This window comes from Azolla caroliniana, unplaced genomic scaffold, assembly GCF_043228905.1.
Source record: "Azolla caroliniana isolate FFs.n. ecotype wild unplaced genomic scaffold, voAzoCaro1.0.p SCAF_18, whole genome shotgun sequence".
Taxonomy (NCBI): Eukaryota; Viridiplantae; Streptophyta; class Polypodiopsida; order Salviniales; family Salviniaceae; genus Azolla; species Azolla caroliniana.
In genome coordinates, this window is record NW_028230453.1 from 812,885 (window position 1) to 884,973 (window position 72,089).

Here is a 72,089-nt window from a genome sequence, read left to right on the forward strand (position 1 = left end):
ATTAGCGCGCTTCCTATTGCTATCTCTGAGGCGTCGACGAACACGTGGAATGGCTTCGCCCAAACTGGAGGTTGTACGACGGGGGCCTATGTGAGCATTATCTTAAGTGCCTCATAGGCCTTATCCTCTGCTGTAGTCCATTGGAAGGGAGTCCAATGTACGACAGCGTGTAGTGGCGTGGCAAAGTCCGCCAAATACCGTATCATCCGATTATGCCACCGTATTTGTCCCAAAAATCAGCTAAGTGATTTGGCATTTGTCGGAGTTTTAGCTTTCGTAATCGCGGAGATCTTGTTTGGGTCGACCGTTATTCCTTCTTTGCTAACTATGTGGCCTAGGAGAGTCCCGCTGGTCACACCAAAGGCACATTTCGCGGGATTCAGGCTTAAGCGTGCAGTGCGGCAACATTCCAGGCACAGACGCAAGTGCGAAAAATGGTCTTTTGTTTGCCCATATACCGCAAAATCGTCTAGAAAGACTTGCATGAACGCCAGAATGTATTCCCCAAATATCTCCGTAATCGTTCATTGAAATGTTGCCGGCGCTATCTTTAGCCCGAATATCATGACGACCGCCACATATACTCCCCAGTCCGTGACAAACGTCGTCTTCTCCTGGTCCTCGGGGTGCATGCGTACTTGGTTATAGCCACTAAAGCCATCTAAGAAACTGTACATCTCATGGCTTGCGACGGTGTCCAGCACGCTATCGGTGAAGGGTAAGGGAAATGTGTTTGTAATGGTTACGGCGTTTAATTTTCGGTAATCTACGCATACCCGTATTTTGCCGTTTTTCTTTGGGACAACCACTATCGGGCTTAGCCATGTCGCTTGTTTAACTGGCCATATGAACCTCGTTGTAGTATATTCTACCGCAGTTGCGATGACATCTATTTCGAACAGTGGAATAATCCGAGGATGTTCGTCAAGGTACGCTTCCAATTTGGCATCCTCCACCCCAGCCAGCATATTTATGTCTTCCTCGTATAACGGTGTTATACCCTTAGGTTGTGGCGTGCTGCCTTTCGTAGGTACGCGAACCTTGGTGCGTCCATGCCGGAAACTGATACACTCGTGTTGCCAGCTCTGCTTGATATTTGTTGTCCGAAGCCATGGTCTGCCCAGAAGCACTGGGTACGCTCCTGGGGCGTCCAAAGCAAGGACGACCGCCGATATGTCGAAGCGGTGTCCGCCCATGATGATGCCTATTTTGCGAATTAACCCCAACGGTCGCATTGAGCGGGTATCTACCATGCGGAGCTAGAATGGACACGCCTCCCATTCGGAAATGCCTAACTGTTCGCAAGTTTTCGCGCTAATCACATTGACGCCTGAGCCGTCGTCGATTACGCATCCAAGAACTTCCTGTCCGTGCAATATTACTGCAATAGCCGGGTTGTGCTGATCCACCACCGGTGGTCCATCGCTGACGTCTGTCAGGTTTGTGGCAACACTCGCCCCGGCCATGCCCGCCACTTGTGCTTCCATGGTCTGGCGAAAACGTGGAACTAGCTGTAGCAGTTTTTCCATAGTTAACGTGATTTCACAGCCTGCTAACACCTGCCAAATGGGGTCCGGCCCCGGTCTTTTGTTCTCTGTTCGCTCCATTGTGTTCGTGGACTCCTGCCGCATACGTTCTGTATTGGTTCCGTTTGCTTTTTCCACCCAGTCTTGGGCTTGTCATCGTACCTCGTCCTACGCAGCCCAATCCGCCGTTTTTGTTTGCTGGCGTGTTGTGACTTGTTGCACCTCCGCCGTAATCGTATTGACGGCGGGCCCCTTTCCCTTGCGTGTTGGGCATTGTGTGGCATAGTGTCTGGGTTGCTGACAAATAAAACAATGGATGCTTGATTCTCCCTTCTCAACCCCAGGTGGTGTGTGCCACTCTCCGGGTGCTACTTGCTCTTCGCGGTCCGGCCTCGTTTGTCGGAACGTACGTAGTGGTTGTTGTTGGTCCCGTCGTTGTTCCTGGTGCCGCTCATCCCCCGAGCTTTCGTCGTAACGCCGGTGATCCCTATATTGCCGAGGCTTACCCCGATAGCCATTGAAGCCGCCCGGTTTGTTTGTCGGGCGTTGATGTTCGTAGCGTCGACCCCCTTTGGCGTAACTCGGATGTCCACGATAATCCTCGTCCTCTAGGTCATCCTCCTCGGACTCATTGTGATTCCGGCGATTCCGGTTGTACCGGTCCTCCCGCGGGTTGCGATCCTTATACCGGGGTCGGTCTTCTTGCCTCCTTTGTTCCGCCCGGTGCGGTTGACGTTGTGTGTCCATGTTGCGGACCGCTGGAGTGGCTCTGTTTAACATATTGTACTCGCATTGGTCGACTGTGTGAACCTTCGAGTGGCAGATTGGGCAATGGATTCGCATATTGCACTCCACCGCGGAATGCCCCGAGTTCAAGCAAATCGTGCACTAGATTGCTTGACGAAATTGGCGTTCCTCATCCTGAGGTAACGCTTGTCGTAAGGATGACATCGAAAACCTCTCCTCCTCGTCATCCAACTCGAGCTGTAACGCTCGTTCAATCACCATATCCGCTCTTTCCCCTTTCACGCTATTGTTGTTGAGCGTTGCCCGAATGGGCCGGCATAACGCTGCCAGAAATGTCTCCCGAGCCTCCTCCTCCGCGGGGCTTCATTCCAGTTTCCGTCGTAAATTTTGGAAACATAAGTTGAAGTTTGCTATCGTCTCGGTCGGTAGTTGCTTAATTGTATAAAATTGCCCGAGAATCTCGCGTTGTGGAACCCTCCGATGGAAGAATCGCAAGAAAGCGGACTGCAGCTGATCGAAGGTTGTTATGGCTAGTAAGTCCATCTATGAATGCCAGAACACCGCACGCCCATCTAATGTTAATCCGAACTCCGTCATTTTCAACTGGTGTGCCACCATCTCGGAGAGATTCTGCGCCATGTGGTTCGCATTCCAAACATTCAGGAACATGCGAATATGAGTTGCGGCGTCGGTTTTGCCGTTAAAGCGGGGGTAGGCAAAGGCCATAGTGGGAGCTACGGCGGATCGGAAAAGGTCACAGGGTGGCTGCGGTGAGCGTGGTCCCCGCGTCTCGTCGAGGTATTTGGGGAGCAAAGAATCCCCTTTGCACTCCCGGCAAGTAGTACTGAGGTCAGTGATGCGCGGCTTTTGCCGGGAGCGTTCTTCTGCCTGGCGTGTGACGGACCTTGTTATTGGCCGGTCTTGTCTGGTTGGTTCTCTGGGTCGTCTGCGGCTAAACATCCATTTGTTGTTGCTCATCTGTGAGGAAACACAGATCACCAAGCGTGCCAAAAGTGTTGCCATTTAGGAACACGGTCCGTGGTCAGTCCTTCGACCTAGACCTCAAGGTGAGTGTGGAACAACGAACAGGGTTTTGAGCGTAATGCGTAAGGGGAGAACCCATGTAATCCCTCTACGTATAAGGGAAGACGGCTACAACCGAATCCCTATCAAAGGTTACACTTACGTACTACTACGCTTAAGTATCCGAGACACTGACACTGAATTAGCCGCAGCTATACACAGAAAATCAGAGAAGATAGAATTCTATTATCAAGCGTTCTTTACATTTCCCAATATTACACACACCTCCATAAGAGGTTTTCTGCCCTTTATATATGCAGGGTCTAATTAGCCGTTCACGCTTCCTACGTGAACTGTTACATGCGTTATGCTCTTATATAGTTTCTTATTCCTACGCTTTTGTCCGTCGGTTACTATTCCGGCGGACAACAATTCTGCCACGATCTTTGTAGTCGGAGTTGTGCCCGTACATTCCGCTATACTCTTCGTAGTCGGAATTGTGTGCGTAATTCGTGAGTTGTTGGCTTGTGGAAGCCGATTAGCGCATCTTCTTTCGGCACTCTTCTTCGTGGTGGCCGAACTTTCCGCAATATCCGCATTCGGTTGCGTTTTGACGGCTCGGGCCGGAGTGGAAGCTCCCCCTTCTTGCGAAGGTTCCTCCTTGGCTTCCATTTTGCGGCCAAAATTGGGAGTTGTTGTCGTAGGTCGGGCCTCGTCCGCCTTGTCCTTGGCTGAATCGGCCTCTCACTCGTCCACGTCCTCTTCCGCCATTCGAGTGTGTGTAGAGCATGTGGCCTTCCGACTCATTGCTCCTTGTACACACGTGGTTTTCTTCAACCAATAGCATTGATTAGAGCTCAATGAAAGAGGGAGATTTCCCCCGTGCTAGAACGGTGGTTCACATCGCGCCGAACCGTGGTACGAGGTCACCGAGGCATATTTGCACCATCTCATCATCATCAATATTTACGCTTATCGAGCCGAGCGAATCCCAAAGCTCCTTAATCTTCGAGGTGTATGTCGTGATGGACATGTCCCTTTGTTTAATGTTGTTCAACTCTTGGCGGAGTTGAAGCCTTCTTGCAGTTTTGTTCGCCGCGAAAATCTTTCGTAGATTTTCCCATGCCTCCTTTGGTGTCTTGGCTTCGCGAATGTAGCCGAGCATGTGATCGTGAACACATGTCGCCAAGCAATACATCACACGGCTTGCGGCTTGCGGCTTGCTCCCATGTAGCGTATCCGGGAGCCACTTCGGTAGGTCAGTCTTCATGCTCTCCTTTGATATAGCTCCAATAGCCTTGTCCGACAAGGTATTGGTGTATCTTGTACTCCCAAGATGCAAAGTTGTTTCTTGTACTCCCAAGATGCAAAGTTGTTTCTTGTACTCCCAAGGTATTGGTGCATCTTGTACTCCCAAGATCCAACTTCTTGGTAGGGAGAGCACTCCCCATTTGAGTATTCATTATGTCGATTCTTCTTCTTCTTCTTCTCTCTTCGAAGGCGAGCTATGTAGCGAGGCTACGATAGTGATGAGCCGGTTCTTTTTTAACGTCGGCGTAGAGCTCAACACACGCGGATGGGCTAGATGGAGCTACCAAATCGCTCTGATACCATGTAAAGAATCAAGAGATGGATTCTGTGCAGCGGAATAGATATGAATTGTGTGTGTATGAGAGAGAGAGTGTGTGTGTGTGAGAGAGAGAGAGAGAGATAAGGAGTAAGACACAGAGAATACGCAAGGTAAAATATATTAACAAAGGAGAAAGACTCAACATTATACAAGGTGGGAGGAGGGTGCTTTATATAGTCACCCTCTCTCTTCATTAACTACAAGACTCATGGAGCATGGGGAATGTGAAAGCTCATAAGTTATGTGTCATAGAATATGATTCTATGACTCATACTAAATGCTAGAATACAAAGAGGTGACATAATGGTGACTCTTGACCGTTGGAGTGTCTATTCACTCTCAAGGTGAGTTCACATGCTAGACCAAGTTGAGCTTGGTTCTCAACAATTAGCTCTAAAGTGTCGTGGACTAGCAATGGGTAATTGCTTCTTTTGCAGTGTTCATATGGAAGATAGTACTCATTGATTTATACAATGTCCGATTGCTTGTCAGATTTGGAGTTATATTTCTCAAATTTGGCAGGTTTTATCACAGTGTTATTTGATGCCTAGACAGTGGGTGTTGGCACAATTTACACATGTTAACCCAAAATTAGAAATGGAGATCGTTTTCCTATTTCTGAGGTATTGGGGATTGCATCATAATTGGGATATGCGCAACGCTTTTGTATTTGATGGTAGGCATGGAGTAAAAGCATATCTACAAAAGTTGGAGTACTCATGTGGCAATTTTCTTTATTGGAGAAAGTGGAGATTCTTTCTTCAATGGAGTGTTCATCTTGCCTATTGGCAATTCAACATGTTCCACTACCCATGCAATGTAGTTAGTCGGTGACCATACTCCATTGTGACACCTATTGTAAGTAGTGTTTTTCACACACTTTTATTAATATAATTGTGTGTTTTCACCAGAGACAAACTGACAGAGAGAGAGAGAGAGACAAAGGCAGAGACAAATTCTTATGGACTTGAGAGGTCAAATATTACCTATGAGACCAAAAATATAACATTTCACATAATACATGTGCAAGGAGTAGCGACTCTTGATGTTAAAGAACTCTACTAATCAATGTTGCAATCAAGAATGCACAATATGACTGTGTGGAAAGGGTAATCGAATGTGATCAAAGGTAGAGAGCATTGTATCAAAGTATGATACTCAAATTCCCGTACTTGTTTAGGGCAAAGTGCACATAGTTGACTACTCTCATCACTTGTGCCTCGTGCACCATCTCACTAAGTCACACGGAAGCAACGGTTGGGATGATAGACAACAAGATGGGCTCTAACATGTATTGGTGTGTGCAGTTTCCCTGTTCAATGAAGAATATAGTTGTGTAGTTAAGTGCAACATATTTAGTATAATGTGTGAAGCTTGATTATAATGTGTGGAGCAAGAGTTCTAGCTTGTAATTCAAAGTGAAGCTTAAGGCTAAAGGTCAAGAAGAAGAGCTCAAGTGTAATAAAATTCCTTTTATATCTCACTTACAAAAAAGGTTGTCTCCTATCACATAGGGGTGACCCTTTTGGCTTAAAGCTCTAGGGGCAATTTTGTTCGATTACCTTTTCTCCTAATATTACACTTAGTTTAGTACCAACACCAATGCCACTATTTTCATGGTTGTCTCAGGAGTGCTCTAAGTGTATTGCACCTTCGGACAAATTTGGTGCAAACCCTCAAATGAAACTTAAACTCTCAAACAAGTTGGGCATCTGAAACAAAAAAATGCCCACTCCTGAAAGCAAACATGGAGGCACAACACCAAGAGTGAAATTTTCCTACTTTATCAATTTAGAGGACATCATCAAAGTTGGAGAAGAAAAGGAGCAACATGACCTTCAACTTGTGTGAATCATCCTGGAGGAACCCTATGGAGGTGAAGTGTTACATCTAGTGTGTGTATTCCTCCTCATTCCCCTATCAAGCGGGGATGGGCATTCACCTTGTGTGCTTCCCTAGGCTTGGGTACAACATTTCAAATGTCTACTTAATCAGTATGAAAAGGGGATGAGTTAGATGGTATGATGGTCAAGTTTAAAGCTCTCCATGGTATGATGGTATGATGGTATGACGGTATGACGGATCATGGATAAGAAAACATTAACTTTAAGAAGCTCACTATCCAAATTATGAAGCTCATCTTCCACTTTGTTGCCAAAGAAGATTCCACTAAATGCACTAAACTATATGTCAATCAACGAGTCACTCACTTACACATTTTTGCTTTGTGTCATGTTAGCATAAGGAATTAATTACCAATTTGAGGTACGTTCTAAAAAGGAGCTGATGTGCCAAGGGAAAGCATACACTCAAACATTCTCTATATGTAGGATTTTATGTGGAACTTCAACTTTCTTTAGGTGCTTTTAAACATCTTATTGTCTACTTACCTTTATGGACACACGCGTGCACACAATAACATTGAACTTATCTGGTTTCACCCAATAAGAGTTTTTCCACAGCCATATAAAAAATAGAGAACAATTAATAATTCATTTGTGTAAATAGTAGGAAAACTAGGAAAAGTTTTAATTGTTATTGCACTTACCAATTGCATTATGTGCCATTTCAATGGAGCATAAATAATGGAGTAAATAAATTTGTTAGATAAATCGCATCTTATTTCATTTGGAAAAGTAAAGTAAAAATCTATATCCTATTCCTTACATGCTTAAAATTCATTGCTTTTTGTAATTTGACTCAAGTTTAGGGTTTCTTAGCAAGATATTAGAAAAAGAATCTAGCAAACAATTATTTCACACAATTCAATTCTGAAACACTACATTTCAAATCCTAACATTGTTAGTGATGCTTGTTACGACATGGGGAGCATCAAGAAACCGTGCTACCTTCATGCCATCAATGATATTGACAAAATAGGTCATAAATTTGTATGTTTGACTTACAATATTTAACTATCATAATGCTGTAACATCATGCGAAGAGATCCATTCTCATTTCATATGAGACATTTGCCTTAATTTTCCTCGATTTCTACATTGTTAATCAATACATCTATTATGAATTTCCTACAAGAATCAATAGATAGCCATTCCCATTAGGGATGAGGGAGGGGGTAATTATAAACAACTTTCATTTGGAGACCATGATGCTACTCTCTCACATCAATCTCACAATCAATTTTACACAATATTTTCACTTATAGGAAAGAGCACACTTAGGAGTCTCGATACAATTTTCTATCACAATCCCCAATATATTCGGGAATTATCTAAATGGGAAAATCTTTATAAGACTTCTCTTGAAATATGGAACCTTAATAATTTACAATACACAATTGGTGAACAACATATAAAAAAACTCTCTAGAAATCAAATGATGTAATTAACCATGCTCATTTAACAACTCTAACCAAACTTGAGTGAAGACCCTAACAATGAGATCATGGCAATCCTTTGAGTTGAGGATAAGATAACATTGCAAAAGCTCTAGCATATCATGTGGTCTATGCATGAGGTGCTTCTCGTGAAGGATCATTTCCACCATAGATTCTTCGAAGTCTTTCTTAGGATCATAACTACATCTAACCACGGGATTAAAGCTATCGAAGATCTCGTGACAAGTCGCCTTGGTCGCCACCTTTGTTGAAGCACTGGGGAGCTTATTGGATCCCCCTTGTTGATCACCACTAATAATATTGGTACTATCACAACTACCTCCACGAACTTGTGCATTAAAGGACCTATTGCTATTATAAGGTGAGTTGGACATAATGATACTACTAGCACCACTGCTACAAGTACTAGTAATGGTACTTGTACAAGTACTACTACTAGTATTAAGAAGTCCATTAAATGGTTCTTTGTTGTTGTAAGGCCATTTGATCATACAATCCTTCTCCTTCTCCTTCTCCTTCATCATCTTGAACTTGGCATAATTGGACATTGTATCTATTCCACTTGAGCATTGCTTCATTAGACTTGATTTTGGCATAGATGTTCTTCTCGAGAACTTATCATCCTCGATGCTTGGATAGTACCCCTTGGTCATTACACAACTATCAATGCCGGTACCGCCAGACATGTTTGCATCGTCGAGGCCAATATCCTTAGAGTCACGACGCCGCCCATATAAGAAGCCATTTCTCATCTTTCCGATTCCATTATCTCGAATTCGGGGGGTTTCATCATCTATACTTATGAAATCATCACTTATATGAATAGTATCCTCTTCATGGACTACTTGCAAAGGCAAGTTTCTCTGGTGATGGCTAATCATAACATTGGAGTTCTTATAAGAGATCTTTTTACCAACAACATCATGAGGAGGGCTGTAATGAGTCATATGATAATCTTCTTCTAATAATGGAGGGCTCTCTATATGCCAATATTTCCTTCTATCTTCAAAATGAAACCCTTGGAGGGCCTTTAGCTTACACTCTAACTCTCTCACATCAAACGTAGCCATTTGGAAATCTAACTAGTAACCCTATATGGGTGTCTTAAAGACTGCTAAAACTTCCGCTTAGTGACCTTAATAAGGGTTTTTTAATGGCTGCTAAATATTGTGGGAGGGCCTAGAGTATGTAACGTTTCTGTGATCGTTTATATATAGTGGGTTTATCATCAGCATTGAAGCTATAGCTATGTAAGTGAATAAGTAATGAATGACATGAAGTCATGGAAGTATGAGGAATTAAAGTTTTGTCACTGATATTGAGGATGAGAAGAATCCATGATGAAAGAGAAAGGCCCTCATAGACTTTAGTAAGAAGAAAAGAAAGAAGGAAGAAGGAGAGAAACAGAACAGAGGAATGGTGCAATTCAATGCACTCTTTTCCCAATACCTCCTTATAAAGATGTTTTTGTTCTTCCTTTTATTTTATTTTTTGTACATAAAGTTGTGCCTATACAATACCTTTAAACTTGTTGATTCTTTCTTTTTGTGAAAAGCTCTAGAAAAGTATGGGAAGTTTTCATTTATAGGACTAGTATTATGATTTTATCCACCATTCAACATTTGCCTCTCAAGCTTCCAAATGACCCTGACCCTTCTTGTGTGTATCTCCTGCTTCATTCTCTAGCTTTTCGACCCAAACACGGTGTTTGAGTGTGCACGTGCCGATCCTTGCCTACTTCTTCTAATCCACGAGTGAGGCTAGAAGATGTTTGGAAACCTCATTTGGAGAGGGCCAAAGTGGACGTCTCCCTTTATGGTGTTAATCATGTTTGTTCGTTAAAAGGATTGTTAGTGAGGAGTGAAGCTAGAAGATATCAATAACTCCTTATAGAGGGAGTATGTGCATCCCCTCGTCTCAATGCTAGTCATGTTTTGTTGATTGAAATGTCTGTTATTGCTAGACTATTCCTCATTGTAATCATCCTCTCGACTCTCAACACTAGATGAAGGATTCATTTGCAATGTGGTGCAACATCACATTCCACGTATTAGCTTCCCGATGCACGATTGTAGTCATATTGACTTTTTGTGTGCATATTGTTTCACAATAATATAATAACATTTAGGAGAAAAATAAAATGGTGGACTACTCCCAACCGGGGTAGAAGGTGTTAAAATATCTCCCTCTTCGGTATGATCGAGTGTGTGTGCACATGTGTGTGGTGACTCATGGGCACTCTTTTGTTACAAGCAAGTGGAGGTAGAAAAGGCTAAAATATCAAATGTGTGTGTGTGTGTGTGCGCGCGCGTGTAAGTTACACACAAGTGAGGTTAGAATATGTTATAATATCCCTCTCTTGAATGTGTGACAAAATGTATGTTACGAATCTTACTTCACTTCTTTATCAGGGGAGAAACTTCTCGAGAGGTCATTCATACTAATTTAGACCTCACATTTGCGTTGTTAATTCCAAATCCCTCCTTAGCCCATAGACATTGAAAGCACATGGAATTAGGAACCTCCTGAGGCCGATAAAAATCTAAAACAAAGCACCACATTACCGTATTCCTTCCCCTTATATGTGAGGTAGAATATTATCCCAAGAGACAAGTGACAAAGGTGTAAGCATCCAAATTAGTTTTACAAGCCTTTTCGAACATGTTAAGATTGTTCTTTTAACAAGGCCACTATATTCATGAGAATAGGTGTCAATTGTGGAGAAGTTTGATGTTGGTTGTTGGACTTCAACTTTTCCGAAAAGGATAGTTATCGATGAGTACTCAAGAGGAGAGGACTTCCAATTTTCCTTGTACTTAAAAATACACATTTGGAATCGATCATATCACATGAGTCTCACTATAATCGTGAACTTTAATGGAGATGATTACCTTCAATTTCAAGAATCACTTTTAGTGCTTAAATTTAAGACAATTGCACTAATTCAACATGTTCCCCACTTCAAATACAGAGGGAGGTTTTGCACATCCTCCATTTGTGGGTTGTATATAGTGATAGTGTAGGACCATTTATTTTGTCCTTTAATGCAGAATTAAAATAGATCAATATGGTACAATGCCCCACATTAAAATGATTGCAAGTCATGTACACCTTCGACACTTTGTATTACATACAATGTTCAGTCAACGCATTGGATCTAAAACATTTATGCCTCCAAAATTTTGAGGTAAGAAAGAGCTTTCTAAAGACTTGTATATTTCTGCTCTCATGTCTGTCATTTAAGTTTCGACCATAATTGTCTTGAAATATGTTCCTTGACTTTTCCTTCACTTTGAATGGTTATTGCTTCATCATTCAAAAAAATTTAGCTCGTATACTGCAAATCATGATTAAATAATATATACCATGATCTATGTTTATGCAAGCTTTGGAGTTTTGATGGAAGGGCTTATTAGCATGGGGAGGGGAGGGTCATGGAAAATGTTTGCCATATTTACAAACTAGCTAATCTAATCTGAAATGGATATTGATAGCATTTTGTATGAAGACTTATTTATAATCTTGAAGTTAATATATTTAACCTATTATACCATGACAATTTTTTAAATATAAGGGTTAATGCCTTGCTCTCAATTCATTTATGTGGTGATTATAGAGTGAAGGCATGACCGAGGATTATAGAAATCGTGTGTGGAAGATATTAGTTGTATGAGGAAGCTATTCTCTAAGCCCAAATGATTGTCAATGTATATGTTGTAATGGTTATGATTGATGTATTGGACATGCAAACAATGTGGAGAGGGACATGTGTGTGCACAGACGTACATACACATAAGTTATAACACATGCTCCAACCCTAACCCCCAATGTGGCGTTTAGGGTTTTCTTTGTCCTAAGGTAATACCAATCATTTTGTATGTCTGCCTTGCGTTCCTATTCTCTTTGAATACTTTTTTAGTAGTACATGAATCAAGGATGGAAGCTAATCGAGTCATTTCTTTTTCCGCGCTTGTGCGGTTGATTCTTCAAATTCTTAATCATATACATATCCATTAAATTCACAAAAGCCAAATTGCAAATGCTAGATGGTTTGATGCTTGCATCAAATGCCCCACATAAGAGCTCAATGTCAGTCTGGTCCAAGCCTATATCGAGTTGTCAAACTATTTTAAAACGGTTTGGCGGTTTGGCTTAGGCTTGAGCTTCCCAAACCCGTTTGAGCTTGGTTTGGCAAGGCTCAACCTAAACCGAACTGTTTTGGGCCAAACCGGTTAGGCTCATTCGATTTAGCCATACCAATTTCTCAACCAATTTAGGACCCAGTTCGGTTCAAGTTTGAAAACTTCCAAACTGGTTACACCAAAACCGAACCGTTGCCAAATCCTAGGTTTGGGTGCGTCGGAATCGCCCCTGACTTGTCATGAGTAGGGAGAGGGAGGAATCACAGGAGACAAGCCTAGCCATAACATCATATGTATGAAAAATGGAGAAGGGGCTACTTTTATAATTATTCAAATCAATTTGAAAGAAAGTGTGCAACCCCTTGAATCTCCTCCCAGGTCTCTCTTTGCAAGGTGATGCCCTTCAAATCCTAACCCTAATTTCTCTTTTTCTTTCTTCTCTCTCTGGCGTACGATCAATCGGAAGAAAACTTGAAAATGCTCAAGGAGTCCTAATTTACCTCCCCTTTTTCGTCTTCTATCACGGACCAAGATAGACTAATAGAGAACGTGTGTTCTACATCTGCATCGTCTTCGTCGTCTTCTTCATATAGATATGTTCATCGCCCCGTGACTCGCGCCTTCAGGAAGAAATTAGGGTTTAGCCTTCCTTCTTCTTACTATTAGGCATGGAAAGCCATAACACTAGCAATACAAAATCTAACCCTAATACCAACAACTATGACATGAGACACCTCGAACCTAACCCAAACATCACAAGAAGCTTCTCCTGGCATTGTGTTGAGATGGCCAAAAATCGATGCCCATTTTGGAAGCTTGAATTCTCGGCTAACAACCAAAATTTTCCTGGTAGTTGAAGAAGACCTTAGGTTTGAGACCCAATTTTCTCACCTCTCTATTACTCCATATATATATCTAACAATCGACAACTATTAGGTTCGGTTCAGTTTGGTTTGAGAGGGTCAAAACTAAACTGTTTAAAAATTTTGAAACCTAAACCAAACCGTTAAAATCGTGGTTTTGTGGTTTGATTTTGGTTTTAAAATTTTAAAGATGTTCCTAAAATGTGAGAATAAGGTCTAAAAATGAAAAGATTGTTTAAAAACAATTTTTTAAATTTTATTTTATTTTTTTAGAAGGTCCTGGCTTCAACCCCTACATTTCCACTAACAATCGGCAATGGTTAGGTTTGAACCGAACCGAACCGCGGTTTAACGGCTTAACAGTTCGGTTCAATTTCAACAGTCAAAAACCGCGGTTTAAATGGTTAAACGGTTTTATTTTTACAAAATTTTAAAAAAATTTTAAAAAATCGAAAATTTGTTTTTAAATAATCTTTTCATTTTTAGACCTTATTCTCACATTTTAGGAACATCTTTAAAATTTAAAAAAAATTTAAAAAAAAGAAATATTATAAATTTTAAAAAATTAAAAATTAAAAATTTGACCTATGTTGAAAACCGAAACCGAACCACGAAACCGCGGTTTTGCGGTTTAATGGTTTAACAGTTTGAAAATTTATTACCAGTTCGTTTTAACGGTTTAACGGTTTGAAAATTTATTACCGGTTTGGTTTAACAGTTTCGTGGTTTGGTTCGATTTGGTTCAGGTTTCAAAAAATGTAAACAGTGCGGTTTGGACCCTCTCAAACCGAACTTAACCGAACCGAACCGTTGTCGATTGTTAATTTCCACAGTCACATTTAGTAAGTTAAGAGGATATATATAACATTCGGCAACGGTTTGGATCAAACCGAACCGAACCGTGAAACCACTACTCAACGGTTTAATCGGTTCAGTTTCAACAGTTAGAAATAGCGGTTTAAACGGTTTAACGACTTTTTTTAAATCTTTAAAAATTAAAAATTAAAAAATTGTTATACCGTTTAAACCGCGGGTTCTAACTGTTGAAACCGAACCGAACCGATTAAACCGTTGAGCCACGGTTTCACAGTTCAGTTTGGTTCAAACTGAACCGTTACCGATTGTTATATATATCCTCTTAACTTACTAGATGCAGTTGTGGAAATGTAAAGGTTGAACCCATGACCTTCTAGGACAACCTTACCAACTCTCTCTCTCTCTCTCTACGATCAACCAACTTTCTCCACATTGTTGTATTAGCAAGCAAGGTTTTGGGCCCCCTAAGTGGGGCATATTTAGTTTGTAGAAATTTGAATTCTATTTATTACTCGGGGAACTTGAAATCTAGGTGCACCTCATATATCTTTAGTTTTACATCCTAGATTTTAGATGCCTTTTGTATTTTTTTGTATCTATGTACTTTAGATATTGTGCATTACAACTTCATAATAAACATAAGGCAAATGAATATGTATAACCTTAAGATCGCATCAATGACAAAATTGTTTTTTATAAGAATGAACTCTTTATTTTCAAAAGGTTGATTCACATCACAATGAAGAAGAAATGAAAGTATTTGATCTCTTCTCTATCTTTAGTCTCATAATTTTGCTTGCAAAATATGGGGCATTGTAAGCAGAGAAATTTTTCAAGTAGAAGGGAAATCACCCTTTTGTTTTGATTTGTCATTTATATAATTGGAGGAGAGAGAAAGGAGTATGGCATAGTGCGTGAAATGTTATGATTCACAACAAACATTGTATGTGCAAATGGCAATTTTTTCATGGTTGTAATCTTTGCTAGATCTTCAACAACTTCTAGTTCATCACCAACTTGTAAGTATGCATACGGCATTGTACAACCTACTATTATATACAAAGGGATGATACACATTTTTTATTTGGAATGGACATTGGGGGGGGGGGGGGGGGGGGGCGGGGGCAATAACGTTGTAGATACATTCAATGTGGAAGGGACTTTGGGAGGACATCAAATGCACAATAAAAAACAATGTCACAAATGCACATAGTATATGACACATGGGGAGGACTTCAAACAAGAAGCAACCCATGGTAAAGAATTGATACCACCAATGCAGAGAATATATGAGACCAAAATGAGAAGTCCAATAGTTACCACATTGTCTGGCACTCATAAACATATGCCAACAATAGCGTGGCCATTGTGCGCCAAATGAGCGAAGGTTATGTATCATGTGGGCATGGAGAACATTTGTAAACGAAGGGATAGTGATATGTTTATAGGGAGAGAGAAGTTCTAAGCAAGGAATAGTGTGTTCATGAAAAAGAAGATGAAGAATCTCTTTTTGTGAATAGTGAGATTTGTTTTCCTTTCTATTACAGTGGGCAACTTCCTTATAAGGTGAGGAATTAGTGAATGCAATGGATATATGTATGTGTGTGTGGGCACACTTCTTTTTTGGAGGTACATCATTCATACTTAATCAATCAGTGTACTAAAGAGATGATCTTCAATGAAACAACACTTGGTTTGTTTAATATACAAATAGTTCACAATTAAGTGGTACTTAACATTATTAATCAATCATTTGAAGAAGGGGGCATTCATATTGCCCTTAGTGTTCAAGGAAAAATGGGTATTGGACAATCCCAATCTGCTTCTACACCAGATCCTGAAAATGTGTCAAAGGCGGGTATGGATCTTGGATTTTATTCATGGTTTTTGATTGTTCAAAATGTGATAGGGTTGTTGTTGTCAGTGCCCGTGCTTGTGATTGGGATATCTTCTTTGGTGCACAACAATGAATGTTCCAAAATCTTGGACAAGCCCACTATTGTAGTAGGTGCACTCCTCATGTTCCTTTCATTAGTAGGCTTATGTTTAGCCATTTCTAGCCATGGCGAAACCAATGCACTCAAACGAAATTGTGGCCAACTTATCATCATGTTTTTACTCGTCATTCTGCTTTTTTGTTTTGCCATTTTCTCTCTGGAGATCACCAATGAGGACCTTGCACATCATATCACCACAGCCAATGGCCAAATCGTAACAGAATACAGACTATATGAGTACCCTAAGTGGATGCGGCATCGAGTGGTTCAACCATTAAAGTGGGCTAACATTAAGAGTTGCCTTATTCACAAGAACATTTGTGGCACCATCAGTGTTGCTACCAACCTCACTCCTATACAGGTAAGGTACAAATGTGGTAAAACAATCTTCCTTGTGCTAGTTGTTTGCATCATGTGGATAGAGCCATATCAACAAAGATGCAAGCCTAAATACAATGGGTTTCATTAGAACAAAAAAGAATTATAAACAACTCTTATATGTCTACCCATAAGGAGAGATGACATGAGCATTTAGATTAAATTGCAATGTTGTTGATGGGCCAAAAGGTTGAAAAATGCTTGGGAAGTTTATCATATAAATGTTTCTTCGAGGCCTATTCAAATACCCTTCTTTACAAGTTTATGGACAAAATTAAACCCTTAAATTTGTAAATGTCCCTTTCAAATGATATGTAAGAAATCATATTAGTGTCAAAGCTAATAACAATCGTCGATGTAGGGGAAAAACTTCATAGTAGTTGGTAGTTTTTCTTTAATTTCCTAAATGTCGTTGAGCTTTCGTTGTTTCCCTAAGTATCCTTTGTCAACTCCCTAAGAGTACTTTTCACTATTTTATTCATACAACTCACACAAGGAAGATTGCTTTCATACAACTAGCACACAGACTGTGACCTAATGTAGTAGATGTCAACTTGCACTATTCTTGTGCCCTTGTAAGAATTCAATGTGATATCATTATAATTAGTGGACAATATTGTAAATGTTAATGTATTCATTATACCCCAAATTGCCACTTTTATGTATAGGGGGGATGTTGCAAACCACCAAGTGCTTGCAATATTAGCTACGTGGATGCATCATCTCAAAGACAAGAACCCTCTAAAAGAAATATAGTGGAAACCAATGAAGTTTCAAACAAGGAAGCACCTATAATTACATGCCTTCATGAAAGTAAAACATGGAATACACAAGAAATAGATTCTTTGAAGGGAGATGATACTCATATAATCAACACAGCAAGAGATATTATCAATATGACCTCGACTTATGATGTTGAAGAAGATAATGAAGAAATTCTAAGCAAAACCATACATGCATATACACATGATTGCAATAATTGGAGCAATGTGCCAACCAAATTATGCTTTGATTGTGACACATGTAAAGCTGGCATACTCCAAAGTTCTATGGACCATTGGCACAAATCTGGAAAGCTTTATGTTGTATTAGTGATGATCATGATTGTCCAATATGCATTCTTTGCTTGTTATGGATTTAAAAGTGATAATTAGTTGCATTCAAGTGGGCCTATCAAATGTGGGACATTGACATACACATGCATGTATTCAACCCACAAGCACAAAGAAGTACATGGAAAAGAAAACTACATTTGGCACAAGAAACTTAATTTAATCTTATTGCATTTCATAGGTTAGATACTACCAAATGAGTAATGGTTGGTGTGAGTGCATAATCTTCGGTGCACGTGCATGGATTCACTTGCAATGTTGGATCCTTTGATAGTTCCAATCAAGGAAACATTTCCAATTAATGATTTTGTTGTATTGTGGTATTATGTTCTTGAATTATATTTATGTTCATTCTCCTCTCATAAAATCTAGTGTTTGGTTAAGGATAGTATCCCTACAATCCTTGGAAATTCATTAATGTGAGAACCGCCCTTGTAAGAACATGAACATGTAGTGGTATGCATTTGATTCACGTTTGCTTTCATTGACAAACTAGTTTATGATGCAAAAATATGAGTCTTCCTATAGTACTATCACATGATTATATTTTAGCTCAAATGCTTGAAGCTTAAAGACATCAATGAAGATCATCAAATGCAACATTGGTTGATTCCTAAGAAGCTTATACATTGTCATGTGGATTTGACAACATATGTGCAACCTTCTATATCACAAAAAAACAAATCACCTATAATGACATATGGGTTGTTGCTTAGCATCGTAAAAGTAGATGCTAACAACATAAAACGAGAAGCCATATGCAAGATGGGGTGTCAACAACGAAAAAGGTATTATGACCAAAGATATGAAACACTAATGAAATATTTGGATTTGGCATAGGCTCTTTATTGACATTATCAAGTCCCTTTATGCAATTATGAATAGTCTAGAAGGATAATCCTCATATTTTTAAGCTGCAGAAATTTGCAAATATGTTTGAACGAGGTTTATTAACGTCTATAAACTTGGTGTGTGTGTGTGTGTGTGTGTGTGTGTGTGTGTGTGTGTGTGTGTGTGTGTGTGTGTGTGTGTGTGTGTGTGTGAATGTGCAATATGAAGTAATTCATGCCAGTGTTTTACTATTTGAATATTAGTGTTGGGGAGTCATATACAATAGTTTAAAGGTTCTTGATTCTTCATAGGAATGCAATAATATTTGGATCCCATCAATATGATTGTTATGATGGTAACCCACATGTAGCAACCTTCATAGCACACATGTTTATGTGGGGAAATATGACATCAAATTTCACCATCTAGCTACCAAATACATACCAATATATGACATGTTTATGTGGGGATATGCTGACCATAAATGGTATATTGACCCAATGATTGAGGAAATAAAGACACATTGGAAGTTGTGGGTGTTGGCTAAAAAAACGGTATTCAAATTAGAATGGGATCCAATTGATTATCAGTGGACAGATCCTTTTACGGGTAACAAGTTTAATTTCTTCAAATATTCTGTACAGTTAGGAAGACATGTGCTTTCAAATACACGAGATGTGTTACCGATTGCATTTCAATATTGGAATCAACAAGGTTTTACTCCCAAATTCCTTGCAAACTTCTGGGTTGTATTATGGGCAAGAAAACAACCACATCAAATTTTGCATGTACAATGGTTACTTGTACACTGGGCCTTGCCGGTTGGCACATGGCTGCATAGGATGGGAGTAGATTCTACTTGTGCACGATGCCATTTACAAATGGAAACTCAAAAACATTACTTATGGGAATGCACTGAGTCTCAATTGATATGGCAACGTCTCCTTAGAATCTTTGCTAAGTATTTCCCCCCATTGGTTTTCACTTGGGGCATGGTGGTTTGGACATCTCTTGTTCGTGATGCATTTCATTACGACACCGAATCTATGGACCATGGATTTTACACTAAATCTGGAAGAGTTCATACATTACCATTGTTGTCATTACAGTTTACAGGAATACGAAAGGAAGTCCAACTAGTATGGGAGATACTGAGTAGTACCACTATATATCACATTTGGAAGGTTAAGTGCTCTCTCATTTTCCATCAGATTAAAACACCACCGGGCTTAAATGGTTTCAAATATTTGGTTAGACATAGTTCATACTTTGAAGGGACAAAGGGATGGTATTGTTGGAGATTCTGATGCTAAAATTGCTCAACAACATGAGTTTATCACTATATGGAAAGTTGCTCCATTCATGACAACCAATTGTGATAATCCTTATTGGCATTTTCAACCTCCGAAATGGTTGTTTCCCCCACCGATCACATAGAATTTAAAATATTGTAAAAATGGTTACACTAATGACAGGATATCTTCTTTAAAAATGGAAAAAAAAAAACCATAGTTAGCTCTCACATGCATGGTGGTGCTCTCCATCCATGCATTGGCCCAATCCATCATAATCATGCTATGCTAGTAAAACCAAACAACCTTGGCCTTCATTGTTTATATTAAACATAAAAACAACTTGCTAGAAATATAATCAAATACTAAGAAATAAAAATTTGACACTTAATGTAAGCAAAAAATATCTCACATTGAACTAACTCACACACGTTAGGCTTGACAAACTTCTTTCGGGGTCTCCCCTCCCAACAATGTCTTTATCCTTGCACGCTTAATTGTTATGAGTCATGACCATCCAACCCCAAAACCTTTAAATGTTAGGGACCAAGCTCACAAATCACTGATTGGCATCACCTTACAATACCTACATGTCCACATGCATACGTGTTATATCACTTGTTGCAGAACTTCAACATGAGGCGAAAACCCATGAAGATGGTTTACGATATGCATACACGTGCATAAATAAGAACATACAAACAGACATGCATGCATCGGTACATTTTTACATACATATATACCTACATATCTATGTACATGATAATATGGGATTGTCGGGGGAAAACCAATATGAGTTGGAAGTTCATTGCTTATAGTCCATCCATGTAGTTCATTGAGCTCAACAAGGTTATGCCAGACAAAAGCCAAATGAGCGAGGAAGGATAATTCGGTGCAAGGAAATCCACGAGGAACACATCCAAAACATACACATACAAATACACACAGAAACATAGACACAGATACATGCACATGCAGATATACACATACAAATATAGATACACACACACACATGTAGATAGACATAGACATAGACATAGACACATGGACATGGACATAGACATGGACATGGACATACACATACACATACACATACACATACACATACACATACACATACACATACACATGCATATGCATACGCATACTCTATGCATACTCATACACATACACATACACATACACATACACATACACATGCATATGCATATGCATACGCATACTCTATGCATACTCATACACATACACATACACATACACATACACATACACATACACATACACATGCATATGCATATGCATACGCATACTCTATGCATACTCATACACATACACATACACATACACATACACATACACATACACATACACATACACATACAATGAAATTGTTGATCATGAAATGAGTCGATTTATCATCGAGTGTTAGATTTTATATGTAGTTTTAAGGGGGAGGATGAGGAACAGAGAACTTCTGGCTAGGGTTTGAACGCTCGACGACTCTGCTCTGCTTCATATCGCGATCTCCTCCTCCTTCTTCTCTTTATTGTGTGGTTCTTGGCAAAGATTTTCGTCATATATATATATATATTGCACAACAACGAAGAAGAAGAAGCTGATCCTGACGTTGACGTTGACGATCTGATCGCTCTCCCACACAGAAGACAGGTTCATTCATCTCTGCTTCTCGTTTAAGAATTTTGTCCTTAGAAGACGTTAATATATCTTTCTTTCTTTCTTTCTCGCAATCTCTCGATTTATAACCTTTAGATATGGAAATATGCGTACTTTTTTTCTCAGTTGAAACAGTAATTCTCTGAGCATCTCCTGTCGATCTAAAAATATGAAAACCAATGGCGTATTTTTTGTGAATTCTCAAGTTATACCGTTGTAGGAATTGATAAGATTGAATCTAACCATACCTTGCCTGGTTTTCCTGCAAACGGATTTTAGTTCGTTATCCATTTAAGTAAATTTTTAGTATATCAGTTGTAAGACTTGACGGATTTGAAGACAAAAAAACATAGTTTTTTAGCTGATTTTCTAGCAAGTTGATCCTTATAATCTGATTCTCCTAGTCCGTTTTGTTGATTTTCTTGAAAATTGATCCTTGTATATTTCGATCTGCATTCAGTTGTGTATTACAGTCTCTTTCAGATCCTTATTCATTGATGGAATAATTTGACTATACCATTGTAAGAGTTGATGGATTTGAAGCCAAACATAGTTTTATAACTCATTTTCCTGGAAATTTATGTTTCTATTATTAAATTTGTTTATCCAGTTCGGTATATCAGATCCTTGTTCATTTTAACTTAATTCAGTTGTTTGTGAATGAGATTCTTAATACTTATTCATTGAAGCATTAACTTGATTTTGAATCCAGTTGTGACATATATATCAAAGTTCCCCGAATCCTTATCCTTTGAAGCAATACTTTCATTTTGCAAATTTCTACCAAAGGTATAATTTTTGTATGATTCAGAACCTCATTCATTGGTGATGGCTCAATGGTGGCATGCTAGTCCACACTATCACGCTGTTCACCAAGATTTGGCATCATACAGCACGTTACACAATGTGAAAACCTTATGTACAATGGCGGCACGGTCTTTCCTCTCTAATACTCTGGTTTGGGAGGATTTCATTTTTGGACCATGTTTGGATAAGCCATTTTCTCCTTCAAGGCGATTGATTATCACTTGTTTTTGTGACGACGACCCACATTTCCCTGAGCATGTGTTCGAAAAGGACAGTAATATGATGAGCCTAAGGACAAAGCTAGAGATGAGATATAGTCCATGGGCAATTAGCATGATGGATGGTCTTGGAAAGCGAGATAAAAGGATGGTTAAAAAAGAGTTCACTGGAGGGCCGACTGGGGGCGGTAATGGAAGGAATGATGATGGTGGTGAAGGTGGTGGCGGTGATGGAGACGAAGATGGAGATGAGGATATATATATCCTTCCTCTCTTAACGATTGCTTTTGCCGCTTTCCAATTAGGTTATTGTGTTGCCGTGTGGATGAAAGACGAGAAATCGGACTTCAAATTCTTCCAGATTGGTATTGGTCTCTTTCTTTTGCTTACTTTGACTGCAATTCGGTTGAATAGGTAAGCACACTATTGCTTTTACATTGTTCTGTTTTATTTATTTGCCTGAATATATGATATTTTTTATACATTGTGGGTTTTATCCTCTTCACATTATACATATATATGTATGTATGTATGTGTGTATGTATGTTTTGAAATCCTTTTTATTTTGATATTCTGTTTAAAAATCATTTTCACCATCACTTGTAAAACGCTTTGCAGCCAAACTGGATTGGATGCATATATATTAGGTTTGGGTGCCTCTCTCGGAGTAATGCTATGGACAGGTACTTAAAGAGTTATTTTCATCTAAATACGGTTTCTATTTTGTCATTCTCAATACTCATGTCATTTGTTGTGTATATATATCAAATCCAGTTATGATTATATAGTATGTTAGAAGGCTTTAAGATTGCAAACTCATTTAAGTGTTTCTTAATACTTCAGGTGAACGATGTTTAATGAGAAAAGGAGGGTCTGCTGGAATAGTCACTCTATTTTCAGGAATTATGGTGGCCATATTTACACGTGCTTTATATGAAAATTTATTATGGAAAGGATGGTAAAAATAGCTGCCTACCGAATATTATCAATGGATGGATTGATTGATTGGTTGGTTGGTTGGTTAGTTGGGCACTCATGTAAAGCTTGGTGGTGTAAAAAAAAACACTGACGCAAGAAAGAACCTGAAAAAATCTGGCTTTGTAAATAGGCGAAAAAAGCCAGGGTTGGATTTGATTGGATTGGATTAAATTGTGGAGTAGTTTATAGGTTGACTCAAAATTGTTCTACAGTGCAATGTTTTTATTGCACCCTCAAAAAGCTGAAGTGCTAATGTACATGATTGAGGAAAGGAAAAAAGGTATATTTCAAAGGAAGTATATGTATATGTATACAATGCTCATGGATATAAAAATCTTAGAATCTAAGGTTTCAGTCTGTTTCACATTTGATTTGTTGGTGGCCATAGGAGTTAATCCTTGTTTGGAACAAAATGAACAAAGTTGCAGAGTCCAACAGTTGAATGGATGGTCAAACATACACGGGACTATGAATATAGTTCAAGTGCTTGTTTCATAGTAATGCCCAGATATTGTTGAGTTAATTTTGGGAAACTATGAAAGTACCATTGAGTGTAGTAATGAATATATGCAGCTAAGCATATTTTTCAGAGGCCCATAAAGGTGATGTATTCACAACCTGATGGTCATGGTGGCTGCATAGGGGTGCTTTCATGAAAGTATTGTGGAATAGAGAGAGAGATATGATTAAATGGCTTCAATCTTGAGATCTCTAAAAATGGGATTATGTTGGCAGGATATCCTTTTGATAGTTAATAATGGATATTTTTGAAAGATTGTGATGTGAGTCAAATTGTGTAGGTTATGTTAGAACTAGACAAGTGATTCGTCATTCATGGAGTCTATGTCAAGGCAAAATGTATAGCTGAATACTTTGAAAAGCTAGAGTTCGCTGAAATAGTTGCAACTGACATTGACCTAATTAAAATTTTTTGAGATATTGAGAGATACATGACTTCATAGACTTTGAACAAATAGATTGAATCGCGAAAATAGTAGGATATGTTGAAAATTGAAATAGTATGGAATCCAAATGCTTAAATAAATAATATGAAAGTATTGACTTGGATTCCATGATGCTCTTCAATTGATATACAAGTCTGTAATACTCTGTGACATTATTATTATGGAAATTATTTCTTGTATCTAAATGTGATGGCACATATACAATGTTAGTTTCTTATTTAGTTGATGCAATAACTTGAGTGTTTTACATGAATATGCTTTAAGTTTGGAAAAATATAGTGGATGAACGTCAAGTATCAAGTTCAAATTATTATTGCTGTTTGGTGGATATTCTTGGTGCATATCATTGTTTGGGTGATATATTGAAGGTATTATGTGAGTTAAAGTTTCTTGTTGTTGTATCACAACATGTTAAAGTTAAACATGACGAGGACCACAATAAAGAGTGAGGGAGGAGTAGAATGGTGGCGAACTAATGAGAGTGAGTGTGAGCGTGAGAGAAGGAAGTCACAAAATATGGATCCAATAACTCTATTTCTCACATCATCCTCCCTTGACCACGGATCAACCAATATGCTTATATGACATTAGAAACACACAAGCATGACATGTGCATGAATGAGGTTACCTACAGTATTTGAATGTAGATGCATACACTAGATGGGTGTAGATGGTAGAGGCAATTCCTATATATATGTATAAAGATGGATTTTGGAACTCCTAGTTGCATGCAACCTTCTGGGGGGAGATTGTTGTGACTAGGACACTAATGAAAACGCTAGTTGGGTAGATTACCATCTCGCGGTATCTAATACTATCCACACTAAGGACAGGCCAAGTGAGCTAAGGGCAATGCCACTTTCTAGACTTGTATTGAACATCCAATGTACTATAGGCCCACGAAGTAAATCTTTCAACCTCTAGGGTCCTCATAGAGAGATATACGACTATAAGGTTGTTATATAATATATTACACAAATTATATAACAATCTTATGGTCGTCTGTCTCTATATGAGGATTGTAATTGTGGTGAGATCTTGAGATAGATTCAGTCTAGATATTCTAGTATGTATGGCGATTGCTCTCAACATGTCATCTAATGTCAGTGCATAACAATCCCTCATTGCCCTTTCTCTTGAACCCAATGGGTTGCTCCATATACACCTCCTCAAGATACACATGGAGAAAAGTTGTTTTTACATTTATCTCTTTCGTCTTCATATCCTCCATTGATTGCAAGCAACAATTGCAACATCATCATGTTTACAATTTTGAGAGAAAATTTAATCAAAATCTACTCAAGTGGTGGTTGTTGAGTTGAATCCTTTGGTGACAAAGCTGCAATTTATATGGTCACACGTGTATAGTTCGTAGATCCATTTTTGGTAAGAAAAGATGAATGCTTCAAAACTTGTTGAACAAATTGCTACATTGCTACATCGTCATAGAAGCAACTACTACCTCAACAAGTTGAGCAAGCATATTGCCTACTCAGTCCTTGCACCTTTACCAATATGTGTATGTGCAATAATGGCACATGTTTTTTCTTATTGTGTGTATGAGGAGGGGGGTGCCATTTGGGTGTGTGTGTGTAATCACGTATGTGCTATGTTCGTTGTGATGGGCAACACTTGTTCAGCCATCTTCTTACCAATGTGTGTGTGCAATAATGGCACACGTTTTTTCTTACTGTGTGTATGAGGAGGGGGGTGTCGTTTGGGTGTGTGTGTGTGTAATCACGTATGTGCTATGTTCGTCGTGATGGGCAACACTTGTTCATCCATCTTCTTACCAATGTGTGTGTGCAATAATGGCACATGTTTTTTCTTACTGTGTGTATGAGGGGGGTGTCGTTTGGGTGTGTGTGTGTAATCACATACGTGTTATGTTCGTATGCAAGGCTTGACATCGAGGCTCATGAGACCAATGTTGAGCAATGACAAGTGCAACCATTGCTACATCGATATAGGGGCAATTACTACTTCAAAAAGTTAAGCAAGCTTGTTACATGATCTCATCCTTGCACATTTCCCTAAGCAATCGCTCCTCTCCTCGTGACAAGAAACACTTCTTCATCCCTCTTCATCCCTAGCTAGGTCTAAATTTATTTACCTTCGCTAAGGACAATGTACATTTATGAATCAACCTTAGATAGGGCCAATCTAGGAGTAGTCCTAGTTCCAATTTAGGGTAGACCCTAGGGATTATTTGGGGGGTTATGCCTAGGGCCAATTAAGGATTTGATCCGAGGATGAATTGGAATACTGAACATAGCTAGTGTCAACTTCTTCCCAAACGATGGAGGAAGGGAAAAAATAACACATTTGGCACATGAACTTTTGCATCCAAATTTCCTTAGATCGATGGGAGTGTGGGTCATTAGTGGTAGTGTCAATCAATCAGAAGCGTAGGTTCAAATCCCCCTTGGTTAAAAGTAGTGTGTTTCTTTTCTAACTTGCACAAATTGTTTTCCCTTTTGAGCATGCACCAATCCTTATCCTTGCATAGGCCTTTGTTTTCTACACAATGTTTGACAATGTATTCACATTCACCACACGCTTCCTTCTCACAACTTATGCCTTGTATTTCCTATTTTAGCTTCATTGTGTTATTTCGTCAAAGCTTTTGGTTTGAATCCTCAAAATGTTGAACCCGATAATGCGCTCTCTTGATCATTATAGAGTTGACGAGAATTCTATTCTCGAAGGAAAGTTATGTTATCTCTTTTTTAACATTCAACAATGGTTTCCCTCTTTATTCTTGCTTGTGTTTTGGCACAATTGCTCAAAATTAGTGTATTGGGCCTGGATGTCGAGCCTTACATGCAAATATAACACATACTGCTGACTTATATATGTACACACACACACACACACACACACACACACACACACACACACACACACAACACCCACAAATACATTGTTAAGAAAAAACATACATTATCACAGAAACACACATACATCCAAACACACTTTCAAAACAAAACAAAACTATAATGATGCTTGCGAATGCACACTTACTTGTATTTCAATTCCACACACACACTCCATAATTAAACCAATTTTTTTTAGCTATATTACATATCCACTCATGCAAAAGTGTACACATCACACTTGTAACAAGCACAAATACAATCACAATATACACAACATATAAATATATACATCTATAAGGGTACAACAAACTCCACTACTCGACTCTAAGTTGTATTGTTTTTGTTGCTAAGTATTGCCAAACTTCTTTCACACTCATCTAAGTTTTCAGTCCAAGATTGAAAATTGACATAATTTTCTAGATGTATGCAAACGTTGACTTCCCCAGCTCGTCTAATTGGATCAATGTTAGGGGGTCCCTTTTTAACATTGATTTCCATAGTCTCAATTGGATCAAAACATAGTGGATTTGATTTTTCCATAAAGAGAAGTTGGTTCCATCAAACTTAGGGACTTTCAAACCTTTGTTTCCTTGTAGATATCCATTTCAAACTATAAGTAATTACAGTCCTACCTCAACCAAACTCTTGTCTTGACTCAAGGACTAGTTGCTCAACCATGTGTCCTCCTCTTCTTTGTTTTTTGTGCATGTGGCATATGCTCCTTAATAGTAGTCATCCAAGTCTTATCCTTATATCTAATGCTGCCTCAACCAAACTTGTAGCTATAATACCACTTATTACAGTTGCCAAACATGTTACACTACAATATGAGACCATTGTACAGTGCCCTAACATAATATCATTGATTGTAGATGTTAGTTGGAATTTTTGCCATATGTCAAAACCAAATTGATGGCAAGATTGAAAAGCATATAAAAAGTATTTTGTGACCAACAAAAGGAGAGTTAAAGAGAAACAATAGGTAGAACAAAATGCTTGGAGTGGTCACAATTCATTAGTACGATATTTATCACTATTTTACAACAATAAACAATATAATGTAAGAGTTGTCGCAGATTAACTCCTTTTATAATTTGGGCTAGCCAATTCACCCACATTTGCCAACTAGCCTTTCTACTCAATTTGTATTATTTACAAAACTTCGTTGGATATTGTGTGAGATACTCCATTAGCACCCTTTCCTCACTACTTGTTAGTCTTCTCGCATGTACCCATCTCGTTTGTGATCTATTAAACCAAGTGAAATGTACCTTCTTGTTCCTCACAAAGGTCTTTGAAGATAAAATAAATTACTCAAACCAATTGTTTCATAACATTAATGATAGAAAGCAAGTACTTGTTTCCAAAGTCACATTTCTCCCAACGATATCTTATAATATTTGACGTTACTTTAGAAATTCAAAGGGTTACATTTACATCCTCAAAGGTTAAAAAAATGTATATTAAATATATGCATTGATTATCGATCATAATTTGTAACTATAAGAGAATGAAGATAAGCCAATATTGCTCATACGATTCCTTGTAGATGAGAGATTGCTAATCATTGTGAGCTTTTATAAAAATGGAGTCTAAACAAGAAGGGAGGGAAAAACTCAAATCAAGAATAAAAAGCATGAGAATGTAAATGAAAGAAACAATAACATCAATAAAGTGAATATCCAATATGGGATCGACCCGATGCTGATTCTGTGGTGTATGCTAGCGGAGAGATTGATAGACCTATGGAGCAAGTCAAAAAATTTGCATGAATGTGTACTTTCCCGATGTTGATTCTATGGTGTATGCTAGAGGAGAGATTGATAGACCTATGGACCAAGTCAAAATAATAGCATGAATGTGTACTTTCAAACATGAGGCTCACATTGAGGGTATGTGGTCAAGTAATCATGTGCTCATCGGATGATGCGGTGATTATGGTCTTTTTTTTTGTTGATTCCTTTATACATGTTGGTCTCTTTGTAGCCATGCACGTTGCCATGTAAGATATGAGTTGTATATTATCCTATGTACATTGACTTAACTAATGGAAGTAGTACTTTTTTTTGGAAAAGAAAAAAAAAAGGGGGCAAAGCCCAAATTACATGTTTTTGTATGCACATTCAATGCATTCCCATGGGGTGGAATAACGAATAAGCAAGCACCCGGGACGACATATTATCATTTAATGCGAATTTGATTCTAGAATAGAATTTTGGTTTCTAGGTTTTTTCGGCTATGATAGTGCCTCAAGTTAAATTATACATCCCAAAATGAGTATTTCCCTAATGAGGACATGAAGATAATGATACACTTTTCTTATTTAGGACATAATTATATCTATCTAGTTCACAGATGTGGTTTGTTATTTTGTCATTTATGCATATCACAAGCATACTATATAACCAAGTTGGAAGCAAGTAGTGGTTCATTGGAAATGGAATTGGCACAATTTGCAAAAATGAAGGTTTTTTTGCTTTGAACCTTCATCATAAGGATACATAGAATGAGTAAGCGAGTAAAGTTTAATGACTTCATGAATTTCTCAAACAAGCCCAATCAAACCCATTGTTCATGAATAAGCAAGAGGCTACATGTTATACAAGAGCTAATCGATCATATTAATATATATTAAAGGTTGGACAAGTTAAAGCATTATGCAATTAGTTGTGTGACTTCTATGTGTCAACCAATCCGTCTTGATTTGGCGAAATCATTCATTCTATGTCCAAGAAGTTTGTAAAACAAGCCAAAACGATCTCAAAAGACGCAAGTAAACGGTCAAATAGTTTTATTTTTTACTTCATGAAATGACTAGCAATATGTATTGTTACGTGAGTCAAATAAATGATGGACGCTTAGGTATAGGAATGATCTTTTGGTTTGAGTACACAACAATTCATTTTGTTATTTGATAGTGTACAAAACACATTGTTCATGGTATTGTGAAAACAAAGACATGTACACATAAAAAACTACCTAAATTCCTATCCATTGGTAATATTATAATTGCTTGAGTTCCATATATATCATATAATGAAAACATTAATATGTGTTATTGCTACAAAAGCTTTAAATATGAATGGCTGCAACTTGCACTAGGATATTGGTTTCTTAATTGTACACTCCTTCATTTTAATGTACACCCAAGGTATTGAAATGTGCCATGGCCCTTAACCATGTTGTTCATTGCATGATATTTCTTTGTTGATTTGACTAGTTCTTATTTGATAAAAATGAGCGTCCGCATGAATGAGTGATTTAAAGCGATCTGTTAGAGTTTCTTGTCTTTGGATGTGTCCCTTGACTAGTGTCTCAAGAATTTTCAATTTGTGGATGGAGAAGTGCAATGCACATGACGTATAGTCTCTCAACCTTGAATGTTGCTACATTTTCACTATTGCATGTGCATATTTTGTGTCTATACAAATGCAACCAATAGATCTATCTCGCCTAGATGTCAAGCTACGAATGGCATGTTAAATATTGTACCACACCCATTGATTGTAAATAGTAAAGTATGATTCATGTGTTTTGTAGGGCAACTACTATAACTTGAGTTCACCTTTGTAACACCACCTTAAGTGTCATGTCAACCGCTAGTGAATAGCTTGAGCTTGTAGGCATTTTTTTAACGTAGATATTAACGATTTGTGTTCTTTTCTCTCGAGGAAAGCATTACAAATTCTCGAGAATATTATGATATAGGGCATGGTTGTGCGTACATTTGTGTGTGTGTGTTCTTTGATTGAGTCAAATGGACTCATAAATTACTAGTGGTTGGCCATAAAAGACCCTTTTTTAGTTGATGAAACATAACCAAGGCGTATGTATATTGTATGGTGTCCTAAGTAACGCATGAAGTGTGAAAGCAAATTCAATGTAAAGGTGATATTACTAGTAAGTAAGGGAATAAATAAAAAAGAGGAATAGAACAAAGGAAGTATTTAGGAAGTTGTTATAGGAGGCTATAATAGCCTTTAGGTGTTGGGTAGTTTTCTTCCTTTCTTCTTCTCACTATTATAATTATTGTGCTTCAATATATTAGGTAAGATGAAAAATTAGGATGTGGGTTTTGGTGCTCAATTCATTTTTTGCCAACTATAATTTGTGTGAATTAGGTTAGAGGAAGCCATCATAACATTGCTTCCATAAGTTCTCTTTCTCTCTCCCTCCCTCTCTATTTATGCAATAGCCTATTACATTGAGGGATAGATTAATCAATCTAGCTAGCTATGTATGTAGATAGTTGGTCTCTTGTATATTAAATATTCTACATTATATCCATCATTAATGAATCCATTAGATCGTAGCCCACCAATCATTGTAAATGCAACTCTTCAATGATCTTCCCTTAGTTGGAATCTTAACACCAATGTTATTGTTATTCTATATACCATGCATTGCCCTTGTCTCATTGTTGTATATTCAATTGCATTAGCAAGCATAGTTATGTAATGAGTTTGTTGAGCACCAATTTTAGTGAGCCATTACAATCAAAGACACATACATATCTATAATGTCATTATAAGGCTTTCTAGACAAACTCGTGATCCATCAATCAGGGATTAAATCATATATCATCATGATACATTCACACATATATTTATGTGCCAATTAATTCCAAACTTGTGGGTTGCTCGAGTAACAAAATCAATTCATGTAAGTTGGGACGACGCCGATAAATTTCCGATTAATCCCTTGATCAATTGATACAATGAAATGTGTGATTAAGAATGATTCAATAAACTTTTCCGATTAATCCCTTGATCGATTGATACAATGAGATGCGTGATTAAGAATGATTCAATAAACTAGAACTAATTAATTAGTGGAAAACGTTATGGTATAGTTGATAATTGAATGAGAAAGGCCAAAGAGGGAGGAGAGGGTAGCCGTTGGATTGCAATTGATCAAATGAAGATGCAATGGAATGGAGGGCGAGGATGGGGCCACGTCATCCTGGTTTTCAGCATCATCTTCATGGGCTCTGCCACCTGCAAAGCACGATTTCCTGGTAAAAGAATAAAAAATAAAGAATTTCCTTAATTTAATTTAATTAAAATAAATTTTAGTTTTTAGGAAAATTCTCTCTAGCACAATCCTAGAACGCAGCCTTTTTGTTCATATAATTAATCAATCGATCAATTAATTAATTCGGCCCCCCTTGTCCAGACAATTAATTAATTTGTTGAGTGAGGGCATTTTGAGAAATAGAGGAAATTAAAAAATGAATATAGCCCAAGAGCATCTATTATTACTAATATTATTAGACGATTAATTATAAATACATTGTTAATTATTTACGAGAAAAAATGAATTCGAATTATCCATATTGTTATTTCTCAAAATGCCCTCATCTATTTTTATGAATTCGCTAAATGCCCTCTTCCAATTTCTTTATTTCCCGAAATGCCCTTCTTTTTGTTTTCACCGCCCCCAAAATATAGACTTCCCTACCGACGCCAAATAAATTTTGATAAATTCCAATTGTTTTACTTATTCATCAGTTTTTCTGACATCAGAATCTGAAACGATTATCAAACTATAGTTGTCTAACATAATTTCTCTATTAAACAATGAAAAAAGGGTGAAAAATGCTTGCTTTTTGCCTTTTGCCTTTTGCTTTTTGCTTTTTGCTTTTTTCATTATTATTATTTATCTTTTAACCAACAACCAAATCATTGGTATGAGGAAGGCTTCCATTTCCTTTGAGCAAATCCCATCCATTTTGATTTAAGTTCACATATGCAAAATGAGTCACCGACAGTCACTTCTTCAGCTACTACCACAACCACCCTCTGATCTACAAAATCTCTTTCCCTCATTCATTATGACGGATTCTTATGATTGGAAAAGTGGCCCCACACAATCGCAATGTGTTCCCATGTGTGTGTGCGCATAAATGCAAGATCAGTTGTAACACACAAAGTGTCGATATGTATCAAAGGTCGATGCCCAAGATTTGTGGGAGATCGTAAATGAATCTCATAATAGCTCATGAAGGTGGTGGTCATTCCATATAGTTTCACATGTGCACACCAATACAAAAGCTTGTGGGATTAGATGCAACATTGTATCAGTTATGTTGTTATGCTATTATGATCCGCTCTTTGCACATGCACAAATGTTCTTAGTATGTTTAATTGATTTTGTTGGCTAGGGTTATCATTGATTGTCTCGCGTTACCATCAATTGTGTATGTGAGTGCACACTTCTCACTAAGTGCTTGATTAGTCACCCCCCTCATCGATCGTGATTTTGGATATATGTGCCTGGTGTAATGGGTCCTATGTTACCAGCATTGTTTTATCTAGTTGAACCACCCCCACATCGATCATGATTTTGGATCTTGTGTCATTTTTCTATTGATGTAAGGAATTACATTTAAGCCTTCCAACCCCATTGGCCCTGATTGTGGATTTCTTGTCTTTCTTTTATTGAGCTAGGAATTCAGCTATCAATTTATGAATGTTTGGATCTAGTTTAATCACTCCTCACCCTAAATGAAACGTGATTAAGGAATTTTTACAAGAAGGTAAAAAACTAACGAATTGCATTATAAATGGCTAGATCTAGTTTAATCGTCCTCCCTCATTCATCATGACTTGGTTGTTTGTCTGAATTTATTATGTTACACATCCGAATCATGCCATGTGTGGCGCTTGCTTCTTTCGTTAGAGTTGCCTTTCATTAAAGACTGATATTTTTGTCAAATCATTGGATTATGGACAATGTGCCAACTTCAATTGGAGACAAACCATTTGTATTCATGATCTTGAACTAAAACAATAAGGAGTAAGGAATGAAACCATGATAGAACTAAAACCAATGGCTTGAAATTGCCCCCCATGAATCTAAGCTTTTCCATTGCATCACATAATAAAGTTATAAAGGGCATGATTTTACATTGCATTTTAGCATAGAATGTCTTGTTCATATTCCAACTTTAAGAAATTGAATAGAATTTAACGTCACAATTTGGATAATTTCATTATGTCACAAACATAAAACACCCTTTCAAATTAGTCGTTTTATCATGAACACATTTGAATCCCAAGCAATTATGGACCTTCACACATTGATTATCAATAAATAAACGAGGATTGCATGCTTACATAATTAAATCTTGATGAGCAATAAACAACGAGGCAATTGTCATTGCATCTAAGGTATTCGGATCTTCTTCATTGGATAGACATGTCTATATAAACTAGAACCTTTAAATTTTGCGAATTGCTACAGAAAAATGATGCACAAGTGAATGAACATGAGCTCATGTATGCATTGCTTGCACATTGAGTGTGCTCACTATTTGTACATTTTGCATAGACAAATGTGATGCATCTATTCGTTAAAATTCTTAAAAAATTCGTCGACCATATTGAAGGTCATTATGGCAGACATACACTATTAGATGAGAACACAACAATGGGGTTAAAAGTGTACGTCTATGATATGCCAAGCTTGTTCAACAAGGGGGTTGTCGAGAAGGATATGCGTTGCTTGTCCCACATGTTTGCGACCGAAATACGCATCCACCTTTCCCTTCTTTCGAGTCATGTACGCACATTGGATCCTAACGAAGCTAATTGGTTCTACACACCTGTGTATACTACATGTGACCTCACACAACAATCTGGCCTTCCATTGATTGATGACATGCCTTACATGATGAAGAGTGCCATCCAATACATCTCGACTCATTGGCCATATTGGAACAAGACAGATGGTGCTGACCACTTCTTTGTGGTTCCTCATGATTATGGTGCATGCTTCCACTTCCAGGTACTGCTTTGTATGCATTTCTCAACAAAGATCATTCTTTTTCGCCTAAGCCTATTAAAAAAGTTGTCAACATCCCTCACTTTAGAATTTTCATTTCAATTTTGAACTTCAAATAAAACTTAAGGAAAAAACAAAACACAAATATGTGTGAATGCATATATGTGTGTGAGAGAGCGTGTGTATGTATATATATAGGTCTCATAATTTACTAAAATATAACTCCATATTTTAGAATGTACCCAAGTTACCCTCAAGCATGATTAAGCTTAATTAGTGGTTAGTATTAATTTATTTTTTATTAGGATTTATTTTAGAGGATAACAAAATTTCTACAATTAAAATTTGACTAACTCTTGTAACTGATCAACTTATTATTAGTCATCAATGAATTAATCTGAAACCTAAATATTGTTTAACTCTAATTAAAACTAACCTACTATATAGTAGATTTAAAAATTTAGGGGTAATTTAATACTAGTTTAAAACCAATTGGTATTCTAGTAATTGTTTAAGACCAAGTTGTATTAGTCATGTCATCAACATGGTCTATTGAAAACTTTTAAAAAAACTCTTCTTCCACCATCGTGCATATTTATGAGCATTGCATCAAACGAAAATATACCATCATCCATCCATCATTATCACGACCCAAGTACAAAATTATTAGCTTACCATGTACCATTATTAAGTAAAAAAGATAGACAATATTAAAGTATCATTACACCAGTTATCATGAGATGAAAGACATCACATTACCTAGATACACCATTGTTAAGTTATTTTATTATGCACCAATGAGATTTGTGCACTTTATGATCCCACAGGAGAGAGAGGCAATCAAGCAAGGAATCTTACCCCTCCTAAAGCATGCAACCCTTGTACAAACATTCGGGCAAAAGAATCACCCATGTTCGAAAAATAATTCCATCATTATACCTCCTTATGTCTCCCTAAAGAAGATTTTGAACCTCTACACGGTGACTGCCAACACGCCTAGGTCAACATTCATTTACTTTCGTGGCGTTTTCTATGATGTGGATAACGACCCTGAAGGCGGCCATTATGCTAGGTATGTACGTAATCACACATTTGGGGAGCTTCATTTCTACCCCATTGTCATGAGAAGGTTTTGACCTCTTCCCACATGCACACTTATTTCCCTTGTCATCGTTCATCCATATAACAAAACATTTCAGACATTTGTTCATGTCGAAAAAGAGACTAGTTTCCCTTTGTGGTTCCTAGGCAATAGTTATGCCACCATGAGAGTGCACTTAAACATACCTAGCTAATTAAAGTGCTGGGAGGGGAGGGATCAAGTCTACATAATTTTCGAACTTAAATCTATATTTCCAATTTAGAACTCATTTCGGGGATAATGTTTCACATGCCCCTCTATTGGATCTAACTAGGTTGGCTCCATCTCACCTAGAAAAGAAGCTCATAATGTTAGGTTCAAACCGATGTTATGGGAATCACATTGCGAGAAATAAATATGTCTATATTTCGAGTTCTTGTATGTATATTGTGGTGTGCATGTGTTCCTTTGTGCCACCCTTTTAGCACACCCTTTCTAGCATGCATGTACCTAAGCCAACCCAAATGGGTACCTTTGTATTAACTATAATTTGAGCACGAAGTAAGTAGCTAAGTAGCTGGTTTTGATCTCTTATGTGCATTTCACAATATGTATGGGATTTCGGATTTCGGATTTCGGTCAAATAAAAGACATATATCTTGGTTTTTTTTTACTCATTTAATATGTGTGCAGAGGAGTGAGAGCCTCTATATGGGAGACATTCAAAGACAACCCACTATTTGATATATCATCAGATCATCCTTCCACATATTATGAAGACATGCAAAGATCCATCTTCTGCTTGTGCCCATTGGGATGGGCTCCATGGAGCCCCCGGATCGTGGAGGCGGTCGTGTTAGGGTGCATTCCGGTCATAATCGCCGATGACATAGTGTTGCCCTTCGGGGATGTGGTGCCATGGCAGGAGATTGCCATATTTGTAGCAGAAAAGGATGTGCTGACATTGGACACTATACTTGCATCCATAGACATGGAGACTGTCACCATGAAACAAAAGTTGCTTTCTGATCCAAGCATAAAACGAGCTCTTCTCTTCCCAAGAGTAGCCCAACATGGAGATGGGTTCCATCAGGTTTTGAATGCTCTTGCTAAGAAGCTTCCTCATGACATAATGCAGACTCAATCCTCTCTTGATTGGACTTCTGGACCACTTACAGATTTTGCCCCACGGAGGAGCTAGATCCATCATTTGACCATTTTAGACCATCGGAAGAAGCCAAACCTGAGAAGAAACTGATAATCAATTTGAGCCTAACACTTTGCATCTGTGGAGCATCAATAATCATGCAAAAAAGAGGTGTATAAATTAAAGAGCCATGGCCTAGAAGGAACACATGTATATAGACCTCTCCTTGGTATGCCATGAGAGGTTAAAAACTTTTGCTCTAGGGGCTATAAATTAAGAAGAAGATTTTGTTTACTTAGTTCTTAGGATCATTGCAATTGAGAGTACACATTGAGATTACAACAAAAATGGTGTGTTGATATCAATTCAGATTGAGAATGTGTGGAAAGCAAACTTGAATGTGATCGAACACATGAGAGGAGTGTAGCAAGACGCGATACTCAAAACTAGTAAACGTGTTTCTAGCGCACATTGTGATTGATTCAGATTGAGAATGTGTGGGGTGCAAACCTAAATGTGATCAAACACATGAGAGGAGTGTAGCAAAACGTGACACTCAAAATTGATAAACTTGTTTCAATAAAAACATGCATAGTCAATGAGTCTCCTCACCTATGCCCCCATCTAACCTTGAGTAGAATTTGTGGTAAATTGCATGGAAGAAATGGTGCAAGTGGGGTTTCCCCGTTAGGAGAAAAAGATTGTTTGGTAGTTTGGTGCAACAAATGTAATATCATTTGTAAATGTGAGCCTCCTAATCTTTCCCGAGTCATGATGCATTAGAATTGCACCAAAAGTGCCATGAAGGACTCTATTGATGGATCAAAAAACAAATATAGTGCACTCCATTCTCCAAATCATTTCTTCATATGTTGCATCCATCTAGAAGTCAATGTTTTAGTTTGTTGTGTCTTTGATTTTATTCACTTCCTTCCCACACAATTCTACAAAGTCAATACACTTCATGTGCCCATCATACCAATAGGAAGTGATATTGATTCAAGAAATTGGAGCATGTATGACATTTGTATCTCAAAGGGTAGAAACTTCGTATAATCTTTCTAATATTTAACATGTATTCAACAACCTTTTGTTATGCTCTTGCTTTCAATGGAAAGTGATCCAATCTCACGAAGTGGGGCATGAATGGCATTTTATCTTGAATGGAAGAAATTTCATGAGAAACTCCTTATAACATGAAGAAATTTCTTTACTAGATTTAGAGATGTTATTGCCGTGATCATAACAAGAAGTGATCTAGATTCAAGTAGGTGCATGTATGGAATTTGAATCTCAAATGGAAGAAATTTCGTGAGAAAGCGCTTTTGAATATTTTCAAACTCTATTTAATTGAGACTTTAAACCCATAGAAAAGCACCAGGCTCGTAGAATTGTCAAAGAGGTAATTTCTTGAGCAACCAATATTTTATTTCTTCTCCATTGCATACATTGTCAAAAGCATATTTCTCCATTGATTCAAGAAATTGCAATCATATAGTCACTTTGCACTTTAAAGTCTGCCATGCGTCTCCAAAGAAAAAGACTTCTTAAAGCTCGGAAGCAACAATAGAGTCTTTTATCTTTCAAAGAACTTCCCTCCATTTGCACTTGAAGAGCAATAAGGTGATCAATGATGTTATGAATCTTTCGAAAAGTAATTGGTCGGTGTGTGTGTGTGTGTGTGTGTGTGTGTGTGTGTGTGTGTGAGAGAGAGAGAGAGAGAGAGGGAGAGGGGGAGAGGGAGAGGGGGGGAGAGGGAGGGATGGATTTTATCATTGTCCTCAAAAGTCAAATATGATCTACGAAGCCAAAAGTGAAACATTTCTACATATAATGTATGGGAGTAGTGACTCTCAATGTTCAAGAATTTTACTCATAACATTGCACTCAAGAACGCAGATTGTGATTGTGATTGGAATGTTATGGAATACAAAGGGGTGAGCTCTAGCATATATTAGCATTACTAGAAAACAAATGAACTACACTAGAATAATACTTGGTAAATAACTCAAACCAATGTTAGTAATTATAGCTTAACAAGTTAAATGGTAACACTCAAACACTAGAAAACCCTAAGCACCAACTTCACCCATCATCACTTTTGGAATATCAATGCCTAGATACCCCTCTGTGCTAAAATCACTAGCAACTTTTGTCGAATCAACAAACTAGTTCCAAAGTTTGAGAGATGAAGATGTCAACAACAATGTAGAACAACTCAAAAACATAATCCAAATTTACAAGCCCATCTCTTTTGTTGCAACCTTTTTGTTCATGCTCAATGACCAAGACAAAGTTTGGTTCTGAGCCCTTCTTGAAGACATGTTAAATGATTTCAAACAAGTAAAAGAAGAATTCATAACCAGGTTTGCAAGTTGAGAACAAAGTGGAAAATGCTTCCTATTCACAATTATTGTTGTCTTCATCATGAAGATATGATGTTGTGTTAGGTGTTTGGAAAGTCCTCCTCTTTCTAATGTTTTTGTTTCTACTTTTGGTACCATATTAGGCTTGGAAGTCCACATCTTGCAAACATGGTTGTCATGTGCTTTCAATGTTTTTTTTCCCTAGAAAATATCCTTTCATTAGTTATAAACAGTTATTACAAGCATGTTGACCTACCATCAAGCTACCATTGGTATGTTGCATTCTTCCTTAGGTTCCCATCCCTAAAGGATAAATAGTATCAACACTCCACCACTCCATAACCTAGTTATGTGATTGGTGGTAGGAACAACCATAGTGGTGGTGCTAAGCACCATTTGGGTCTTGCATTTTGTAATGTGAGAAAAATGGCATTCTTCCAATAGGCAATAAATTCTAGGCGCTGCAACACTGTGGCATCTGTCTCACCTTTAATTTCATCATACAGTCCTTTCAAGGTTTACACCATCTGCATCTAGACATTCCGTACACTTTCCATTGGATGAACAATAGTATTACCAAACACCTTAGAACACCTAGAAGTCCAAATAAACCACATTATGGTGGTGCATAGCAGCTCCCATACTTCTTGCATTGCCTTTAACATATAAGGAGCTTCCATATGACTTCGTTGCACTATTGTTATCCTTCCTCTTTGAATTCTAATAATCGTATCATTTGGACATGCCTCATATGGCCACATCATTTGTGTCATTGTAGCCCATACTATCATACCCCACGAAAAATAGTCATTCCTAAACATAAAGGTTAGAATCCTAAACATAAAGGTTAGAATTAGAAACACTCGTCTCCAAACTTGGTGTGCAACATGAAATTCCCACAAGCAATGTTTCAATGTCTCCACCCGGAAACTACAATAGATGTCACATCATTTGTGCCATTGTAGCCCATACTATCATACCCCACGAAAAATTGCCATTCCTAAACATAAAGGTTAGAATTCGAAACACTCATCTCCAAACTTGTTGTGCAACTTGACATTCCCACAAGCAATGTTTCAATGTCTCCACCCGACAACTACAATAGATGCATGTGCTTTCAATGTTCTCACCCAAATAGTGTGCTTAATGGCATTCTTCCTTTCGATGCCTTGGGGTTTGTGGTTGTCATATTCCTCGTCAATACCATTCAACATTGATGTGCGGTGTGAGAGCATGGGTGATGCTTCTCCATAATAATGGTTGTCCTAGGTACACCAAATTGCGATGATGAGTTGTTGAGACATACATGCACCATCTCATCCTCATCAATCTGTAGATCGATGGAGGCAATAGAATCATACAACAATTCTTGATCTTGATGGTGTAGTCGTTGATCAACTTGCCCCTTTGTTGTTATAATCTTGTTCAACTATTTTTGGAGTCGACGCTTGCTTGGTAGTTGTATTTCTAGTTAGCATCTAACATAGATTTTTGCGCACATCTTGATGTTAGACAACACATCACATGATCAACCCTTATTGCCATTTGGTAAGACCATCACTTATTGGATTCAACATGTTCACCAAGTATTTGTCAATGTTGTCCCTAGTATTCTTTTTTGACAAAGAATTGTCATTTTGCACATAAAACTCCAATATAAGTACACAGAGAAGTTAAAATATTCAATTAAGTGGCAATGGGAGAGTGAGTGGGATATCTAAGGTATCCACTTTATTCACTAGAAAAGGCATCTCTCAATTCAACACCCCCACCTCCCCCCCAAGGAGTGTGTGTTGGAAAACAACGCTTGTAATTGAGCTTGTTATCTCAACAAAAATGTGGTTGAGTTTGTTATTCAACATGCCCCTTAAGCTCAACTATGATGTACGGTCATTTGTGTGATGATCTTGAATTTCTTTATTGCGCTTTGGCTACCGCTCTTGCAACTTTAAATTCATAAAATAAAATGAAAAGTTAAAATTTTTAAAAGAGGTTTGTTGATATCTGTATTTTGCATAATCAAATTGATGATCTTTGTGTTACTATGGAGTTTACTTTATTATTTGGCCGTAATTGTACCATATCTACTTCAAGAAAACTCCCCAAGAGAAACCTAATAAATAAAGGGAAATTGTTTACCATGGAGTTTACTTTATTATTTGGCCATAATTGTACCATATCTACTTCAAGAAAACTCCCAAAGAGAAACCTAATCAATCAAAGGAAATTGTTTGCTATGGAGTTTTATTATTTGGACTTAATTGTACCACATCTACTTCAAGAAAGCTCCCAAAGAGAAACCTAATCAATTAAGGCAAAATCATTTGCTATAGAGTTTAAATTATTATTTGGCCATAATTTTGGAGAATATCCTTTCCCAAAAATAAAGGGAAATTGTTTGGATCTATCTAATAAAATTGCATTGTTATGTCTTTTGCCAATAGTTAAGCTTACTTAATCTAGGATTGAGAGATAAAGTGTGTTATCTAGGACACATATAATACATTTGTGCCAGAGTGATGTACAAAGAGAGACTTACATGGTTTGCATTGATAGAAGAACATAATATCAATTGATTAATTGATTATCTTCAACAAACAAAAAAATAGAATTATCAAAGGAATGCTTGCTAAACTCATATTCTTTGAACAAAAGGGAGGAGCCTATAAGGAAATGAGGGCTTGAAGGAACTAATGGTGACAATGGTGACTTGTGTGGTCTAGTTGTATGCGAGCAAGAGTGTGTTGGAACTCGGAAAGAGAGCAAGGAAGGACAAGGCCACCTTGTTGACGGAAGCCAAACTCGTCCTGTGCGCGGCGTAGGAGCACTTGGAAGTCTGGGTGGTTCAAGTATGAAATGGGGACAACAAGCCTTTGATGTCCGTCATCAACATAGAGCGCGACATGGCCTTTGGGCGGGGTAGCATAGTGGATCTTGGCATGTGATTGTCGAGACATGTATGCATGTTGATGTTCATAATGGTCATATTTATTAACGGTACGTAAAGTCGGGCCATGTCGACTCGCCATGGTGAATGTCGGATGCCATATCGGTAAACTGATGGAGCGCGTTAAGAGTTTCCCAAGATTGAGATGGTCATGATGATGATGTGTCGAGCCATTGGCATCATTGTGGTCACCATGATGGGCCATGCCATGCCCATCCCTATGCTCATCTTGAGGGGTCATCCCATGTCTAGCATGACCTTCATCATGATTGGTATAGTTATGTTGTTCATCATGATGGGCATGATGGGATATGTCATGCTCACCACCATGATAGGATCTGTCATGACCATCATGATAGGATCTGTCATGTTCATCATTATGGGTCATGCTATCTCTACTATCATGTAGACCATCATGATGAGTCATGCCATTTCCATCACATGATGCATGATGATGGTGATGATGATGACTATGAGAAAGATGAAGAAGAAGAGACTTGAAAGAAGGAACTAAGCGTAGCTTAGTAGTAGAAGAAGAATGATTAGGAAGGATTGCAATTTCTTCTGCATCTTCTTTTATCTGATTAATCTCATCGTTACCTGAAGAACCCACTTCCTCATCATCTTCATCCTCGTCCCTTGCATTGAATTGGGCCTCTGAGGGTGTGATTATATGAAGTGGGAAGCACATAACATGGTTTTTTGATCCATTAACCTGAGGCATGTTTTTCAGATGATGATGGTGATGGTGATGATGATGATGATGAGAATGGAAGAAGCTTAGATGGCTATGGCGTAGTCTCTTCAGGTATTTATTGGCCATTCTGAAGCTCAAAATCACAGCTTTAATGGAGACCTTGGAATAATACTGGGCTCCAATTTAAAGGGAAAAACAGAGGGAGAGTGTGAGAAAGTAAGTGTGTGTGTGTGTGTGTGTGTGTGTGAGAGAGAGAGAGAGAGAGAGAGAGAGAGAGTGAAATCGTGGCCGTCCATATCCATAAGTGGAGGGGATTAGATTCAATCCCCGCTTGACATGTGTCATGCTCTCATTCATCCACTCCTTGCCACATGTCATGCTCTCATTTGCCACTCCTTGCCACATGTCATCCTCTCATTAATGCAATAGCGTTTAATTCCACGCGTGTCACGTTTGTCCCGCCCCTCCAATTCCTAAGGCCTCCATAGAATCTAATCCTAGAGACCTATGCGTAAATTAGTCGACCGAAAATCTTTGTCCGAGATCCTCCCTTAGGATTACAAGCTCTTCTGCAGACCCGCCCACCCCTTCATTAATGATCGTTGCATTCTACTGTCCATTTCACACCATTCCTTTTCGAGAAGACGACTTCTAGACATGGCGATGCCTTTATATTGCCACCGTGTTTCTTTTGCAGACCACCCATCCCTTTACTTTTGTCACCCCTCGTTGGTCCATCCATTTCTAAGGTCTCGGAAAAAATCTATATCTCTATGTCACCTTCCCCCACCAAAACAAAATCATTGTTCTAGATCTCCCTTTAGACTACATGTATCGCCTCATTATTAGTGCCCCTATTCCTCTTCCACCCACCATTCCTTGTGGCATGTGCCGTGTTTCCTTTTCCCACTCTACATGCTCTCAACGATGGATATGATGTTATGTCATCGTTTCTTGGAGATGCCATTTTCCAATCATATAGCAGAGGATGTAAAACTACCTCTCTCATTCTAACATGTCCTCTTCAGGACTCCTACTTTCCTTCACAATACATGTTCCCTCTTTTGTCTATATCCATGGTACCTACCTCCATTATTTTCCTCTAACTTTTTGTACCATTGCCCCACATAAATATCATTTGCTTTCTCTTAGCCTTATGTTCTCTTTACATGCCTCCTACCCATGTGATAGAACATGGCCCAACCCCATGCCACATTCTCATTGCACTATAGTTGCATGGATAACATTCGTATAGAACGCCTTTTCTATTAATTGCCTAGCATTTTACAAATGCCACATACTTTAGTGTGAACCAATATAGTTCCTAACCTATCCCTCACACAAAGGGCCACAATGGAATAATACCCTCCACTAACGCCAACATAACACATATGATATACCTTATGCTTAATATTAATAACAAAACAACATTATGTCCTCCAATTTCTAATCCGTATAGTCATTGAGCATTTCGTTCTTCCAAATTCAAAAGGAAACGAAAATAAATGACCACTTCAACTTATTTATTTTTGGGGGGAGAGTGGTAGGGAAACTTCACATTCCATGTTCGCAAATTGGGTGGCGTTATCTCAAAACTTTCATATGCTTAATCATTCAAATTTTTATTTTTATTTTTTCCAAAACATATTTGACACTTTTCTTCAAAGTTAAATACCATGATTTTATTCCTTAAGGGCATCCACATATATGGTATCTATCTTTCTTAGAGAAAGAACACACATAATACTTAGATAAATATTAGTTTCCACATATTTTATTCCAATGCAAAATCTAATATTACAAATAAAAGTGATGCCCATAACATGAGTTTTATGTAAATTATTACCACATTAGTTGGATGTTCTCATTTGAATATAATATCTCTTTGGCAAAATATCTCGTAATAAGTTACTCTATGATTCTCATACTTTTTACATGCTTTTGCTTCATTTTTAAGATGTTGCTTTGACAAAGAAATAGTTTGACACGTTTCCTTGGCGAACAATATCTATATAGAGATAATGAGTGCAAGATATGTTAAACATTGACATGAAAGTAATTCATAAGCAAAAAGATTGATAACACATGATAAACAATGTCCTTAGTAGTCTAGTTGTTCATTGAGGATAAATGATCATGATTTTAAAGACTAGGATAACAGGTTTTAGAGTTTAGGGTCTTGATTATACCTTGGATTATTGGAAAACTCTTGATGCCAAATTCATCCTTTGATGTTTGTAAAAAATATTGTCTTATACTAGACCATCTTCCTACCACAAAATGTGGGACTGATCTATTTATTTTGTTTTCCAAGTTGATATATCAGTTCAGAATCCAAATCACTCAATTTTTTTACACTTTAACCATGTCAAGCTATATGGGAGCTCGAGTAGTGCATTTTACGATTGTGCCATGTAACTCAAACCATTATTTCATTTCAACATAGCAACAATAAATATCTCCATGTTCTGCAAGTTGTTTTAAAGACATAAGTGCTAACCTTGAGTACCTTCATTTAGGGAGCTTCCAAAGTCAATGCTTATTGGTCATTAATCAAAATAATGCTTCGATGATTATTTGAAGTTGCTCCCATCTTTGTTTGGATTATATATCATGGGACATTGATGCTTTGCTCCTTATCACACGGGCAATAATCGTGACTAAAGGTCTCTCTAAATCATTCCGCTTATTTGCCTTGTTAAGACTCAATCCTTAGGTTTCTACCCATAGAGGAGAGTTGGTGCGCAAGTGTATTCAATAGCCACAATTTCCTTTGTGGCTTTTGTTAGTCAGCCATCTACCTGGAGTCAGAGTCGGGCAAATGTGAAAAGTAGTCAGAGTCGAAGTTGAAGAGTACGAATAGGAGTCAGAATGTGAAAGGACAGAATTCGAATATAATGTAACTTTGCCAAGTATAAACATTAGAGTAATATTAAGAAATAGAACGGTTTTGGTATAACTGTAGGTTCTTGCTGAACAAGGCAAGTGTAAATCTTGGAGAGAGACTCTCAGGTCACCTATAAAAAGGGATTGAGAGCATTGTAACAATATCGGTCTATTTTGATTAATATAAGTTTTGGCAGTTAGAGTATATACAACGTCGACTACTCTGTGTATTTTTCTATCTCTCATTGTGTTGTATGTTTGGATTCAGTCTCTACTACACAGATTATATTATATCTAATAGTCGGTCAGGAGTGTATGATTAAATGATCTTTGTACACTTGTTTCTGAGTATAGAACTAGTGTCGACCAACCCATATCTCACCACAATCTTCTTGATCGAACGTTAAGAGTAGAACGTTTGACTTATTGTGTCTGTCTGAACGGAATTTACAGTGGGACGCTCTCAGCATGATATACCGTGTGAACAAGTTTCAACACTACCTACTGGGTCGGAAATTTACATTCCATGTCAATCATTCTGCCCTAATGTTCTTAGTGTCGAAGCAGTCATTGACTGGAAAATTGGCAAGATGGACGTTGCTCTTACAAGGATTCGAATTCGACATTACCCATCGTCCAGGAGTCCAACATGCAGTTGCCAACTATTTAAGTCGATTGGAGTCAGGAGAACCAAGTACAAGTGTTTGCGTTGATTTTCCGGATGCACAATTGTTCTGAGTTGAAGTTGAGCATTCGACAGAGGTCAATGAGGAAATAACTGATCTATGGATCACAGAGATGACAATGTTCCTCTGTATAGGATTGCCACCAGAAGGCATGTCACCAGATGAGCGCAAACAATTAACAGTTCGGAGTCGGAATTTTTGCCTACTCAAGGAAACGTTGTGTCATAAGGGAGTAGATGGCATATGGAGACGAGGGGTTTGACAATTTGAGAAGTAAGATATTTTACACGAGGCCCATTGCGGTATTGTTGGCGGGCAATATGCAGGCGACACGACCGACCGGAAAATTTGGCACAGTGGATTATGGTGGCCGATGACGCTAAAGGATGCAATCAATTACTGTTGGCAATGTGATTTGTGCCAAAGAATCGGCCAACCAACTGAATGAGATAAAAGGCCACATCAACCGGTATTGCGGCTTGAACCTTTCCAAAAATGGGGTCTCGACTTTGTTGGACCATTTAAACCAATAACGGCAAGAACTGACAACCGATATATCATAGTCGTTATAGACTATTGTACAAAATGGGTAGAAGCCAAAGCTCTTTGAGATAATATGATAACTTTAATGACAAAATTCCTCTATGAATACATATGGTGCAGATTCGGCTGCCCAATTTAATTAGTAAGTGATCAAGGTACTTACTTTGTTAATAAAGTCATTCATGAATTATCAAATTACTATGTAGTAGTGCATAAAAGGAGTACACCGTACTACCCACAAGCTAATGGGCAAGCCGAGTCGACAAACAAAACAATTCAAAGGAAGATCGTCAATGAAAATCGGATCGACTAGGATCAAAAGCTGCGCAATGCCCTATGGCCATACCGAACAACGTACAAGACTATGATCAGGTCGACTCCGTTCAGGATGGCATTTGGGTTAGACGCAATGATGTCGATCGAGTTCCAAATTCCCACTCTGCGTGCACAGGTGACAGAATGACTAGATGAGGAGCAGTTGGAACGAACGACAATATTGCATGCCTAAACAACGGATTGGGTTCATCATAGCAACGTATGAAGGTGCTACGATCGACTGGGGATATATCACTGGTGTCACGCTTAGAGAACAATTGCACGGGGTGTATAATTGGAAGGCCATGAAGCTGATTTTTGCACGGTGGTTGGTAGTATTATGTCCCACATTGGTAGTTGATGCATGACGTAAGACCTCGAAGAAGGAAAAGGGGTAGTCATCACAAGCAAGGGTGAAGGAATCGGTATGCAGACTAGTACCACGCGACGTGTGGCAAGAACCGGAGCCGACACAAGCACCAAGACCCGAGACCCAGCAACAACCGAACCATGCCCTGATAACTGACAACAGAAGCCAGTCGAGCCGATACCCGACACTCAACAGTCAACTCAAGTACCAGAAACCAGTAGGCCACAAACAAAATCACGACCATCACCACGTATGAAACAGAGGAGTAAGCAATTGGCATCACAACAAGTTTTCACTGACCAATCGAATCAAGAAGAATGACAACCAAAGAAAAGAAGTAGCGTCGAACCGCAATCGGCCGAACAACAACAGTTAGCCGAACAACAACCAATCGAATATACCAAGAGATGGACAATGGAGAAGTGGAAAGCGTCGACAATCTCCCCGAACAAGGTCCTTGGACTACCTGACATTCCACCAGTGGCCCATGAATTCGCGGCCCTACTCTAGTTCGACACATCTTACGAGCTGGTGGATTGGTTAGCCGAGCGATTACAATTCGCTTCCGACCTCTTAGCACAAGAACATAAGGATCAAGAAATGATTTAGAAGGCCATGCTCGGAGACCTCGAGCTCGAAGAAGAAAGGGAGCTACAACGAATCGGTTGGCAACGCGATGTCAAGAATAGAGGTATGACAATTCAAATACCCCCTCTTAATACTTCTCTAGTTGAAGTACACTAGGAGCTAGCAAGGACCACTAGGGCAGCAAAAGATATGGTAGAAGTTTGCAAAAAGGCGATAAAAGCATCCGACTTGATGCATATAGAGTGGTCAACGACCAAGAAGAACAATGAAGAATTGTCGGCTTGACTCCAACAAGCGGAAGAAAGTTAAAAGAAATGAATGAACATCTCCAAACCTACGACTTTCCTGGAACCCCACATGTACCAGACAAACAATTATGGGATCAACTACGAACCACGGAGAAAGAAGTCGAACACACCAATAAGAAGGCAAAAAAGCCGAAGAAAAGTTGCAGAAAATGAAGGATTGAATTGAGTTAGCTAAAACGCAAATCGGGGTCCTCGTGGATGCCAAGGATGGGGAAATAAATGTCCTTAGTCGGCAACTACAACAACAGACAACGGTGAAGTATGAAGAGAAAAAAAAGGTCGCAGAGCTTGAAGTGTATATAAAATTGCAGGAGCATTATTCCAACCATAGTGCTCAGCTCGAGCTGGAGAAGTCGAAAATGACCACAAAGTACAAGCAACTGGTGACGAAGTATGAACAAAAGAGGCCGGCATTAATGGCAGCATAAGCAAAATTACAATTCAACCAAGGTTTGGCAGAAGTTTGACTCGCTGAAATGTGAAAGGAAGTGGACACTATGCAATACAGAGTAAGCATGGGAGAGGAAAAAGTGTGCCTCATCTTATCTGCGCACAAAGCCAGGATGTGCCACATGGTCGTCGAATCCCTGGATAAAAGCTGGAAGACATGGTCAGCACAAGCTGCCGAATTACAACTGCTACGAGTTGACCATGAGAACAGAAAGAAGCAAGGGCGAGGCTTTTTCAATATGGACGAAGCAACGATCACCACAATTCAAGAAGAGCTCGCCATGGACATATACGAGCTTTCCACAAGCCACAAGGAAGAGATCACAAGCTCATGGAGGAATACGACGACCAACAGATGGGCACAACCGTGCAACTCGATGCCTATGAGAGAGAACGTCGTCAACAGACACGAGAATTGGGGGCAATAGGAGGTGACGACCTATCTCAAGAAGAATTTAGCCAGACCATCCCAATAAGCAACACAAGAGGCAATACCGAATAGGAGGAGGCTGAGGTAGAGTCGACGATGCGGTCGGAGGAGGAGCTTCACATAGAAAACCAGCCGCATCCAACTGACCCCGAAGTTCAAGCAAAAGAGGAGCCGACACTTTTTGACATATTGAATGAAGAGGCAAGTGACCTCGACGACGACGACACGATTAACGATGAGTCGGTCGCCGACAATAATGAGGAAAACAACTAGGAGTAAACGGTTGGGTTTGACCATGCAAGGCACTGTCCCATGGGTGTGCCATGTGTTAGCCAGTCAGCTACCCGGAGTCGGAGTCGAACGAATGTGAAAAGTAGTCAGACGAAGTCGAAGAGTACGAACAGGAGTCGGAGTGTGAAAGGATAGAATTCAAATATAATGTAACTTTGCCAAGTATAAAAATTAGAGTAATACGGTTTTGGTATAATGCAGGTTCTTGCCGAACAAGGCAAGTGTAAATATTTGAGAGAGAGTCTCGGGTCACCTATAAAAAGGGACCGAGTGCATTATAACAATATTGGTCTATTTTGATTAATATAAGTTTTGGTAGTTAGAGTAGATTCAACGGTGTTGACTACTTTGTGTATTTTTCTATCTGTCACTATGTCATATGTTGGGATTTAGTCTCTATTGCACAGATTATATTATATCTAATAATCGGTCATGAGTGTATGATTAACTGATCTTTGTACACCTATTTCTGAGTATAGAACTAGTGTCGACCAACCCATATCTCCACCACAATCTTCTTGACCGAATGTTCGACCTATTGTGTTTGTCAACTACAACAGTCGGCAGGGTAACAACTTTGGAACTGCAAATGTGCACATTTCTTCCAAGATCACCAAGGGTTGCATATCCTCTAGAAAATTGAGCAAAAGCAGCCTTTCGTAAGGAGAATTGAGGCCTTATAAATGTTACTACTATGCATTTATAGGGTCATGTGTATGCCTCCTTTTCCTCTCCCAAGAAAAATGTTACTTCAAAGGTTGTTATGCATGCTTGAATCGTATTAAACACCATCCCTTTAGTTTTATCTATGCTTATGGACAAACATTTCTTCATACAGAATACTTTTAAGGCCTTTGGATATCTTTGTAGTCATGATGGAGTGTTAGAGATCAACAATATTTCATCAATATAGTAATATTGGTATGCTATGCCTATTAGGTATGCTCCTAAACTGCTAAATCTCTCTGTCATACGATACCTCATGTATATAGAGACCAAAGAGGGTGGGTGATAGTGGCCATCCTCATTTTACCCCAATTGTGCTAACCACATCCTTTGACAACTCATTGGGAGACCACATCTTTCCTAACGCGGATTCATACAATGCATATATTCCCAGATAACATATCTATAGGTTCATCTAGGGTTTCTAGTTGTTGCATGAACCAATCACGTGGTACTATATTGAAGCTTTCTCCGATTTGCTCGATAAGCCCTCTACTATGGTAAGAATTCACGACTATGATCAATGTAACATCAAGGGGATGGTTATTCACCAAGAAGCAAAGCACTTCATTTGGACAGCATGAAACACATATTCATATGTGGGGGGTTTTTTCCACACAAGTGGAACCCACACCTGAAAAGATAATAAGTAAAAGGGAAGGGGCTATTTCTGTAATTTCAGTACTACTTTTTCGTATTGCTTATATGCCCCTACAGAGGGGTACTGTAAGAAATAAAAAAACATAAAATAAACAAAGCCAAAGAGGGCTGAAAATCAGAAAACAGAGAGTGAAAAAACAGCTTGAGAGAAGACAGAGACATTAGGAAAAAACAGAGAGGGAGACACAGAGAGATGGATTAAAAAGCACAAGAGATAGGAAGTGAAGGAGTGAGCTAGAGACAACGTTGATCTCAACTGGTACCGTAGCCCTACTTCTGTCATCTGTGGAAGAGTTCTACTCTCTATCGATCTCACGCACTACTCACACTTGCAGGTAAACCGTCCTCTTGTAAAATTGTAAATTCTTTTATTGAAAGTTCTTTCTCAGTTTTCCTCTCCATTGAAGGATGGATAGGCATGTAAAAAAAACTACTCTGTTTTTTCTTGTAACATGGACATCACTGGTTTGATATGTCTTATTCTATGGCAATGTGGAAAAATATTATACAAATCAATTTTCTCTTGGGTACATGAGTGATGAAGAGTGGACATGTATTTTGAGCTGTTTCAATAGTGTTTTGGAAGAAGCTCTGGAATGTAGGTGCAATCAGAACGTGAATTTCAGTAGGCAGAGACTTGGGATCTCTTGTCAGTTTTGATCTTGTGCCACATTTTCTCATTTAAGTGTTTCTAATGAGTCTCCAAGATAATGCTTCGGAGGATGTAGTTTGGGCTTGATTATGTTTGTGTAGAAGTTGAGCTTACATACCTCTTGTAAAAGTGTAAATTCTTTTATTGACAGTTCTTTCCGAGTTTTCCTCTCCATCGAAGGATGGATGGGCTTGTAAACAAACTCCTCTATTTTTTCTTGTAACATGTACATTACTGGTTTGATGTGTCTTATTGTATGGCAGCGTGGAAAATATCATACATGTTTTGCTCAGCAAGGTTTAAATTGAAACAACTCAAGAGTTATCCATTTAAGGTAGTGAAGTTTGGAATGATAATTGGATAATGGAACACTAATAAAGTTTGTGCTTGTCTGAAAGACATTTCTGACACAATGCACAATGCATTGTGAAAGCTCATTTTAGACATTTCTGACACGATGCACAGTGAAAGCTCAAAGAGGGTCCTATTGAAGTGAAAGTGGCAGAAAGTACTGTTAGAAAACACGTATCATTTACAACAAGTACAAGATATGCTAACTGGTATTTCTATTTGATTGGAGTATAAATATTTAGCATGCTCGGCATGAATAAGAACTTGAATCAAGACACATCAAATGTGGGTGAGTGTGGAGTTCTGAAGGGGTGTTCTTGTATTGTCACAGAAATGATAATATCTTATTGTGTGGAGGGGGTGTGGGGATACTTCATGCAATTATTTATCAGATATTTTGAGATTTTCTTAAAGGGCGAACCTTTGGTAATGGTCAGTTTGAGGATTTCTCCATAACCATAATTGTTTAAAGTCTATCTTCACATTATGACCTTGCTCTTGCAACTTTTAACGCATGGATTTAGTTATTTCTGAGATATGTATGCAACAAACCCTAAATCTAGAGTTGAGGAGCACTACCTGATATACAAGGACAACACCAATTAATAATACAATCTCTTACCAATGATATGGGTAGCAGCTAGGGCAGACCACTCGTGTTATTTGAGGTTCAAACACGAAGAGAGTGGATGCTAGCTAACTAGCAAATAAAGGGAGCATCGATATTTCCTCATGCCTAGCTTAACCATAATCCTCACTAGGCTCTTCTTTGAATCTTTGCTTAAGAAATTGTGTTACTAGAGGTCCTACCAACCCCATAAACCCACCTCCTCCTTGTTCATTGGTATCCCGTCCCATGAGAGATCTCGCAAATATCGTTGCCAAAGATGTCAAGCAAAGTTGCCCTTATGTTGCTTACTCCTACATTGGCTTTCCCTGACTTTTGCTTTGACACATCTAACAACGTGTCCAATGACAAGGACTTCTGTATCTCGACATCGTAGCTCCCGTCCTCAGTGTATTCCCTATTTGGACTCCCATTCTCATCATTTTTATATCCTTCCCTTGAAGATTGGAAGCTTTCTCCTATTTGCTCCTTTGCGTGATCGATGAGACCTCCGCAATGGCAAGAAGAGAGAGAGAGAGAGAGAGAGAGAGAGAGAGAGAGAGAGAGAGAGAGAGATATTAACGTCTTCTAAGAACAAAATTGGCCCATGAGACAATTGATTTACAATAAAAATGGGGTATTTACCCATTCTTCGAAAGTAAAAAAAGAAAGAAAGAATAAAACTTAAGCTAAAGAGTTCTAGCAAAAGAAAACATGTTCTATAAGGAAATGACTTTATACTAAGTCTAGTTTCATTTCCATCCAAGTCTCTCAAAAAGAAGCGGGAGGTCAAAGGGTTTCGATGTGGAGGTGGCCCGTGGTCCCAATGGAAAGGATACCGCTACCATAGCTACTAGGTGGTGTAGCTCACATTCCCTTATCTTCTTAATTGTTTCTACTCCACGTCGAGTCGCTTTGAAGCCCGACATCTGAGGACGTTTGGTTGTTCTTTGCATTTCTGCTTCATTAAGAGAGAGGCCGAGTGGTGTAGGTGTGTCCACATTCATCGTCTCCTTGTTCCTGAAAATTTATATTAGTTACATGTTGGTGAATATGAAAATATTATGGTTAACCTTTTGTAGTTTTTCCTCCCTATGTTGTTTTAGCTCTAAGATATACCTACCTACTCTCTTTATATCCAGGGTGTCTAATAGTTCGGAGAGGGTGGGAGAGGGTTGTAGTATATCTTGGTATTTCGCCCTTATCTCGACATAAGTTGGACACTTGCATGTAAAGTGATACTCATCCTCTATCTCTATGTGACATAACCTACATAGCCTTTCCTCTCTAGGGACTTCATTAGTATGACCGTGCTCAATCTCAAGTTGGTGAGATGATATCGTAAGTTGTCCAATGGCCACCCTTAGTGCATTTGTCAAGAATGTATCTAGATATTTTGGTCGTGTAATAAAACCTAACTTGGAGAAGTGCATGAAGTGTTCCTTATAGTACAACATTTTAGATGGGAGTGGCTCTAGTGGGGTGATCCATTTATATCGGGTATAAATTTGCCATATTTCTTGGCGTATTACTTTATTACGATCCTCATGAGAGATTAAAGTTTGATTAGTCCCATGGTTGTACTTAAGGGGAGGTAGGTTATTAATGTCTATGTCATTTGCAAGTAACCAACGCACTACAATGCTATACCAAGAGCTACTATCTCCGGACTCATATAGGGATCGGGATGCCTCAAAAGCTTGACGGGATATCCTATCTTGTGGTTGGCTATGTATCCTATGAATAAAAACTACCAATTGAAAGAGTGCTTCTACCAACATTGGGAGCAAACTGAACTCTGCTCTAATAATGTCAAGTGGTACTGTCGATTTGCTTCAGAGAGAGAGAGAGAGAGAGAGAGAGAGAGAGAGCACATAGTGTGTGTCAATCCTCTTTTGCTTTTGTGCCCAGAAAGCTATTGTTTTTGTAAATGTATTGTTTAATGTGCAAGAGGTGTCGGGGGCATTCCTTGGCATTGTGTGACAAGCACTCACATTGCATTTTCCTTTGGAGAGGCCAGCATACAGCTTGTAACCTCTGGGGTCTTGCACTTCTGAGGGATCGCAAACAAGAGTCCGTCCAATGGGATTGCCTTTTGGAAGCCTCAACCAATGTCTTCTGAGGTTAAACTAACATCAACACTTGCCAAATTGTCACACAAATTAAGAAAATGCTTGTCTTAGATTAAATAGATAATGAAGTCCCAAATTTAGATTTCATGAGGGCTGGTGATATTAGTAATATGGAGGCAATTGCAGAAGAAGTAGAGCACTAGGGGTGCATCTGGTAATTAGGGAGAAGATCATTACACAGAACACAGAGACAGAGAGACAGGCAGGCATTCAGCTAACCCTAGCAGACAGAGGGATCTGATAGCTTATCTGTGATTTTGCAGACATGTCGTCTTTGAGGAATGCCATTAAACGTCGTGCGCATAAGGAGCGTTCTCAACCGTAAGCTTACACCTTTTTAATGTATCCTACTGTTTTTCTCTCTCCTTCTCCCAGTCTATTTTCTGTTTACATTGTTCTCTGTAAAATAATCTGTGCAGAAGCGAACGACAGAAGTATGGCTTGCTTGAGAAACACAAAGATTATGTGCTTCGGGCACGAGACTTTCACCGTAAAGAAGATACAATCAAGGTATGAATCATCTTTTTCAACTTATATTTCGGTCTCAGGAATTTTTCCTTTTGTTTATTTCTTTGGACTATATTTATTTCTTTATTCTAATCTATGGATATATGTAAAGAAATGGTTTATAAGACATAGTTTTGCGGTCTCCATAGATGTCTATTGGGGAATTAGACATTATTAAAGCTATCTAGGGGTCAAGACCAGAAGTTGTCATCGTAAATTATCATTGAATGTATTTCAGAAACTTAAGGAGAAAGCAGCAACTAGAAACCCTGACGAGTTTTATTACAAAATGCTCAATACAAGAACTGCTGATGGTGTTCATAGACCCAAGTAAGTTTCATTTTCTTTTTGTGGAAGTAAATTTGTTTTCACAGGCTCCTTTTATTGGCTCTACTTGCTCTTTTTAATAGTACTTTTCATTGTTCTAGGACCATTGCCAAACAATATACACATGAAGAACTGATGCTTATGAAAACCCAGGATATTGGATATGTACTTAGTAAAGCACAAAGTGAATGCAAGGTGAATGGGAGAAAAGATAGAGAAGATGGTTTGAGTAATTTATCTGTTCACTATTGGTATGTGTGGAAAATGACTTGATCTTCTGACCTATTATAGAAAGTAGAGCGACTAAAAGCAACCTTGCATTCGACTGATCAAGAACGAATAAACAAGCATTTATACTTTGCAGTGGACAGGTAACCTTTTTATTGTTAGGTTTAACTTGATCTGGATAATTATTTTCAATAGCTTTACAAAATTGATAGATAACAAAAACTCTGAAATTATGATTATACCCTAACTACCCAATTCCATTAAATCTTTATTCATAGTAGCTTCTTTTAGTACATTGTGTCATAGAATGTGATTCAACCTGTCTATGAAAGTTTACTTTACTCTTAGGAGTTTTGGAAATAAGCTTGAAGGGATATTTTAGTGCTGCTTCTATCCTCTCATGTATGATAATCCCTAGGGATTCAGACCTTCAACTCGTATGTATGATATAATATCAAGTTGTATGATGGAACTCCCACTTTTGAGCATTCTTAATTACAGATCGTGATTGAGTCACTCTCACTCATTATGTTCTTCTTGAATCTGTCGTATTCTTGTGTCAAGGGATTAATCTCTAGTTGTAATCTTGGTTTCTTTCTTTTATTTAGTTTGAGGATCGAAAATCCATGATCCTCATGAAACAAACTTCCATTGTGCTACTTTCCTGGATTCCTCAATCTTGACCTGTGAAACATTGTGCAGATTTCTTCTTTTTGCGACTGCTTCTAACTCTGGATTTCAGTCATTGTGGCAGATTATTCGAGGTTTTATAAGTTTCCTAGGGTCACAACTAATGAATAGTCCACTCGTCTATCCAGAACAGTAAAGAAAAAAGAAAAATAAAATAAAATGAAGACATTTTTATGACAAAGTTGGTCTTTGAGCTAAAAGGTACATTATAAGTGTCCTTTGGATATTACAAAGGAGACAATCTCAGATTATGTGTTAAACCTAATCTACAAATGATTGGATACTGATCAGGACAAGCTAGTTAGTAAGTGATTATCTCCTCTAGAGTATCTGTTGAGTTGGAAGATGTCTATGTGCTTAACTATTCTTCAGCTTTCTTTGCTATTATGTTTACCTCAGCTTGTTCTTCTTTGAGTTTATGTTTGTGCTATTGATATCAGATGTTAAATTTTGATATATGAGCAACGTATCATGTGTGGTTTATATATGGACTCAATTTTGATTACTCTTTTTGTCCGTTTTCTTCTGTGTAATGTTTACTCCAGTGAGGAAGCCAGAGAACTGAGGCAAGAAACCGGAAAACAGCAGGAAAGTGATACCAAGGTTGCTATACCAAAGCGCATCAAGTTGTAAGTTAGAAAACTGATGAATACATGACTGATATGGATGAGAAGATGGGTAACTAAAACAGAACTGGTGGTATGCCAGACTTAATGATCGTGCATACAGAGAATTGAAGGATCGTGAAGAGAGAGCTGCAAAGTTGCGAACGATGGTCTCAGCCATGAGGATGGAAAAGGAGCTTATGGTGGGTAATGCTTAAGAACTGCCCAGTCTAGTTTTCTTTTGTAATAAATTATGATCATAGATTTGTATGTACAGGGTAAGGGGAGGAAACGGAAGCTGCGAGACAATGAAGTAGTTTCACCATCTGAAATGCCTGTATACAAATGGCGTCGAGAACGGAAAAAATGAGAACCAGAAAATGAGCAGCAAGTTGAGAAGTTTTGACAGCTAGATGTATATTTTTCTACCTGAATTATCAAATTTTGCTGAATACATATAAGTTAGTCTAGTGTACCTGAAATGAACAAAGCTAAATTTACCTCCAAACTTATTGATCAGTGGAGAATATTCCTTTCAGAATGTATGGGATTGATTGATTTTCCAAGGATAAAGGAGAAGGTATAATCACTTATTGTCACAACCAGATTAGAACCAATATGAGAATATTACGTCCACAAATTGATGTCTTTTATAGGTTATTGTTATCAATTGAGTCTCTACAAGTGATTCCAAGTTCACATTCACTCATAATTTACCCATTCCATGCATGTATTTTCCTGCTCATTCTGAAAGGAATATTCCTCTCTCAAGATTGTTTGGAGTTGAGAGTTGGGAATATTCCTTTCAGAATGTATGGCATCAATTGATTTACCAAGGACAAAGTAGAAGGTATGATCACTTAGTGTCACAACCAGATCAGAACCAATATGAGAATGTTACGTCTACAAATTGACGTCCACCCCCCAACACTAGGAGACATGTCAAAACATTTATCATAAAAATGCATGGTTACCATGGAGAATCTTCAAGATTGTTGAAACAAGTACGTGAATGAGAAGCCAACTGTAATATGACAATACAATCATCCAAGTCATGTGAAAAATCCAACACCATTACATTATCATGAACGTTGACATTTTGATAACTTGGACATCTAGCATTAAAATCTCCCACAACTAATACTTCTTTTATCTTCTCATATTTAGAAATGTTAGCAGAAACATTGGAAAAAGTAGTTGTCGGCCAGCACTTCTTTTCTTGTAGGTCACACCATCTTGATGCTTAAGTGGATTTAGAATTCCATCTCATTCCTCAAAAGGAACCATCCTATGCTAAGATAATGAGGAGACCTTGGATCAATTGTTGAAAGTTGAAGAGAATGGGGTGTGAGACTATGATACTTTCCCAAAAGACAAGTATAAAACAATTTACGATATAAAAACGATAATCTTATCCAAATAACAAATCATGACTAGTAGTCATAGGGCCATGAAGCAAAGAATATGTTTGTTTGGAAAACGAAAGTTTGCAAGATTCTCAACTCATGAAGGAACAGCATATAAGATGCTATCAAAAGACTTCAAATGTAAATTACACACATGAGATATATTGAAAGAGTTTGCAAATAATCACAAAGCAACCATATACAATGGCAACAAATATTATTCAACATTGTCTTGATCTCAAAGAAGAGCACAAGCCACACAACTCTCACCTTGTGAATGGACATAATTCAAATTAGGTTTTTGGGTTGTTTCCTACTCACCTTCCACCCTCCCTCCGTTGAAGGCTAGAGGATCAAGTTCGTGCTAGCTAGCGATGATTGCCACTAGTTTATAGCTCTAGATACCTACTTACATTAAGTAGAAAGTAAGAGAGGATATGTAAGTTGTCTCATATTCTTGAACTTGGCCGGGGGGTTGATTCCCCGACTTATATACTTGTATAATCTTTCTGTAAAAATCTCTCCTAACTAATGGGAAAGTAGCTCCTTTTTTGTATAAAAAAAGGAACACTTTGTATAGGTTTTTCATAATGGGTGTTTTGTATTATTATGGTTTCTAATAAGAATGACAAACAAATAGTGATTAATTCATATGTTCATTCAATTTATTTGACCCTTCAAAGTTTATGGATTATTATACATTCAACATATTCTTTCTCATACTTTTTGTGTCTTTAGAAGATGGTTTCTTTATTACTCCTCCCGATAGTTTCCATGCCATAAGAACCCTCTTTTTTTTTCTTTTCTTTCCAAAAAAGACTACTTCCATTAGTTAAGGCAATGTACATAGGATAATATACAACTCATATCTTATAGGCCAACTTGCATGTCAAAAGGAAAACAATATGTGTAAAGGAAACAACAAAAACAACTCCAAAACACCACATCTTTCGAAGAGCATAGCATTACCCGAACGCATACCCTCCATGTGAGCCTCATACAACCCGAATGCAGCATAGGCATCCTCCACTCTCTTCTCATGGCAGCACCCATCTATATGTTAGGTACACTTGGAGGGAACAACCACTGTGGTGGTTTGACCATATTAGGTTAATAGAATAATGCATTTTGGCCATCTTATTAATTGATCTTCATTTGAACAACTAGAAAGATTTCTTAGATGTGGATATTATCATGAGTGTTTGCTTGCCATAACTTTCAAAAGTTAAAATTTAATTTATTGACCTTACTAGCTAGTTACCATTATGTAAAAAGCTCCTATCGTGTGGGGGATTGTCTCCTCCCTCCCATTTAAAAATGTGAAGAGTAGCATGGATTATTTTGCCAAAGGACTAGCTTTTGTAAACACTTGCCTCCCAATGGAATGCATTTATTTCGTTTGCAAACACGTTGCCGACATTCATTTTTCTTCCGGATGTTATTTCACCAGTACTAATCTTATATTATCATGGAAGGAATATAACCCAAAAAAGCATGCGCAGTTGAAGACAAAACTTTAGAAAGTTTTGTCATAGTTTTCCATTATTCAAATACAAAAAGGGAGGGTGACTATTCTTAAGACAAATGATGATGAACACTATCAACAAAAGAGACAATGCCATGCATTTTTATCATGTACTCAACACTTTGCCTTTCGGCTCCATTACTATGCTCACAAAAGTGTGGGTTGTTGAATTTACACTTGAAACACGTGTTTAGGATTTATGCTCATGACTAGTGAGATTGTAAGTTTATGGTCAAAGTGAGACTCTTCAAGATCAAGTAGATTTTTATGTGCTTTATTACAAACATGATTTGAAAGACAAAATATTATCTATCCATTGAACGAAACCAATTGTTGTGAGTCGCACGCCCATATCCAAATCATTAAGGGGATTATTTGTAAAATTCAATTACCTTTTCATAGTCTTTGTTCGAAAACTTGGAGTACAACAAGAAAACGTTGTTTTCCCTTCATTTTGGCTGGAATCCTATCACGAATATCTCTAGATTTTTCTTATTTGATGATTATGGTAGGAACACAAAGAGTTTTGATAGGGTTCTAGCCCTTTGATTCACTGGGTTGAAACGACATCATTAGGCCTTGTAAATTTATACAAATTCTCTAATAAAAATCACGATAGATAGCCCGTGGTATACTGAAGGAATCAATAATGTTGTACGCAATCCCATTAGTTTTTGAAAAGACCACAAAGGATAACTTTGGTAGGCACACAACATACCTATAGATGCATGGTGCAATTTGCTCACAAAGAGAATCCATGCATCAATAGCTAAATTCAAAACGTCCAACTCAAACCAATGAATGAAGGGATTTTTTTTTTGTTGTTGTTTATGTTCACCATGGATAGGCTGCATGTACTCTTTGGAAGACAGCAATCGCGATGTTCCATGGCGGAGTTCTCTTTTTTCCTCGCAAAAGTCTATATGTGAATCTACCTAATAATTTAGATGTGAACTGGAACCTTCAAATTTAGATGTGAACCGGGAACCTGATAATTTCGTCGTCTTTCATTTAACCATGACGTGAAACCCAGTTCGAAACCGGAAAAAAGGCCCCATTAAGAGAGGACGGAGTGGGCAATATTCGGCCGGAGGTATATTCCTATCGGATCCTCGCGAGATCCGGAAGAATATTCTCCTCCTAGGGACTAAAGATAGAAAGAAACCAACCAACCAACCTTAACAAAGACTAGATGCATGAAAGAAGAAGGGAAAAATGGTGTGAATGTATGAACAAGGAAGACAAGCCATTGCTTACACACACTACTCTGATGATTCTCAGGAGTCCTCATCTGGTCTTGTCATTCCTATGCTTGCTTATGATTACTCATGGCGAAGCAGAATATGGAGATGGAGATGGAGATGGAGACAAAGACAAAGACATGGCTTTGGCTCGGATTGCATTTGGCTCATGTGCCCACCAGAGGCTGCCCCAGGTAGGCATACACAAAAGAAACATTAGCTAGAAATAGAAACGGAAGTAGAAGATATAAAAAAAATGAAACAGGAAGAATGCATGTGTGTGTGTGTGTGTGTGTGTGAGAGAGAGAGAGAGAGAGAGAGAGAGAGAGAGAGAGAGAGAGATGGCTGTGTCAAAAACTATGAGGTCATTAGCTTGATACATGAATGTGGCGCGTAGTTTAGGATAATTAATATATGTTGCAATAAAAATGGGTGATAGTGGGGATTTGAACCCATGATCTTTTTCGACATAGCGGAGTTATTGTTTGGATAAAATCTGTCTATACAGGTTGTTCATACAAATCTACAAGAATAGGGATGTTTAATAGATTTAACCCTTTAAATGAAACAATCCCTTGACATTCACTCAATTCTGGTGGAAGCGTCTTGTGAAATTTCCCAATCTACCAAGGGTTGATGCCCCAATTTCATGTGAACTGGTACTTATGAACCGATAAGAGTATTATTCAAATTCAGTCATTTGTATGATATACTTCTTCCTTACAAAGTTGTAATAAAATACAGGTGGGATTTGGAATTGAATAGGAATAGCCTTAGGCACAGTGTATATAAATTATATGCTAAAAAAGTGCAAGTTTTCATTTATGAGATATATTAAAAACTGGAAGACCAATTGGATGATCGCTCATTACATACATCAATTTCTTGAATTGGGATCTCTAACTCATCCAATCAATAATACGAAACACAATGGAATTGAGAGGGTTCATTAAATGTCTTTATTTGAACCCCTCCCATGACTGAGACTATCAGGAAGAATATTCTAATTTGCCTACACCTGATCATTGTCTTAGTCTTTTCTAGGTTTGATGCGAGGTCTTGTTGTCCACAGAAACAATCTAGAGCTTTGAAATGACGTTGTACACCTCCATAAGTTTTAGAAACCAAGATATGTCATCAGCGTAAAGAAAAATGTGCATAATTGTACCTGATGTGGATTCCCTCACTGCCGCCGTGTGTAATGCTTCTCACTACCTTGTTGATGTAGAGTCCAAAGAGGATGGAGGTATCAACATCTACTTGGCAGCACACATGTGCCAATGTAGAATTCTCTACATTGCTTCACATCGATGGTGCTTATGATGAACTTTGATGCTCTTTTGGACACCTAATTCATCTTAAAACTTGCTTACATAATGCATATATCACCTACATCACATTAGAGGGAATTTTAAATGCATTATTCCATTTGCATAATATCAAAGGCCTCATGGAATTCTATAAAGCAGCCATACAATGTTATTCTTTGTGCCTATGCTTGGTCTACCAAGTAGCATAATGTAAGGATGTGACTGGTAGTTGAGAAGGGGCACCTAAATCTAGCTTAGGTTGAGTCTTGAATCTCTTGGACCTCGGCAGAACTGTGACTTCCACTTTAAGAACTGCTCCATAAAGTTTCGTGTCTGTGGCCTCTAATGATAGTTGAATAGTTCCCTAGTTGGAGGCGTTTTCTTACTTGTGGAGAGGCACAATCATGTGCATGGATCATGTGTCAGTCTCTTTACTAAGTCCCTATGGTGAGGGACATGAGATAAGCTCTCTGCATAAGAATGCAGCAGTTATGAATCCTTAATCTAGGTCAGGGGTCGGGCTCCTTTGATGCATTTCCAGGGAGTGGCCAAGTCTTTGTGCATGAAGACACAGTATAAATCCCAATATTGTGCTTCATCATAGGCAAACCTTTTTTGGCATGCAAGAGTTCTCATTTTCTGGGAGATCATTTGTCATGTAGTTTACCCAAGGCTTAACCTTGTATGGAGTTGTCAGTACATCTCGTTACTTCCCTCATGGTATGAACAGTTTTGGGGTATGTTCATGGGAAGGTGGTGTCGTATTAGCATGCAATATGGAGAACTATTTATGGCAAAGGTACGTAATATGATAGACTTGGGAGATGAGGGGATTGAGGCAATATGGAGAACTATTTATGGCAGAGGTATGAACAGTTTTGGGGTATGTTCATGGGAAGGTGGTGTCGTATTAGCATGCAATATGGAGAACTATTTATGGCAGAGGTACGTAATATGATAGTCTTGGGAGATGAGGGGATTGAGGGGTGTAGTTGGGTCTAGATGATAGATTTCTTGGTGGATATATTGACTATAAATGGGTGGTTTCCCTTGTCATGAGGGTGTAATCAATTGCGCCATCACCTCCTAGTGGGAAACATGTAAGGTTGCTAGAATCTGTCCACGAGTTCATCCCATTGTAGATAACTAGACGTTGTTAGAGACCCTAGTTTTAATAGATGTTTGCATATTCTCTGATTGCATATATCTGGCTTTTGAGTGAGAGACTCATTAAAAATCTATGTTGATCTAGTTACCAGTGAATGAGTTTTGGAACAAATGCTTCATGGAGAAAATTTTTAGGACAGTTTTGTACTCTTTGTTAACTTTAAAGCTAAGGTTTTGTTTTTGGTGTGTAGTTCTTGGAGGCTTGCATTGGTGGTGGTTTCTGCTTTCATAGAAGCATCACTAATGGTTCATGTTTCTTTTCTTTTGTGTGGTACAACACGGACGATGCATGGGTCCATGTTGCATCTTTGTTGTTCAACATGCCCTATTTGTGGTTTGATGATTAGGATAAGGGTTTATATATTCTGTGTAATTTACAATCATTGTGTGACCTTGATTTCTAACTCCAGCCTTCCAGAGTTCTCTTAAGAATTAGTAAGATTGCATATTTCACTGAAAAATAAGAGAAAAATGAAATGAAATTTTGCATTATCATCCCCAAAAGGCCACAGTCACCGATGAGACCAAACATTACATCCTTGTGAATCTTATGGGAGTCTTATAAATAAAGCAAAACAAAATTGTGCATAAATGGGGAATGCCATGGTGCATATGGTCCCGTTTGTTTGTTGGCCCATTGTTGGTTGGTTGTTGAGAACGTCAGTCAGTCGGCAAGCAAAATTTCAACTGAAGCCCCCAATTGATCAAGACTTCGATCAATGAACAGGTTGTCTTGTCGTCGGCAATTCAGAAAGTGTTAAGACACCCACATGAGATGCGGTGGATTCAGCGGGAGATGTTTACATTCTGAACCACAAGAAACCGGCCCTCACTCATCGTGGGGACTATATAACTAGGTTGTGATGAAAGTACAATGATGTAGTGTCCATAGATACAAGTGCAGAGGGAACAATTTAAAAAATGATGAAAGTACAATGATGTAGTGTCCATAGATACAAGTGCAGAGGGAATAATTTAAAAAATAAATACATATCTAGGACAGGTAAGACATGAGTGGATCATTTGGAGGTTAAATATGGCCGATGAGACAGAAAGATTAATTAGATGAGCTTTTCCTTTGTTAATGAAAGGAAAGAAGAAAGAAAATATTGAATGAAAGAATTAAATTGTTGATGTGAATCAATTGGGAAAAAATAATATGTTTTGTAAATATAACTACATATACTACAACGTATAATGCTGTATTTTTTAATTGTTCAACTGCAGCCAATTTGGGAAGCAGTGAACAATTTTAATCCACAGTTGTTTATCTGGCTTGGAGACAATATATATGCTGACAATAAAAGACCAGTTCGTATTATTGGGAAAGAGAGAACTTATGGACCTTGGAGGAATTCTCCTCGTTTTTCGGCATCTTCTATACAAGAAATGGAAGAGAAATATTCAGAAGCTAAGAACAAGCCTGGCTATATGAAGCTCTGCAAAAATGCAAGGGTACGGTGTCTTTCTCAAATAAGTTCCAAGAACTCAATAGTCATTGATAGGCTGACCATTTTGATGAAGCATGTGCATTGAATTTCCTTAAGTTAGTCTTTTTTTTGTATTGCTAGATTATAGGTACATGGGATGATCATGATTATGGGCTGGATGATTCTGGAAAGGAGTTTGCTGAAAAGAATGCCAGCCAAAAGCTTCTTCTAGATTTTCTCGATGAACCTATTGGCAGTGGAAGGCATGAAGATAAATGCATTTGAATCTACAATTTTGGTTAAAGTTGAGGCCCTAATGTTTCTCATGATCCTTTCAGGCGAACCCAAGAAGGTGTTTATACCTCTTATGTGTTTGGACCAAATGGTAAGCAAATCAAGGTTCGTTTATTTTCCTTATCTAAAACATTCAGGCTCTTAAGGATGTTAGTATATGTTTGTTATCTTCGATGATTTAGCAATCAAGCTTAAAATAGGGTTTGTGACAAATCTGACAAATCAAGTTTTTACATTACAATAATATGATAGTCATTACGTTCTTTATTGATCTGCAAAATTCCCTTAGTCAACTGTTTTTCAAGTAGCATAAAGAATTTCATAATAGCTGAGAAATCTATTTTACCTTAACTTGGATATAAACTTTATTGGGCATTTGTTTTCTTTTTTTAATTCTTAATTTTAGCATGTCATCATCACATCACATATGATGATTTTTTGGTGGTTTTTCCAGGTTATTCTCCTGGACACCCGTTATCATAGGGATCCCCTATTTAGCAATGGAGATGTGTTGGGAGAGGGACAATGGACATGGCTTGAGGGACAACTTAGGGAAAATGAGGCACAAATCACTATTATTGGATCTTCAATTCAAGTAATTACCTACTCATGTGAATATTACGTTATAGTTTCAAAGTTTGTAGACTCAATTGTGATGTCTAGTTCTCCTAACTAATGGGAAAGTAGCTTCTTTTTGGAAGAATAAAAAACTGTGATGTCTAGTCTCTTGTCATTACATTTGATTTACTAAGAAAGGATAACAAATGAAAATTCTATTACCAAGCATTAGTACACATACACATACAAACACACACAAACGAAACATAAAACATAAACACAACATGAAAAATGCATTGTGGATGGAAGGGTTGATTATAGGTAAAACCATTACTTTGACCTTCTACACCCTTCTAGATGATAATTCTTCAAGTTTATATGACAAATGGGAGATTATCACAAATATATGTTGTTTTAGAGACAATGGACTCTTCAAAGGATGGAAAACTCAATTTCACTGATCAAATATATCTTTTGATTGTTAGGGTTACCATATGTTATTTTTTCAAGCTTTTACTTCAGAAAGCTGGATTACAATTTACAATATCTTTTTTTCTCTTCTGTGATTGGAGTAGTTTTAGGTTTTGTAATAACTTTGTTTGATCGGCATTTGGAGATAACCTCACTCTCTCAAATGTATGGAAAGGATTGAATATGAGAAGGTCATTGAAGATATTAAACAACCATATTTGAGCATAGACCTTAAACAAGCACCCATGTATTCCAAGATGGTTAGGGATATATTGCAAATGGGAAGCTTTCAAGAAAGTCATTTTCTCATGGACAAACAAATCTTTTTGCCCATGCATATACCTTACAAAGGAATTAAGATATGTAGTTCAAAGTAAAAAATACTTAAAAATAATGAGACTATGAAAAGCTCAGTTCCTCACATTGGCTTCTTAGAATCTCGTTTGAAGCAAGCAAAAAGATCCATAGACACATAAAAGAAAATTTATGTTTTGATTGGATGTAAGATATGAAAAAATGGTTTGGAAGATTGAATGTGATGCATGTACTTCATGATGCATCAATGATTTTGTTGTGGATAACACCCTTTTGTAACTCCATTGGATCATGACATGGGAAAAATATAGAGTCTCACACTTCTCATATTATTCTACATATATTCTACCAAACTACAAAACCATATTCTATATCAAACTAAGAAACAACACACAATGAAACTTGTTAGAGCCCATCCCATTTTCTACCATCTGAACCATTTCTTCCATATGATTTCGTTCCCACTCACTTAGGTCATGAGTGATGAGACTAGTTCACGATGCACATTTTGTCATAAACAAGTTCAGGAGTGAGTATCACTCTTTTATACAATGTATTACCTTTCATCGCTTTCCACACATCTTCAAACCAACCCTAGAGTTTCTCCCACTATCACAATATGCATTCTCAATTGTGACATTCATTAGTAAAGTTCTTGAATATCGAGAGTTACTACTCACTCTCACATATATTACACGAAAATGTTTTTGGTCCCGCAGGTCATATTTAACCTCTGAAGAAAATAATAAAATCAAACTATTTCTTTCTTTGTATATAGCTCTTGATGGGTATAGAAAATTTGGCAAATGTCATGGGAATGTAATAGTGTATAGGCTAGAATATTGTTAAATATTGAGGTTCATATCGCAATGTTGGGCAATATTTATTGCAACAAGAAGGATCTTGAAGGCAAGGCTACTTTGTCAATATCCTACAATGCATCTTAATCTTAGCTAAATATTGCTATTGCTATTGAGTTCTTTAGAGCCTCATGGGGCTGACATTTTCGATTTTTTATCAATATTGTTAACTACTCCAGAGCAACCAGAACCAGTTTGAGACTGACCACGAATCAAAGAATGAAGAATACTATTATTTATGAGATTACCATGAACCAATAAGGAGATGTTAGAAGAAAGAAGTGATATTAAAGAAGTGCTCAAAGAAAATACTTGGCAACCCGCATATATCTTCAAACTTCTCCATTCAATATCTACTCTTTGTTTGTCTCTCCTTCAAGTGAATGATTTCTTTATTTTAATGTTTTCTGCCTTTAGATACAGATATTCGTACTGATGCTTTATAGAATGACAATATGGGATTTTCGTCTATATAATGTGTATATTAGTTTCTTCAAATATTTTAAACTTATCTCATGTTATGAGAAATGTCTCGTCACCTACAGGTACTACCCAATTTTTCTGCTACAGTACAACCCATGTTTTATGTAGAATCATGGTCACATTTTCCTAAGGAGAGGGATCGACTTTTAAAACTCATTGAAGATACAAATGTAATGCAACATAGTGATTTGTGCAATAAAATTCAATCTTCAAGCTAACCATTAATCAGACCCAAATATATCACTGCATTGGTTTTTCATTTTCTAGTATGTGTGCATGTAACAGACAAGTGGAGTACTATTCATCAGTGGAGATGTTCATTTCTCTGAAATTACACGATTCGATTGTGGTGTAAGTTACCCCTTGTATGAAATTACGTCCAGTGGGATAACTCATGCTGTTGAAAATGCTGTTGCACCTTGGCTTTCATTTCTTCTTAGATTTGCAGCACGGTTGACCCCGAGTACCTTGAGGGTTTTTGGGTCGAACTGCAGATACAGGTCATGTGTTTATGGTAATGGAAATCTCAAAACTATTGCTATTCTATCGAACTATCCCAACATGTCTGTTTATTCTCTTATGTGAAACATAACCTTTTTACCTGAAATACAATAATGAGAAAAACATATTCAAAAATACCCTTTACATTGGGTTATACATATATAAAAAGCATCCATATAGTTGCCTTGGTCAAGAATGGAAAACTAATTATCCTTAACTTAAAATATTTAGGTCTGGGCCTTTTTTCTCTTTGACTAAGGTTGGTTGTAGTTTGATCTTTTAAAATCTGAAAGGATAGTTTTTTATATATGTATAACACACAATATGAAAAGTATTTTTCAAACTTACCCTAAATGGCAGGAAAACACAATTTTGGATATGCATGAAACTTTTGAACTAGTTTTACCTTGCAGGATTTTCTTATTGCTTCAGTGCATTAGAGGGGATAAAACCATGTACTTAATTTTTCAGGAAAACCCAACTTTGGAACGATTGAGGTCAACTGGGATGTTGATCCAGTGTTAATCATTGCTGAGGTTCATGATGTTAATGGAATCCGAGTTCTTGGCGAGACAATAGAGCTCTCACAATTACAACCTACTGAACATGTACACACAAATTTACGATATGGAAGGAGACATTGTAAATCAGAGATGGACTTGGCATGGTTGTCCAGACATTGTCTCGCCATTGTGCTCTTTGTAAGCCTATCAGGTACAACTCGTTATATTTGATATGGTAAACACAAGTGTTTTAATTATTATTATTTAGGATTTAGTCTGGTGGACATTATTTTGACCATTGTGTTCCTGGGGAGACAACCCATTTATTGATAATCAACAACCCATTGTACAAGTAGGCAATTTTTGGACCATTACACTGTTGGGTAGCCAACCCGTTTAGTGAATATGGACAACACTGGTGCTTTTGATTTAGGATTTGTCCTAGTGGATATGTTCTTGGCCATTGTATTCTTGGGAACTTTAGTAAGTACAAGTCATTATTTAATATGCCCCAATTTAGGGTTTTAGCTTGCCATAATTTAGGAGTTCAACATCGACCACTGCTCTTGGTTGCTGCAAATGGCAATATACCCCTATTAAGAAAAAATTAAACACTGGTATATTATTTTGAGTTTTGAAAGGTATTACTACTGTTCCTGCAGGATTTGCATTGCTTCCGATACTATGTATCTGTTGCATTGTGGTGCAGATGAGAAAGCAATTCAAAACAAAACTTGCATGATAAGTTTACCTGCCTTAATCATCATACTTGTCTAGTTATATGTACTAATAATATGCCACATTGATCCAAATGTACAATATATTACCATTTTAACCCAAGAACATATAAATGACCTTTACAAATGTAGATATGGATAATTTTGTATGAACTTCTGGAAACTGAAAATGTCTTTATTTGTTTTATACGTGCGTGTGCATGTGTGTGTGAGAGAGAGAGGAGATCTGCTGGAAGCAGTGTTAATGCATGAAAGATAGTGATCTAGATGGTATCCACGTCTATTAATGTTGCTGTTTAGTCACCACCCTGTGTTTTCCTTCTCTACTAATTGTGTAATGTACAAGTTTGATTGGAGCGGGCTATTCAAATGTGTGTGTGTGTGTTATAGCATGTGTGAAGAGACTGGCTTGAGACATTGTTAATGCATGAAAGATAGTGATCTAGATGGTCTCCACATCTATTTATTATTGCTTGATGGCCACCCCATATTTTTCTTCTCTATTACTTTGTAATGTACAAATTTGATCAAAGATTGCTCATTCAAATGTGGGTTGCAATCGAGTTAGTGGCAACTTCCTAGAGGAAGGGGAGAGGAAATAATACCAAATGTAATGTTTTAGATCAGATTTGCAGAGATTCGTTGATTTTGCCTTGGTACTTCCGCAATCAGCAGTTGGATAATTGTTCTATTTAAGAGTGAATTTGGATATACAAGTGATGAAGAATGTAAAATGAGATGTATGTGTAAGGTGAAAAGGTGAAAAGCCTAGCCAAAAACTTTAAGCATAAAGCATAATTCAAAGAGAAGGGGTAACGTTGTCTACATACATTCATTTGTGTATATGTATTCAATTGCTCCTCTTTTTTGTGTACAAATGGGATCTTTTCTAAGGTGTTTTTAACATTGTGATCATCAAGTTATTGGTTATTACATTGTTTTGTGTATGTAACCTAGTTTATTCAATACCTAGATGCTTGCAAAGCTAACAAACTAGTACATCACCCAAAATGCATTTGCAATAACCTCTTCTATGTAGTTTAACTAACTTGATTTAATTTTGTGCTTAACTATGGATTTGAGGCTTGCATATATGTATACCAGGAGTTTAGTAACAGTCATCAGCAATTATCAAGTGTCTTGAAGCAATGAAATTGATCATAATGGGAATCTTAATATGAACGAGTCCCTAGTATTGTAGTGGTATTAGTTGTGCTTTTTTATGTTTAATAGGAAATTGCATGAATTCATGTAAAAAGCTTGTTCTATTTAAGGATTTCATTATTGTATATCAATGAATCAATTAGAATGTTGGCAAGGGGCAAAAGAAGAAATACTTGTGAAGAAATGAATTGACATTATTTGAACAGGTTGTACCAAGCTCTTTTGGGATTGTGAGTCCAGAAAGAAAAGACAATATATGATCTACATTGCAATTTTATCACACATTGACGAGGTTGAAGAAAAAATTGGAATCGTGTTCATGTGTAGATTTAGCTATATGTATACATATTGGCATAATGGATAGGGATCAAGTACTAAAGATACATATGCATATTTGTGTGTGAAATATGCACATACGAACCAATTAGAATTGTCCTACTCTAGGTAAAGATGCTAATTATTTTGTTTGTTGGAGTAAAGCCTACATTTGACCCACATTACATTTTCACTATG

The 72,089-nt window shown here is 37.8% G+C and overlaps 6 protein-coding genes across 9 annotated transcripts; 5 read left to right on the forward strand and 1 right to left on the reverse strand.

Moving 5' to 3' along the window:
- Positions 1 to 8,236: 8,236 nt before the first annotated feature.
- On the reverse strand, positions 8,237 to 9,647 carry LOC147851948 (uncharacterized). The gene has a single exon (XM_087334200.1). It carries the CDS (start codon positions 9,352 to 9,354, stop codon positions 8,272 to 8,274), a length of 1,083 nt encoding a protein of 360 aa, XP_087190326.1. The 5' UTR covers positions 9,355 to 9,647; the 3' UTR covers positions 8,237 to 8,271.
- A 6,082-nt stretch (positions 9,648 to 15,729) lies between these two features.
- Positions 15,730 to 17,905, forward strand: LOC147851949 (tetraspanin-7-like). The gene is made up of 2 exons (XM_087333753.1): positions 15,730 to 16,463; positions 17,149 to 17,905. Exons 1-2 carry the CDS (start codon positions 15,903 to 15,905, stop codon positions 17,632 to 17,634), a joined length of 1,047 nt encoding a protein of 348 aa, XP_087189879.1. The 5' UTR covers positions 15,730 to 15,902; the 3' UTR covers positions 17,635 to 17,905.
- A 3,251-nt stretch (positions 17,906 to 21,156) lies between these two features.
- LOC147851950 (uncharacterized) lies at positions 21,157 to 23,758 on the forward strand. Of its 3 annotated transcripts, none has more exons than XM_087334196.1 (4): positions 21,157 to 21,383; positions 22,201 to 22,828; positions 23,033 to 23,097; positions 23,258 to 23,758. In XM_087334196.1, exons 2-4 carry the CDS (start codon positions 22,218 to 22,220, stop codon positions 23,374 to 23,376), a joined length of 795 nt encoding a protein of 264 aa, XP_087190322.1. In that variant the 5' UTR covers positions 21,157 to 21,383; positions 22,201 to 22,217; the 3' UTR covers positions 23,377 to 23,758. The 3 variants fall into 3 exon arrangements, with proteins under 3 accessions (XP_087190322.1, XP_087190320.1, XP_087190321.1); XM_087334194.1 differs by having other exon boundaries at positions 21,158 to 21,383; positions 22,102 to 22,828; XM_087334195.1 differs by lacking the exon at positions 21,157 to 21,383 and having other exon boundaries at positions 21,482 to 22,828.
- Positions 23,759 to 32,088: 8,330 nt separating this feature from the next.
- Positions 32,089 to 37,441, forward strand: LOC147851951 (putative beta-1,4-xylosyltransferase IRX10). The gene is made up of 4 exons (XM_087333957.1): positions 32,089 to 32,253; positions 34,627 to 35,024; positions 35,849 to 36,093; positions 36,796 to 37,441. Exons 1-4 carry the CDS (start codon positions 32,100 to 32,102, stop codon positions 37,301 to 37,303), a joined length of 1,305 nt encoding a protein of 434 aa, XP_087190083.1. The 5' UTR covers positions 32,089 to 32,099; the 3' UTR covers positions 37,304 to 37,441.
- A 14,247-nt stretch (positions 37,442 to 51,688) lies between these two features.
- On the forward strand, positions 51,689 to 58,262 carry EDA14 (embryo sac development arrest 14). The gene is made up of 9 exons (XM_087334470.1): positions 51,689 to 51,847; positions 55,518 to 55,575; positions 55,674 to 55,764; positions 56,000 to 56,091; positions 56,190 to 56,283; positions 56,380 to 56,459; positions 57,552 to 57,635; positions 57,715 to 57,814; positions 57,889 to 58,262. Exons 2-9 carry the CDS (start codon positions 55,520 to 55,522, stop codon positions 57,979 to 57,981), a joined length of 690 nt encoding a protein of 229 aa, XP_087190596.1. The 5' UTR covers positions 51,689 to 51,847; positions 55,518 to 55,519; the 3' UTR covers positions 57,982 to 58,262.
- A 3,493-nt stretch (positions 58,263 to 61,755) lies between these two features.
- Positions 61,756 to 70,597, forward strand: LOC147851953 (uncharacterized). 2 transcript variants are annotated; one of them, XM_087334355.1, is made up of 9 exons: positions 61,756 to 61,977; positions 65,488 to 65,715; positions 65,832 to 65,953; positions 66,029 to 66,089; positions 66,439 to 66,579; positions 68,734 to 68,841; positions 68,957 to 69,022; positions 69,112 to 69,185; positions 69,644 to 69,820. In XM_087334355.1, the coding sequence occupies exons 1-9, from the start codon at positions 61,771 to 61,773 to the stop codon at positions 69,666 to 69,668; spliced, it is 1,032 nt and encodes a 343-aa protein (XP_087190481.1). In that variant the 5' UTR covers positions 61,756 to 61,770; the 3' UTR covers positions 69,669 to 69,820. The 2 variants fall into 2 exon arrangements, with proteins under 2 accessions (XP_087190481.1, XP_087190480.1); XM_087334354.1 differs by adding an exon at positions 70,338 to 70,597 and having other exon boundaries at positions 61,779 to 61,977; positions 68,957 to 69,185; positions 69,644 to 69,886.
- Positions 70,598 to 72,089: the final 1,492 nt, after the last annotated feature.

Coding starts and splice junctions, on each gene's coding strand:
- LOC147851949 (XM_087333753.1), top strand. CDS start 15,903: ATGGGTATTGGACAATCCCAATCTGCTTCTACACCAGATCCTGAAAAT. Junction 16,464..17,148: donor CCAACCTCACTCCTATACAG/GTAAGGTACAAA, acceptor TTTTATGTATAG/GGGGGATGTTGCAAACCACC.
- LOC147851950 (XM_087334196.1), top strand. CDS start 22,218: ATGGCTCAATGGTGGCATGCTAGTCCACACTATCACGCTGTTCACCAA. Junction 22,829..23,032: donor ACTGCAATTCGGTTGAATAG/GTAAGCACACTA, acceptor AACGCTTTGCAG/CCAAACTGGATTGGATGCAT. Junction 23,098..23,257: donor CGGAGTAATGCTATGGACAG/GTACTTAAAGAG, acceptor TTAATACTTCAG/GTGAACGATGTTTAATGAGA.
- LOC147851953 (XM_087334354.1), top strand. CDS start 61,813: ATGATTCTCAGGAGTCCTCATCTGGTCTTGTCATTCCTATGCTTGCTT. Junction 66,580..68,733: donor TTATTGGATCTTCAATTCAA/GTAATTACCTAC, acceptor CGTCACCTACAG/GTACTACCCAATTTTTCTGC. Junction 68,842..68,956: donor AACTCATTGAAGATACAAAT/GTAATGCAACAT, acceptor TGCATGTAACAG/ACAAGTGGAGTACTATTCAT.
- EDA14 (XM_087334470.1), top strand. CDS start 55,520: ATGTCGTCTTTGAGGAATGCCATTAAACGTCGTGCGCATAAGGAGCGT. Junction 56,284..56,379: donor AAGCACAAAGTGAATGCAAG/GTGAATGGGAGA, acceptor GACCTATTATAG/AAAGTAGAGCGACTAAAAGC. Junction 57,815..57,888: donor GGATGGAAAAGGAGCTTATG/GTGGGTAATGCT, acceptor TTGTATGTACAG/GGTAAGGGGAGGAAACGGAA.
- LOC147851948 (XM_087334200.1), bottom strand. CDS start 9,354: ATGGCTACGTTTGATGTGAGAGAGTTAGAGTGTAAGCTAAAGGCCCTC.
- LOC147851951 (XM_087333957.1), top strand. CDS start 32,100: ATGAGAAAGGCCAAAGAGGGAGGAGAGGGTAGCCGTTGGATTGCAATT. Junction 32,254..34,626: donor CTGCAAAGCACGATTTCCTG/GTAAAAGAATAA, acceptor ACCATATTGAAG/GTCATTATGGCAGACATACA. Junction 36,094..36,795: donor GAAGGCGGCCATTATGCTAG/GTATGTACGTAA, acceptor ATATGTGTGCAG/AGGAGTGAGAGCCTCTATAT.